Genomic DNA, 72,089 nt, shown 5'->3' on the forward strand with positions numbered 1-72,089 from the left:
CCCAGGGTGCAGACCATCTGGACCTGGGGATTTGTCAGCCTTCAGTCCCATCAGTCTACTCATCACTGTTTCCTTCCTAATGTCAATCTGTTTCATTTCCTCTGTTACCCTATGTCCTTGGCCCATCCATACATCTGGGAGATTGCTTGTGTCTTCCCTAGTGAAGACAGATCTAAAGTACTTATTAAATTCTTCTGTCATTTCTCTGTTTCCCATAACAATTTCACCCAATTCATTCTTCAAGGGCCCAACATTGTTCTTAACTATCTTCTTTCTCTTCACATACCTAAAAAAGCTTTTGCTATCCTCCTTTATATTCCTGGCTAGCTTGCGTTTGTACCTCATTTTCTCTCCCCGTATTGCCTTTTTAGTTAAGTTCTGTTGTTCCTTAAAAATTTCCCAATCATCTGTCCTCCCACTCACCTTAGCTCTGTCATACTTCCTTTTTTTTAATGCTATGCAATCTCTGACTTCCTTTGTCAACCACTGTGGCCCCTTTCCCCCCTTTGAATCCTTCCTTCTCCGGGGGATGACCTGATTTTGCACCTTGTGCATTATTCCCAAGAATACCTGCCATTGCTGTTCCACTGTCTTTTCTGCTAGGATATCCGTCCATTTAACTTTGGCCAGCTCCTCCCTCATGGCTCCATAGTCTCCCTTGTTCAACTGCAACACTGACACCTCCGATCCCGATCTGCCCTTATCCTTCTCAAATTGCAGATATTTGTCTTGTTGCTGTTCGTTGTCCCACTTCTATTCTTCATTTTTCTTCAATACCATCTTTCTGGACTTAGTATTGGTGCTAGATCTGGTATTGTACTATTCCTGGGAATGAACTTGTCTGAGAATTTTCTTGCCTTCACAGTTACTTCCACCTTGTCTTTTGATCAATCGCATTTGTTTCCATCCAGCTCAGGGTAAAGGATCACATACAAATTGGAGAAACTCAACAAGTCAGGCAGCATCTATGGAAAGGAAAGGGTGAAGTATGTCTTTCTGTATGAATGCACACTTCACTGCTGAGCTTTATACTGTGTTCATGTTACCTGAGCACTTCAGTGGATAGTGAACATTGGAAAAAGCTACTGAGGGTTGCAAACTCAGCCAGTTCTATAATGGGTAGCAGCCTCCCCAGCATCGAGAACAACTTCAAAAGGTGGTACCTCAAAAATGTGACAACTATGTTGGTAAAGAAAATAATGGCTTTAAAATATATCATGAAAGGAAAAATATTTGCTTTAATTCAGCACAAGCAAAGATTCTGTACTCCCCAAAGCCTTTTACAACTAATTAGGTATTTGTTGAATGCAGTCAAGTGATATAAAAAATGTGCTCAGCTGATGGTACTAGACATTTTAGGAACAGCTTCTTCCCCTCCATCAGATTTCTCAATGGACAGTGAGACAAACCCATGGACATTACCTCACTATTTTTCCTCTCCTTTTGCACTACTTGTTTAAATTAAATTTGAATATATCTTTATGTAGTTTATAGTTTTGTTTGTACATTACACTATACTGCTGCCACAAAACAACAAATTTCACAATATGTCAGTGATATTAAACCTAATTCTGATTCTTATCTTGAAAGATTGTGTTGTTTTATCCTCATGGCTGTTAGTGTATTGTCCTGAATATGCCTCTGGGATGGAGAATTACGAAGCTTCACTACTTTCTGAGTGAAGAAATTTCTCATTATCTCAGTCAAAGTAGCCAACCCCGTCATCTGAGACAGTGACCCTTGGTTGTTGACTCCTTTTCAGGGGAGTCTTCTCATATTACAGACTGCTCTCCTTTGAACCAGTCTCGTACATCTGTGCTGCACTCCTTCTATTGCAAATGATATATTTTCTTAGGTAAGGAGCCTCCAAGAGGACTGCATCCTTGTCGTGGTTTGGAGGCTCATCTGCTTTATTGACCCAGAGAGCTCTCTTGGTAGAGTCACCCATACCAAACAGGTAAAAGGGTGGAAGCCAGACTAAGAGTGGTTCACCGGTCCTCTAGATTCAGGAGTTCAGCTCAGCACTAACAACCCTGACTAGTAAAACAAAATTGTTACAGAACCAACAACGATAAACCCTTCTTCATCGGAATGTGACAGTATTCCTGAGTCTCGACCCAGAACTTGCATGACTGACAGTCGTGAAAACTGGGAAGTTACTGACAGATGAAGGAAGCCCTGAACACTGCCAGAGATGGAGGACCTTCATTGCTGCCCCAAATGCCAGTGGTTCAATGGGCAGTAGGTAAGTTAGGTAAGGAGAAAATAAATGTGTATAATATTCTAACTTTAGTCTCATCAAGGTCCATCACAATTGCTGTCTTATTTATGTTTTCATATCTCCTTGCATTTAAGAATAACACACCATCTGCTTTTTTAAAAAATCACTTGTTTCACTTACAAGTTGGCTTTTGGGGTAGAAGAATGTTTAATCTCTATGAATAAGAGCAGTACCCAATCTCACATCATTTAAGAAATATTCTGATTTTCTGTTATGTTCTCCAAAGTGGGTGACCTCTTAGTTTTCACTTTATATTCCACCTGCCACTCTGTCACTCATTGTTTCAGCTTGCATGTAACTTCTCAAAGCCTTTTATATTCTTCACCACACACAGAATCTTATTTGGAGATGTTACACTCATTCCCCTCAGCCACATTATTGTGAACACTGTGGCCAAAGCATTGATGCCTGTGTACTTCACCACTCACAGTCTGAAAATGTGAGAAAGATCAGTTTCTTCCCACTCTTTGCTTTGTCTATTAACTAATAATTAAATCTGAGTTTTGTTAGTATATTACCCCTAGTTCTGATGCTCTAATTTTGCAGGTCAGCTTCCTGTGTAGAACCTTCTCAAAAGCTATTTGAAAATATGATTAGGAATACTCAGCATGGCTTTGTCAAAGGCAGATCATGCCCTACGAGCCTGATTGAATTTTTTGAGGATGTGACTAATATGTGGATTTTCGCAAAGCATTTGATAAGGTACCCCATGCAAGGCTTATTGAGAAAGTACGGAGGCATGGGATCCAAGGGGACATTGCTTTGTGGATCCAGAACTGGCTTGTCCACAAAAGGCAAAGAGTGATCGTAGACGGGTCATATTGTGCATGGAGGTCGGTGACCAGTGGTGTGCCTCAGGGATCTGTTCTGGGACACCTACTCTTCGTGATTTTTATAAATGACCTGGATGAGGAAGTGGAGGGATGGGTTAGTAAATCTGCTGATGACACAAAGGTTGGGTGTGTTGTGGATAGTGTGGAGGGCTGTTAGAGTTTACAATGGGACATTGATAGGATGCAAAACTGAGCTGAGAAATGGAAGGTGGAGTTCAACCCAGATAAGTGTGAGGTGGTTTATTTTGGTAGGTCAAATATGATGGCAGAATATAGCATTAGTGGTAAGCAACATAGCATTGGACACTCAAAGCTGCTACGCAGGTTGACTCTGTGGTTAAGAAGACTCTGTTGGCTTTCATCAATCGTGGGGTTGAGTTTAAGAGCTGAGAGGTAATGTTGCAGCTATATAGGACCCTGGTCAGACCCCACTTGGAGTACTGTGCTCAATTCCGGTTGCCTCACTACAGGAAGGACGTGGAAACCATAGAAAGAGTGCAGAGGAGATTTACAAGGATGTTGCCTGGATTGGGGAGCATGCCTTATGAAAATAGGTTGAGTGTACTCTGCCTTTTCTCCTTGGAGTGAAGGAGGATGAGAGGTGACCTGATAGAGGTATATAAGATGATGAGAGGCATTGATCATGTGGATAGTCAGAGGCTTTTCCCCAGGGCTGAAATGGCCAGCACGAGAGGGCACAGTTTTAAGGTGCTGGGGAGTAGGTACAGAGGATATTTCAGGGGTAAGTTTTTTACACAGAGAGTGGTGAGTACATGGAATGGGCTGCTGGCTCAGTGGTGGAGGCAGAAACGATAGGGTCTTTTAAGAGGCTCCTGGATGGCTACATGGAGCTTAGAAAAATAGAGGGCTATGGGTAAAGCCTAGTTATTTCTAAGGTAAGGACATGTTCAGCACAGCTTTGTGGACCGAAGGGTCTGTATTGTGCTGCAAGTTTTCTATGTTTTCTAAAATCCAAAGACTCCATATCTGCTAGTTCCCTGTTCTCTTTTTATATTAGTGCCATTCTCAAATGACTCTAGCAAATTAAGCAAATTTGATTTTTGTATTCCAAAACCATTTTAAGTCTGTCCAATCATCTTAACATTATGTTCTGTTAATACATTCTTCATTAAATTCCAGTTCCCTAGTACCGGTTAATTTGTTAGTAGTTCTGTTTTTTTTTCTTTTCCTCCTTTCTAAAGTAATAGGGTCGCATTTTTTACCCTCCAATCCACAACAGCAATTCCAGAGTCTATAGCATCAGGTCTAGGACTTCCCCCTGGCTGTGAAACTAATGAAGACCCTGCCATCACTGAGATCTCATCACTAGGAGAGTGAGCCGATTACAGTTTACCTATGCTACACACTTCACTTGCATTTTGAATTATATTTTATTAACTTATTTGTGTAATATTTTCTTTTATGTGCTGTGTGTGATGTACATATTATAGATGCACCATGGTTCAGAGAAATGTTATTTCATCTGGTCGTATATATAGTCTGTACAGTCAGATGATAATAAATTTGAACTTGAATCTTTTCGAAACAATGGGATACAGATCATCATATTTCAAGATTAATTGGTTTTCAAGTTCACCAACTACACTAGTACTATTTTTGGCAGGTAATTTTCTTCAATTTCTTTTGGCTTTAAATCTTCAGTTCTTTAATATATTTGTTAGTTGTTTTAGCATCTTCCTCCGTGAAGACAGATGCAAAGTAATTGTGTAATTCTTATGCCTTTTATTGTGCACCACTAAAAATATTCCCTTCAATTAAATAGTACATTGACTGCCATATTTACATTATGCCTAGATGCAGTTTCACAGCTCTGCAAAAGGGCAAAGAAAACAAGACACTGTGTAAACCAAGTTATTGATTCACTACAAGGTCTTCCGAGTAGTCCAGTGTATTTTTTAAACCAACAGATATCAATTTAATAACTATTGTTGCCCTGACTGTGAATAAGATCCAAATGGCAGAAATCAAAAATAAAACAGAATGCTTGAAGCTCTCAGCAAGTCTAGTAGGATCTGTAGAGATTTGGACTCTGGGTCAGAAACTGATTTAATGTAGCTGTGCCAATAATTCCTGCATTGCATTGATCCAATGTGTTTCTGATTAGGTGACTCCAAAGAAAAGAAAGGGATAAAGAGACTAATTCGTTAACTCTTTCAAAGGACAGCTGGCAAGGGTATGCAAGGCCAAACAATATCTTTTCTTACCATTTCTTTCAGCAATTCATCTAAGCTCTTAAAATCCCACTCCACAAGTGTTTTAACAAAGTTGGCCTGGCATTCAAAATGACAGTTTCAACTGAGCAAGGAATGCCCAAACTCCATTCCTCTCAGCACATTCGTCAGCTGCAGCATGACAGCACAATACTATTCCTTCTTCATATTGATGGAACGTACACAGCCAGTCTTAACGTAGAACTAGTTACCATTGTAAACTGTCAAACTGTGCAGGCAATAACATGTTCATCAAATCAATCAGCTGTCAACAAACCAGAAGCTAGTAAAAAGCCAACTGCTTCAATCAAGGTAATTAAATCAATCTGCACTTACTTCCTAATTTTTTGATTGGTGAGAGTTGAGTACGATGTAATTAAACTATGGCTTTGGCACTGATGATGAATCTTGATTTGTAAAGCGGAAAACTGATAGAAATGCTGTAAACAATGAATTAATATTAAATCATATTATTCAGCAGTTCAGTAATTTCAAGATACAATGCAATGAATCGGAAGAAAAGGAAAAGTCAGCTTCTGATGGCTATTAGTGAGAGAAATATTTATTACAGGTGCTATTTAGACAGAAATGGGCTACCAGAAACAGGGCTGAAATTACACTCCACTGCCCTCTACCCAATAAATTCCAACCTAGGAACTGGAACACACTGGTTTTGCTTGATTGCTAAATAGCCCAAAATTGATCTGACTTGGAGAAAAATACATAAAAGATTATTTCCACATGACATCATTCCAAAATTGGACCATTCATATTTGGTCCCAATCACTGTAAGCATGCCTGACCTATTGATTATACACTGAGAAACTGTGTAATCCATGATTCCACCCATACCAAGTGTGTGGAGTTCAAAGCTTCGCACAGCAATTATACTGCAACCATATCTATAGAAATACGAAAATGGTTTCTGAAGTTTCTAGTTTATTTTGTTTTTGAAAGACTCACCCTGCTGTCATCAGGAAACCTAACTGGCCAGTATCATAGCTGACTGCAGTCTACTTAAACACATTTTAAAGTTAACAGAGTGCATAACAATTAACAGGGAGGATTCTCTAGTATTTTGCTACCCCGCTACTCCTTCAAGCCCCAGTGACAAAACGAGTACAGCCTCACAGGGCTAGTCCAACCCTAAGGAAGGCACGCAAGGACATTGCATCCCATTCCTACACAGCCTTCAGAGACAATGCATACTACTAGACATTAAAAAAAAATCGAAAGTTCTGAAAATAGTCAGTCAGCGTTTGTTGCTGAAAAGACAGGATTAACATTTCAAATTTCCAGCATCGTCACCAATATTTTGCTTGGCTTGACCAGTTAATAAGCAATGTATTTGCATGCTGAGGTTTTTAATAACAATCAGTGTGCTGTTTTGTGGCATTCTGTAGGACAGAGTGCTTTCCTCAAGGAGATCAAGATGACAGTGATAGCCAACATCCTAGCCGTTGTAACATTCCAGCAGGCTATCTTTTAATTTGCTGTTCCTCCCTAAATATCTCTGTTTCCTCTCAAAATAGAAAAGGGCATTTTAGCTTCTTGAGTCTATGCCAAATCATGGAACAAAGCAATTAATCCATTAATTTCCCCAGTGTTTTTTTATGATCTATTGTCCTCCCCAGATCCTATATTCAAACGCACTGTGAACAATTTAAAGTAGTCAGACTACCACAGCAACTCACCAACTCTTTGCAATGCTGAAGGAAACCAGAGAATCTGAGGGAAATCTACAGTCACAGGGAGAATGTGAAAGCTTCACGCGGATAACAGCAAATGTCAAAATTGAACCTGGGTTAATGGAGATGAGGAGAAATAGTTCAACTGGTTGTGCTATCATTTAAACCCTGCTCTCACTGTGTTGTCCCCTGAGCACAATGGAGGATTTCATCTTTTGTGGCAATGAGGCTTGCAAGCATTACTGGGTTCCCACTGGTGATTATGAGAGCTCCCATGGCAGTCTGAATCTTCTCATCAGCAGGAAGGGTTTCCACACCATCAACTTAAAAGACTGAACATTGTGGATCAAATCAAAAAGTACGTAGTATTTGTGAAAAATATTTAGTCAGTATACCTGTCAGATTCCATATTGCCTTCATTTGAAGTGTGGTTTCTACTACTGTGGTCCACTACACATGACTTGAAGGGCACCTGTTCAGGTCTGAAGAGATGCTTCACTCTCAAGGGGCACCATCCTTTCCTTATTGTTTCAGCCTGAAGGGAGAAGATTTTAAAAAAACACTGAGCCACTTTTTCCCTCAGATTATCCTGTCTTTGAGGACTGGATCTCTCTGTGAAGTTGGGGAAGGCCAGCATTCAGTGGTGAAGTTTGAGAGTATGTGATATGTGAATGTACATTTGTATGTTTAATAGTTTGTGTGAGTAAACGTGTGCACAGGGGTGTGTGCTTAGCACTACTGCACTACCCTATATATACACATGACTGTGTGGCCAGGCATAGCTCAAATACCATCTGTGACTCTCGGTTCAGTTAGTGGCTTAACCTAGGGAAAGACAGCCCTCAGTCTGACCAAACTTAAGAAATCTCGTTTGGGTGGATGCTGTACAATGTGTCCCCTGTTACAAATCAATACCACAAAATAACAAACTGTACACAATATGTGATTAAACTATTGAGCTTTACAGTTCTTAATTTGACTCTATGGTTAGTCAAGAAACAAAGGTCCCATCCTCATGAAACAGTCTGATGTGCAATGCTGGAGCTTACAGTTCAGTCCTCTGGGTTCCCGTCGACTTCCTCTGAACGTAGCAACCCTCGGACCCTCACTCCAAGTCCACTCCGTCCAGCGGTCTACCAATTCTCTCCATTCACATCTTCTCTCCTCATCAATCCCCTGCAAAAGACCACAAATCCCCTCTCCCAGACTCAAAGAGAGAACAACATCCCTCCACATCCCCATTATCTCTAGTCATAACCCAAACACTGCTGCTACAGAGAAACTATTACATTAGCAGTGAAAGCTTACAGCACATTACACATCTATAAATTTGCTGACGATACAACCATTGTTGGTAGAATCTCAGGTAGTGACAAGTGGGCGTACAGAAGTGAGAAATGGCAACTAGTGAAGTGGTGCCACAGCAACAACCTGGCACTCAACGTCAGTAAGACAAAAGAGCTGATTGTGGACTTCAGGAAGGGTAAGACGAAGGAACACATACCAATCCTCATAGAGGGATCAGAAGTGGAGAGAGTGAGCAGCTTCCTCAGTATCAAGATCTCTGAGGATCTAACAGGGTCCCAACATATCAATATAGTTATAAAGAAAGCACGACAGTGGCTATAGTTCATTAGGAGTCTGAAGAGATTTGGCATGTCAACAAATACACTCAAAAACTTCTGTAGTTGTACCGTGGAGAGCATTCTGACAGGCTCATCACGGTCTGGTACGGGGGGGGGGGGGGGGGCTACTGTACAGGACCAAAAGAGGCTGCAGAGGGTTGTATATTTAGTCAGCTCCATCTTGGTTACTAGCCTACAAATTAACCAGGATATCTTCAGGGGACGGTGTCTCAGAAAGGCAGTGTCCATTATTAGGAACCTCCAGCACCCAAAAATGCCCTTTTCTCACTGTTACCATCAGGTGGGAGGTACAGAAGCCTGAAGGCACACACTCAGCGACTCCAGAACAGCTTCTTCCCTCCTTCCATCCAATTCCTAAATGGACATTGAACCCTTAGACACTAACTCACATTTTTTAATATACAGTATTTCTGTTTTTTGCATGTTTTTAATCTATTCAATATACATATACAGTAATTGATTTACTTGTTTATTTATTACTATTTTTATTTTTTTTCTCTTTTAGTTTGTGTATTGGATTGAACTGGTGCTGCTAAGTTAACAAATTTCACGTCACATGCCGGTGATAATAGAGCTGATTCTGATTCTGATGATATGTGTGTCTCCAGCACAAAGCAGTTTTTCACATTGACAAATATGAGAAAATCTGCAGATGCTGAAAATCCAATGCAACGTACACAAAGTGCCGGAAGAACTCAGCAAGTCAGGCAGCATTTATGGGGAAGGGTACACCGTCGACGTCTCAGGCTGAGGCATTTCACCAGGACTGGAAAAAAAAGGTGAGAAGTCAGAGTAAGATGGGTGGGTGAGGAGAGGATGAATGTGCAAACCGGTAAGTTGTAGGTGAAACTGGGAGAGGGAGAGGAATGAAGTAAAGAGCTGGGAAATTGATTGGTGAAAGAGATGAAGAGCTGGAGAAAGGGAAATCTGATAGGAGAGGTCAGAAAGGCATGGAAGAAAGGGGAAGGAGCAGGAGCTTCAGAGGGAGGTGTTGGGCAGCTAAGAAGATAAAGTGGGAGAGGGAAACAGAAATGGGAAATGGTAGGAGGGGGGCTGGGCAATTACTAGAAGTTTGAGAAATTCATGCCATCAGGTTGGAGGCCACCCAGATGGAAAATAAGGTGTTGCTCCTCCAGTCCAAGTGTGGCCTCATTGAGACAGTAGAGGAGGCCATGGACTGACATGTTGGAATGGGAATGGGAAGTAGGATTGAAATGGGTGGGTACCAGGAGATCCTGCTTTTTCTGGCAGATAGAGAATGGGTGCTGGGCGAAGTGGTCTCCCAATCTACGTCAGCTCTCATCAATATACAGGAGGCCACACTGGGAGCACCCGATACAGTAGATGATGCCAATGAGCTCACAGGTGAACAGTTGCGTCACCTGGAAGGACTGTTTTCACATTGATATTTTTGCAAGTTCTGGGTAGTTCCAACATTTATCATTGTCTTACCCACAGAGGAGACTCTTCCAGACACCTTCTACTAGGCTATATTAACAGTGGCCCTGTAGGTATTCTGTCTCCTCAGCTCATAGAATCTCCTTCTTGATACACTTTGCATGTGAATTTCCATGTACTCCCTCTTTCAGAGGAGCTGCTTGCTTTACTCATCAGCAGAATCTTCTGCTAATACAAACTTAACTTCCAACACTCATTGACAATAAATTGATAATAACGAAATACAGAATCTGGTGCACACAACCATTTTGAAATATCGACAAGATTATCAAATATAAAAATAAATGACAAAGAAATATGTTGTGAGCCCAGCAATAAAGTCAAAAGCTGTTCAGTCCCAGGAAATGAAATCAGTCTGGAATTGTGAACAGTGTCAGAAGCATCATCTTAGATCTATTACAATTTAAGGTATAATTTGATTGGATACAGAATCAAAAAATGTACCTTCAAATCCATTTGTAAAATATGTTAATTTGTATGGCAAATTCGAATGAGGAAAAAGATAAAAATATTGCAGTTATATAGCTCAGTCCATGAAATACCACTTTTAAACTATTTTCACTATTGCTATGTAGGAAACATTATAGAGAATTTGTGCACAGCAAAACCCTGCAAATGGCAAGGAGATAATGATCATGTGATGTCAGAATAATGTTGTCTGAGGAATAATTATTAGTAGCACTCGAAGATAGAAATTATGTAGGCTGTTTAGCAACTTGAAATTCTTCCAGTATGTAAATGAAGTCAGGACTGACCTGAAACCCAACGCTATACTACAGTCATTGCCCAGGATTTCTTCCTATCTTTCATTAAGATAGATCTGTCAATCATAGACTTACAATTAAAAATAAATGGCATTAAGAGTTTCGAACTTCCGCCTTGCTTCATTGATCTGCACTGACGTGAATGCTTTGCAACAATGCCCAGAGAAGGTGAACTTAATGTCAGCCATCTATTGAAAATTATATCCTGTACAATATTGATAAATAAACAAACTCACAGATTAATCGTTGCAAAATAATTAATCAGTATAGTACTCCAAATCAAATACTGATAATCAACTATGGCTTGTCACTAGATCCGGCTATCAGTAACATAGTAACTTTAAAAGTACCAAGTGTTGTGTGGAAATAAAAGCCGTGTGTGTCTACATAACATCAACTTTGAATGAATAGTGCATTTAATGCAATAAAATAAACTTGACACACATCATAAGCCCTGTAATCATCTAAAGTTGATGCCCATATCACAATGTACACCGTATCATCCATACCCATGTATACCCTGTTCTATATTGGCTCTCAGTTTTTGGAGTCACAGGAATAGGTGTTACGAACCCCGTAACTGGGTCACTTACCAGCAAAGATAGAGAGGTCCGTTGAAGTCTGATGGTACTATTTTTAACAGTATTTATTAGTAAAAATACACAAAAATAATGTCAATGCATATATACAGATAATATACGTCGTCAATACTAAATCTAAAAGTGCGGGTATAATAATAATAAATAAGAAATAAGCTCTATCGTTGTCTAGGGGATAATGTATTGTCCGATGGAAATATAAAAGTCACTCAGTTCATGCAGGCTGCAGCCTTTGGGGACCGCTGGGTTTGCAATGGTTGGAGAGAGAGAGAGATTTTGAGAAACTTGCCGGCTTTCCTTTTATGATTTCGATCCGTCAGAGTCTCGTTGGTGTGGCTGTTCACTTGTGGCCTCTCCTTTAGCTAAGTCGTTCTTCCATGGTGAGCCCGCCAATCCCAGGCAAGGGAGGACGCACACGGGCCCCACCGGCTTTTGCTATAAAACGCTGTCACTGGATTTCCAGTGTTTCTCCTGGTGTGTCTAAAGGGGTTGTTCCCCAGACCCTCTTTTATCCTTACTCACGGGGTCTCAGATGTCAATCAGGTTGGGATGATGCAATCCCTCAACCAGCCCACTCTGGTCGTCCCCTGAGGGGCTTCAATGAATAGTACAGTACTCAATACACAATTCCATCTGCAAGAGACAATAGCCGTTATCAATGGTTTTGTTTCGCTGAGGCCAGGACACATTCCAAACCTTGTGGATTCTCTCTCATTTCCTGGGTCCCAGACCCGAATTAATAGTGATCTTGCGATTCTCAAAAAGGAGGGGGCAACTTTGTACCCTTCGGCCCCTCAGAGTTGTGGCACATTCGTAACATAGGTTACAGCACTGTTGTAACCATGCATGTCTAAAAGTGCACCTAGTTCTGGAGTACAAGTCTTCAAACCAAAGCTGGAATATTGTCTGGTCCCATACTTCTCTATAAGTGGTGTTCTTAGCCTTTTCGTGATGTCATATGCAGTGGATTGAAGAGGCTGAAGACAAGGTCTATAATTGTGGAGACACTCTGAGCAAGCCAGGGTGAATCATCCATCTGGTACTTCTGGCTAAACATGGATGTAAAGGAGTCATCCTCGGCTTTAGCTTTGTCAAATGCTAGACCCCACCATCAATGAGGATGGAAATGTTCTCAAAGCCTCCTCTTCCCATTAATTGTTTAAATATCCACTACGGGCTATGCTAGGAAATTCAAAACCTTGAACTAATTTGTTGATTATGAGATCATAAAACATAGAACATTAGAACACAGTACAGGTCCATCAGCCCAAAATGACCTTTTAACCTGCGCTAATCCTTACCTCCCACATAGCTCTCCATTCTTCAATCATCCATGTGCCTACCTAAGAGTTTCTTAAATGTCCCTGATGTATGTGTCTCGGCCACCATCCCTGGCAGCAGGTTCCATGCACCATCTGTGTAAAAAGGCTACCTCTGTCTTACACTATTCTTTCCTCCAATCACCTTAAGATTATGCCCCTTGTCTTAGCCATTTATTCTTTCAAATGCTGTTCCTTAAAAAGGGGGGGGGGCATTGTTTTATTTGTTGAAGGGAAGTGGTGATGGTTTTCCGTGTCCATGTCTAATCACGTGCCGTTTAGTTCCATGGGGCTGGAGCCAATATTGATGGCCATTTATTTCTGTCCAGAGTTTGCTTCCTTTCTTGCCATTTAGAAATCACATTGCAGCTTCACTAGACTGACACCAGTACAAGCTGATTTAACCCTTACATACTGTTCAGGTCAAATTGGACCGTTTTGATGTTTAACAGCAATAAAAACACCCTAACTGCCATTTTTAGTGGAAATTTGATGACTTTTCCTAAAGTGACCCAAAATGCACAAAAATGAAAATATTAAAAAATCTTATACTTTTGTACAACTACTACAAATTTTTGTACGTTGAGGCTGTTCTGGGTCAAATTTGACCTGTAACTATTGAAAAGGATTTTAGATCTCTGAAACATTAATTAAGAATAAATCACCCATGTATTAATGTCAGATAGGCTATTTATGCATTCTAAATAGATCTGTGGTTCAAAATTTTTTATAGACACTTGCTATGAGGGGTTCTTGGGCTGGGTCAAAGTTGACCCGGACCATACTGTGAAGGCATAGAATATGAACAGGTTGCCTGGGTTAAGCACCAGACCAGATTGAAAAGGTCAGTGTGTCAGGGTGGCAAGCGTTCAGCTCAATGCTTGGTGAGGTTTAATCATCTGAACTGAGGCAATGGCCTGCAACTATTAGGCTCTTGGACCAGCTGCAGTGATGACTGGCTGCAATGCTGCGAACTCACTTTCATAAACTTTAGTTCTGCATGTTATTTGCTTACTTTTTATTGTTTGCACCATTTGTTCTGACTTTTGCACATGGATGTCTGACTGTCCTTCTTAATGGGTTCCATTGGGTTGCTTTGTTTAGTGGCTGCCTGTAAGGATACGAATCTCAAGGGTGTATATGATACACATATTCTGGTAATAAATGTACTTTGAACTTTGATCTCTACTAACTTCCATGAAAGTTGAGATGCTCTGGAGATGTGCCTTCTTTGTGATGACACTAGGTGCTGGTCCCAGGATAGACCCTCAGGTATTTTAACACCGGAGAATTTGGTGTTCCTCTCTGCCTCTGTTCACCTAATGAGGGCTGGCTTATTTGTCCTCATTTACTTCCTCTTTTAATCGATAATCATCTCTTTGGTTTCGCTGATGTTGAGTGAGAGGTTGTTATTGGAGCACCTCTCAACCAGATTGTGTTATTAATACGCAGGATATGAAATAAATCAGGCCACGGAGATTATGAGGAAACTGTAAGGTTAGAAAGGAGAGAAGCCAGAAAGGGATTTTAAAATGAAGCATTAACTGGAACTCAGATGCATGGCCCTCTACACATGGAGTTACACATTCAGCAATTTTTCCCCTTCATCACTAGATTTCTGAATGGTCTATGAACCTATGAACACCACCTCATTATTTCCTTTTTTAGCATTATTTATTTATTTTTGTAATCTAGAGCAATTTTATATCTTTGCATTGGACTGCTGCCACAAAACAACAAATTTCATGCCATATAAGACAGTGAAAGTGCACCTGATTCTGATTCACCGGTAGAGAGGATGGTGAAAAAGACTTCAGGCACAGTGGTCTTCATCACTGAGAAAAGGATTTGGGATTCATGGTGCAGTTGTACAAGATGCAGGTAAAGCCACACTGGGGATATTGTAACAACACACACAAAATGCTGGTAGAACACAGCAGGCCAGGCAGCATCTATAAGGAGAAGCACTGTCGATGTTTCGGGCTGAGACCCTTCGTCAGGAGTCATCCCGCTGTAAGAAAGGTGTTATTAAACTGGAAAGAGAGCAGAAAAGGTGGACAAGGATATCAGCAGGATCAAAGGTCTGAGTTATAGGGAGAGGTTGGACAGGTTGGGAATTCTTTTCCTTAGAGTGTAAGAGACTGGGAGGTGATCATATATAGATATATAAAATCCTGAGGGTAATAATAGGGTGGATAGGTCTTTTTCTGACATAAGACTCGGAAGTCAAGAACTTGAGGACATATGCTTAAGGTGGGAGCGGAGCAATTTATATTTTTTAAGCAGAGGGTACGACACATGTGGAATGAAATTCCAGAGGAAGCAGCTGAGGCAGGTGCAATAACAACTTCTTAAAGACATTTGGGAAGGTACATGGGTAAAAGAATTTTAGGGAGTTATGGGCCATACACAGGAAAATGGGACTAACTTTGAAGGACATCTTGTTTGGCATGGACCAGTTGGGCCAATGTGTCTGCTTCCATTGCTGTATGATAAAGGATTATCTCCATCCTGCACATATAACCAAATATGTAGTTGGAAGCAGATATTTATTAGAAATAAAAAACAATAGAGAATGGAGTTACAGGTGAACCCTTGGACAATGACTTCACGTTCAAATATGAGAAACAGCAGCTCCATCCAGTACTGCAGTTCAAACAAATGGACTGTTACTTTTAGATATAGTGCAGCGGTCAAGGGAAATGTTAGTGAGATAGAGTTCAATGTAATCAGATTATTTTACAAGGCTGATCTGTTTTTGAATGATATAATCGAAAGACAATATGTTTGTGGGACATGGAGGTACCTCACCACTTCAGTATAATGCATTTTATGTGAACCACTTAGGAGATTTTGGGAAACTGATAAAAGCAAATACAAGTATAAGCATATTTTGTCTGTTTTCATTGGGTGAATACTAGGAAATTGTAGGCACTGTATCAAAAGTTTATCATAATGCCTCTAGCAGCAGCACACACAATAGTTGCACAATATGCTATGTATAAGACTAACTGTTGCCGTTCATCAACAGGTCAGCTTCACAATTCTTCACCTCCATCATCTAGAACACCAAGAGCAGCAGATTCCTGGAAGCAACATCGAATTTAATTTCCCCTCTGAGCTGCATGCTATCCTGACATGCTGATGTATCACAAGCACCATCTATAAATTGGCCATGATGTCGCAGTTGTTGGTAGAATTGCAACTGGTGAAGAGGAGGTGTACAGGAGCGAGAATGGCTGTTTGGTGTCACAACAACAATTTCACACTCGCTATCAGCAAGGCCAAAGAATTAATCGTGGACTTCAGGAAGGGGAGGTTGGAAGAACACACAACAGCCCTCATGGAGGGATCAGCGATGGAAAGGGTGAGCAGCCTCAAATTCCTAGGGCATCAACATCTTGGAGGAACTATCCTAAGCCCAACGCATTGATGTAATCAGGGAGAAGGCACACTAGCTGCCCTACTTTGTTAGGAGTTTGAGGAGATTTGGCACGTCACTGGAGACTCTTACAGATTTCTTTAGATGTGCAATGGACAGTATTCTGATTGGTTGTATCCCAGTCTAGTTTGGAGGCTTCAATGTGAGAAGTTGCATAGAATTGTAATCTCAGCCAGCTCCCTCTCAGGCACAATCCTCCCCACCATCAAGGAAATCTTCAAGAGGAGGTGACCCAAAAAGGCAGCATTGATCACTAAGGACCCTCGTCATTCAGGAATTCCCTGTTTTTGTTACTACTATTAGGGATGAAGTACAGGAGTCTGAGGATTCAGACTCAACATTCATGATCAGCTTCTTGTCCTTCACCATCAGCTTTATGAATGATCTATAAACCCATCAGCACTACCTCATCATTACTTTAGTTTATACTATTTACTTAAATTTGTAATTCATCTTTTTTTTATCTTTGCACTGTTCTGCTGTTGAAAACAACACATTTCATGCCACATAGGCCAGTGATAAATAAGTTTGATTCTGATTCTAATTCTGATCTTTTCTAGTTGCTGGTTTAAACTCCTACCTACTATGTGGGGAACTTTACCACGTGGGAAGCAGTGGTTTAAAAGAAAGCCCGGCTCTTCAGGGGTAGCTCGGGTGCGCAATACTTAATCCGCTCCTTCCAAACAATACTCTGCTCTGACTTTGTTCAAGTCACTTCTCGCTCTCTCATGTTAATCGGCTCTGGTTGATGATCTCAGGCCGCCAGAGGGAGCTATTGGTTGTGTTTGGAGGTAATAGTTTCTTCCCAGGGATAAGAATGAATCCCCTCCTTCCCATGCAGAGGCAGCTGCAAAAATCTTCTCTATAACGCGTAAACTTACTGGAACAACTAGTTAATGGTGGGACAATGTGTTATTAATAAATGTGACTTATCGGTTCCTCTTTTGCCTGAATTTTAAATAGAAATGTAATTAAAAGCCCTTCGTTTGAAATTATATGTACGCCAATAGCCTCTTTAAACCTTTCGCGTAGGTTGTAAAATATAATATAAAATGCACGTGAGCTGAGCGAGCAAAGGGTTAAAAAATCCGCACTTAAAACCGAGCAATGTTAGGTTACTTGATGATTTTGTGAATTTTATTTCATCTAATAACTGATAATAAACATTACAGTCCGTTATAATGTTGAAATTTGCCTTCTTTTGCGTATATATAGTTCACTTTGATTAGTTATACAAATGAAAATATCTTTATATTAATAATAGTTCATGATAGTTGCTGCCCTCCCACGGTTCATTGGTTTATAGACATCTGCTGATGGTGAGGAACGTTACTAAACTGTAAATGTAATTGAAATTTCTTAAAAACAGCAGTCTGATACTATCCCCAGTCCCTGATGAAGATGGCAGAGTTTGTCATCGAACCGTCGGGTATAATCGATACCTGTACCCAGCTGGAAGCCCAAGAAGAGTTTATTTGTCTGTCCCCTGCTATTGATTTATAAACACTGTGGGACAGGCCTCGATGAGTGAATAAACAATGAATAAATCTCCCACGAGCTGCTATAAGGAACCACCTGCGACCTGGTTTTATTAAATACACATGTCCCGCAGTCTACAGACACGTTGGGGATGAGGGTGAGGGTTATGGAATGTCAGCAATCACCTTTCCCGCTATAAGCTTCCTATCTCCTGTGTTACTCGGAGCAACAGCACAAGCGTAATCCACAAGATCAAAATAAGTCACAAGCAGCGCAAACAAGAGGCAGACGGGACAGCGTGAGAGAGAGAAATCACCCCGGAGAAAAGCGAGAACAGGTACTGTGATTCACTTTAGTTTCAAAAGGAAACGGTCTGATGTTAGTCAGTTACCGACTGCCCGAATCCTACGGTTTAACCTGGATGTGGGCAAGACTCTCATCAACAATGAGATGGACTGTGTTTCTGCCTTCTGATGACTCATGCTCACTCTCACCAATCTACCGTTTGTTTAGAGAGAAGAGTAAGAGCTGATCTCAGACTGCCCCCCCACAACCCATCCCATTCCAGTACTAACTACACACAGTGCAGCCTTCGCACATACCCTGTGTGTGTATGTGAGCGTGCGTGTGTATGTGTGTTTGTGTGGGTGTGTGTGTGTGTGTGTGTTTCTCCCTCTCTCTCTCCCTCTTAATCTGCCAGTCACTTACACAGGATTCCGTGTGTTCTGCAAACTCGCCCTGCATACCACGGTCACCAGCAGAGCTCGCCTTCTCGAACGCACTGAGTCACCCAGCTCCAGCCAGTTTAAAGGTCGGGGGCTGACTGAAAACCCTCTTCTCGTCACACTTCCCTGGGACTTGCTCAGATCTTCAGCCTACGCTGCTGAATGGCGAAGATGCTGGAAATCTCGCCACAGGTAAACAGAAAGTGCAGATTGATAAACAGAAACGTGTTTATTTAAACTCACATAGTCTGACTAGTGTTTTGACATGGTCCCTATGATTTCCAGCATGCAGCAGCCGAATCTGTATTTTAACTTTTTTTTTAATTTTAGGAAGATTGCTTATGTATTTCACCCTAAGCGGACAGATTCCGGTAAAAGCAGCAGGTTGTTGTAAAGCAATGTCATGTTAAAATGGGCCGGCGACTACGGGGAAAGGACTGGACGAATGCGATGAGCTGGCCAGGCTCCTTCAAGGGATCGGGACTGGTGTAACGGGCTGAATGGCCAGTTTCTGGATTGGATCGCGCCGTAGCTCGAGTCTAATAATATACTTCATGTAAAGCGGTCACTGTGGTGGTGGGGACACACCAACCGGTTCACGTTGTTGGCTCTATCGCACTTTGCCTTGGGTCGCGGGGCGGTCTGTAAGTCCGATGGTGCTGAGGCACGAGTTTATCTGATGTGCGTTACTCCGCCGCGTTTCAACTCTTCCTCGTCGCTGGAAGACCAGAAGCGGGAAAAGGTTTATTCCAATGAAATGACATTTCAAATAATTGAATCCAAAGACAATTTTAGAATTAAACCCAAGATCAATAAGGAAAAGATTTAGAAGAGCATTCAGAAGAAATTACTCCAGAACAGGTGCATTGGACGGAGATACTGTATGCACGTATTAACAATAGTCGTTACATTTCCATTCAAGGTTCCGTTACGACAGATTAAGCTTTTGCCTTCTGGCCATAGCTTCAGGGCCGGCCGTCATTCCATTATCCGCAAAGGGTTAACTCCAGACATGAGTTAATTACTGCAGTATTAGGTTAATAAAAGAACCTGCGAGGTTAGTTTATTCTCTTCTACAACTGTGAACATCGGACGCTTGTTGTTGCGTATACAGATATTCGGCACTGTGTTCTCCAGTGTTGGGACAGAGAGCAGCGGAGAGTGCGGGTCAGTGTTGGAACAGAGAGCAGCGGGGTGCGGGTCAGTGTTGGGGCAGAGAGCAGCGGGGAATGCGGGTCAGTGTTGGGGCAGAGAGCAGCGGGGAGTGTGGGTCAGTGTTGGGGCAGAGAGTAGTGGGGAGTGCGGGTCAGTGTTGGGACAGAGAGCAGCGGGGTGCGGGTCAGTGTTGGAACAGAGAGCAGCGGGGAGTGCGGGTCAGTGTTGGGACAGAGAGTAGTGGGGAGTGCGGGTCAGTGTTGGGACAGAGAGCAGCGGGGAGTGCGGGTCAGTGTTGGGACAGAGAGTAGCGGGGAGTGCGGGTCAGTGTTGGAACAGAGAGTAGTGGGGAGTGCGGGTCAGTGTTGGAACAGAGAGCAGCGGAGAGTGCGGGTCAGTGTTGGAACAGAGAGCAGCGGGGAGTGCGGGTCAGTGTTGGAACAGAGAGCAGCGGGGTGCGGGTCAGTATTGGGACAGAGAGCAGCGGGGTGCGGGTCAGTGTTGGGACATAGAGTAGTGGGGAGTGCGGGTCAGTATTGGGGCAGAGAGCAGCGGGGAATGCGGGTCAGTGTTGGGGCAGAGAGCAGCGGGGAGTGCGGGTCAGTGTTGGGGCAGAGAGCAGCGGGGAGTACGGGTCAGTGTTGGGACATAGAGTAGTGGGGAGTGCGGGTCAGTATTGGGGCAGAGAGCAGCGGGGAATGCGGGTCAGTGTTGGGGCAGAGAGCAGCGGGGAGTGCGGGTCAGTGTTGGGGCAGAGAGCAGCGGGGAGTGCGGGTCAGTGTTGGGACATAGAGTAGTGGGGAGTGCGGATCAGTGTTGGGGCAGAGAGCAGCGGGGAGTGCGGGTCAGTGTTGGAACAGAGAGCAGCGGGGAGTGCGGGTCAGTGTTGGGACATAGAGTAGTGGGGAGTGCGGATCAGTGTTGGGGCAGAGAGCAGCGGGGAGTGCGGGTCAGTGTTGGGACAGAGAGCAGCGGGGTGCGGGTCAGTGTTGGGACAGCGAGCAGCGGGGAGTGCGGGTCAGCGTTGGGACAGAGAGTAGTGGGGAGTGCGGGTCAGTGTTGGGGCAGAGAGCAGCGGGGAGTGCGGGTCAGTGTTGGGACAGAGAGCAGTGGGGAGTGCGGGTCAGTGTTGGGACATAGAGCAGTGGGAAGTGCGGGTCAGTGTTGGGACATAGAGTAGTGGGGAGTGCGGGTCAGTGTTGGGGCAGAGAGCAGCGGGGAGTGCGGGTCAGTGTTGGGACAGAGAGCAGCGGGGTGCGGGTCAGTGTTGGGACAGCGAGCAGCGGGGAGTGCGGGTCAGTGTTGGGACAGAGAGTAGTGGGGAGTGCGGGTCAGTGTTGGGGCAGAGAGCAGCGGGGAGTGCGGGTCAGTGTTGGGGCAGAGAGCAGCGGGGTGCGGGTCAGTGTTGGGGCAGAGAGCAGCGGGGTGCGGGTCAGTGTTGGGGCAGAGAGCAGCGGGGAGTGTGGGTCAGTGTTGGGGCAGAGAGCAGCGGGGAGTGCGGTTCAGTGTTGGGACTGGCATCACTGGGAAGTAAGTGTCAGTGGGGACTGCGATCACTGGGGTGGTGAGGGTCAGTGCTGGGAATGGGATCATTGAGGGTGAGGATCAGATTTGGAACTGGGATCCCTGGGAGTGAGGGTCTGTGTTAGAACTGGTATCACTGAGGAGTGAGAGTCAGTGTTGGAAATGGGATCCCTGGGAAGGGGAGTGAAGATCGGTGTTGGGATTGTTATCACTGGGGAGTGAGGGTCAGTGTTAGGACTGGTATCACTGGGGAGGGGAGTGAGGGTCAGTGTTTAGGCTGGGTTCCCTGGGGAGGGGAGTGAGGGTCAGTGTTTAGGCTGGGATCTTTGGGGAGTGAGGGTCAGTGTTGGGACTGGGATCTTTGGGGAGTGGGGGTCAGTGTTCGGACTGGGATCTTTGGGGAGTGAGGGTCAGTGTTAGGACTGGGATCTTTGGGGAGTGAGGGTCAGTGTTTAGGCTGGGATCTTTGGGGAGTGAGGGTCAGTGTTAGGACTGGTATCACTGAGGAGTGACAGTCAGTGTTGGAAATGGATTCCCTGGGGAGGCGAGTGAGGGTCAGTGTTGGGACTGGGTTCCCTGGGGAGGGGAGTGAGGATCAGTGTTGGGACTGGGTTCCCTGGGGAGGGGAGTGAGGGTCAGTGTTAGGACTGGGATCTTTGGGGAGTGAGGGTCAGTGTTAGGACTGGGTTCCCTGGGGAGGGGAGTGAGGATCAGTGTTGGGACTGGGTTCCCTGGGGAGGGGAGTGAGGGTCAGTGTTAGGACTGGGATCTTTGGGGAGTGAGGGTCAGTGTTGGGACTGGGATCTTTGGGGAGTGAGGGTCAGTGTTCGGACTGGGATCTTTGGGGAGTGAGGGTCAGTGTTAGGACTGGGATCTTTGGGGAGTGAGGGTCAGTGTTCGGACTGGGATCTTTGGGGAGTGAGGGTCAGTGTTAGGACTGGGATCTTTGGGGAGTGAGGGTCAGTGTTCGGACTGGGATCTTTGGGGAGTGAGGGTCAGTGTTCGGACTGGGATCTTTGGGGAGTGAGGGTCAGTGTTAGGACTGGGATCTTTGGGGAGTGAGGGTCAGTGTTGGGACTGGGATCTTTGGGGAGTGAGGGTCAGTGTTAGGACTGGGATCTTTGGGGAGTGAGGGTCAGTGTTGGGACTGGGATCTTTGGGGAGTGAGGGTCAGTGTTCGGACTGGGATCTTTGGGGAGTGAGGGTCAGTGTTAGGACTGGGATCTTTGGGGAGTGAGGGTCAGTGTTGGGACTGGGATCTTTGGGGAGTGAGGGTCAGTGTTCGGACTGGGATCTTTGGGGAGTGAGGGTCAGTGTTAGGACTGGGATCTTTGGGGAGTGAGGGTCAGTGTTAGGACTGGGATCTTTGGGGAGTGGGGGTCAGTGTTCGGACTGGGATCTTTGGGGAGTGAGGGTCAGTGTTAGGACTGGGATCTTTGGGGAGTGAGGGTCAGTGTTGGGACTGGGTTCCCTGGGGAGGGGAGTGAGGGTCAGTGTTGGAAATGGATTCCCTGGGGAGGGGAGTGAGGGTCAGTGTTTAGGCTGGGTTCCCTGGGGAGGGGAGTGAGGGTCAGTGTTCGGACTGGGATCTTTGGGGAGTGAGGGTCAGTGTTAGGACTGGGATCTTTGGGGAGTGAGGGTCAGTGTTAGGACTGGGATCTTTGGGGAGTGAGGGTCAGTGTTAGGACTGGGATCTTTGGGGAGTGAGGGTCATTGTTAGGACTGGGATCTTTGGGGAGTGAGGGTCAGTGTTAGGACTGGGATCTTTGGGGAGTGAGGGTCAGTGTTAGGACTGGGATCTTTGGGGAGTGAGGGTCAGTGTTAGGACTGGGATCTTTGGGGAGTGAGGGTCAGTGTTAGGACTGGGATCTTTGGGGAGTGAGGGTCAGTGTTAGGACTGGGATCTTTGGGGAGTGAGGGTCATTGTTAGGACTGGGATCACTGGGGAGTGAGGGTCAGTGTTGGAAATGGATTCCCTGGGGAGGGGAGTGAGGGTCAGTGTTTAGGCTGGGTTCCCTGGGGAGGGGAGTGAGGGTCAGTGTTTAGGCTGGGATCTTTGGGGAGTGAGGGTCAGTGTTCGGACTGGGATCTTTGGGGAGTGAGGGTCACTGTTAGGACTGAGATCTTTGGGGAGTGAGGGTCAGTGTTTGGACTGGGATCTTTGGGGAGTGAGGGTCAGTGTTTAGGCTGGGATCTTTGGGGAGTGAGGGTCAGTGTTGGGACTGGGATTACTGGGAAGGAAGTGAAGGTCAGTGTTGGGACTGGAATCTTTGGGGAGTGAGGGTCAGTGTTGGGACTGGGATCTTTGGGGAGTGAGGGTCACTGTTGGGACTGGGATCTTTGGGGAGTGAGGGTCAGTGTTCGGACTGGGATCTTTGGGGAGTGAGGGTCAGTGTTCAGACTGGGATCTTTGGGGAGTGAGGGTCAGTGTTCGGACTGGGATCTTTGGGGAGTGAGGGTCAGTGTTCGGACTGGGATCTTTGGGGAGTGAGGGTCAGTGTTAGGACTGGGATCTTTGGGGAGTGAGGGTCAGTGTTGGGACTGGGACCTTTGGGGAGTGAGGGTCAGTGTTAGGACTGGGATCTTTGGGGAGTGAGGGTCAGTGTTGGGACTGGGACCTTTGGGGAGTGAGGGTCAGTGTTAGGACTGGGATCTTTGGGGAGTGAGGGTCAGTGTTAGGACTGGGATCTTTGGGGAGTGAGGGTCAGTGTTGGGACTGGGATCTTTGGGGAGTGAGGGTCAGTGTTGGGACTGGGATTACTGGGAAGGAAGTGAAGGTCAGTGTTGGGACTGGAATCGCTGGGGAATGAGGGTAAGTGTTGTGTCTGGGATTAGTGGGAAGTGAGGGTCACTATTCAGATAGGGATCACTGGGTGATTGATGATTAGTGTTGCAACTGCAATCACAAGGAAACACAATTAGTGTTGAAATTGGAATGACTAAATCATTGTGGGCTGTACCAAGGAGATTAAATGAGGTATGAAGCCTCTGTTTTCACCCTGTCTTTTCTAGGGATTGTTAGAGATAGCCCAAACTACTTATTGCAACTAAAGAAGTAGGATTGAACGGATTGTGGCCTCTTTCAGTAGTCTAACAACACTTTGCACACAGCAAGACCCCATAAACAGCAGTGTAATCAGTGACCAGCTGATATACTTTAGTGAATCTCCCAGGGTAAAAGTTGCACATGACAGTGCAGAGAACCCCTCAAGTTCTTTTCTGCAATAACAATATGAGATATTTATATCTGAGGCCCTCCTTTGCTTGAGTTCTACCATGGATATCTCATTGAAACACAAGCCAGTACCCAAGACAGGGCAGTACAATATGTAGAGCAGCTGTTGCCCATGTAGCAGGTTCCAGCTCTCCATGCAGCTGATGAATCCAAAGAAACAGCAGAGGCAGATACAGTTTGGCACCAGTGGTGTTGCTGGAGCTGCCAGTCAGCATTAAACTCCATGTAGGACTGCCTTCGGGACTCCAGCACCAGAATTTTTCCTCGGGGTTTACTCCTGAAGCCTTCCACATGAATGGACATAGACACAAAGCAGCTGAGGTTTGAGATCACACACAAAAGGCTGTGTTCCACCAGCATTTTGTGTGTGTTGCTTGAATTTCCAGCATCTGCAGATTTGCTCGTGTGGGGTTTGAGATCAGTGTTTCTCTTCTCCTAGATGAACTGCCAACCATGGCTGACGAGCTCCATCTGCTTGAAGTGACTTCTTTTAAGGTATCAGTAACCCACCTTTGCCCCTTCTCCTGTCAGTAGACACTTTTTCACCATGCTTACTAGCTAAGCCACACATGAAGGCCAGGAGTTAGATTTGTCTGTTAGAGGCTATTTGAGATGCACATCATTGAGAACATTTAATTAGTAGTGGTGGTATATCCCCACCTCCACCCCCAATGGTAACAACCTTAAGAAACCGATATTTATATATTCATCCGAAGAAGCATAAGGGTTTAATACTTCACCTAAGAGTTGGTACTACAGCATTTAATACTTCCTTGAAATATAAGCCAGGATTTATGCACAACAAAGCAAAGGGATCTTGGGAAAATGAGTATTCCACTCACCTGTTTTGTCGTTCATCGGTAAGTTGAATCATAAATATATTCACCTCAATTACATCCATATCTCTTCATATAATTTTGAAATTTTCAATTAACTTTCAGTGTCAGCATACTTTTAGAGGAGCTATGGATTTCTATTACCTTCTTTGTGAAAAGTGCCACTAACTCTAACAGTTTCATCATGAGTTTTTCTATTGCTTTGGGTTCTGCCCTCATTGAGGATGGCCTGCAGGTTACTTCAATCATCCTAAATATCATCATGAAGCAACACCTTTAATCCTCCATATTCATAGTAATAGAAGCTGTGCATGACACCTGCCTTGGAAATTTAACCCTTTTAGGCAATGGCAAATTGTTTAACATTGCTCCTTAAAAATACCACTTTTCGAGGCAATATTGCCTGAATACACTACTGAATTGACAGTCTAGAGCATCAGTGCCTGAATATGCACTAGGCATGATTCATTTGGAAGTTCTTTAACTGTGTCACACTGATTACAAGTATTTAATGATCTTTGGGTCCAGAAATATGCTGTAGCTCGTGAGAATTAGCTATGTGTCCAAGCTGCCTGGTGGTAGAGGAACTTGGTTAAAATCATCATTGCTCAACAGGTGACACATTTGCCCCGAAGTTTGAACACTGTCACTTCGAGCAACTTCCCTAGGACTTGAGTACAGAAGCTGAAGCACACTCTTTAGTGTAGGGCTACATGGTTAAGCTATTGCGTCATCTGCTCTCTTAATTGAATGTAAAAATGTATGTTTAGAATATTTATCTCTTCGTAAATATTACTCAGACTGTGAAAATATGAATCATGCTGTTGTGTGTTGGAATATGCCATGCACGAGTTAACTGCTAATGTTAAGGACTGACCACACTTCCAAAGTACTTTGTTGACTATAAGAAAATTTGGCAGATACTAAAAAATCAAATGAAAGGGAAAACGCCCATGTATGAATTACTAACAATTTGTTTACATATTACAAATGAAAGAACAATTTGAAAATTTAATTTAATAACAATCAGATATGAAAGTAAGCCATTGTGCCACGTTATGGCATACTGGTAAGAAATTTGCCAATGTATTATATACAAATAGATTAAAATGGTAATGTTACCTATAATCCCACAACAACAAATTGAAGTTACTTTCACCCTGATAAAGATCAAAGTAGTTAAAGGATTTTAGATCCTTTTTTCCAATGCAAAAATATACTTAGGACTTTTACAAAATTCCTTGTACACAAGAAAATAATTATAACTTACAAAGGAGAGACATCCATCTCTAAAACTACTTTAAAATGAAAAAAATGAATCAAAGAGAAAAAGGGAAGGTTTGATTAATAGGAACTTTTCTAATGCTTATCTAATTCATAGATTTAATATTCATATCCTCTATACATCTCCATTGGATGTATTTGTAGGTACAGCAGTGAGCACTCTCCACAGGTCATGCCATAACTGTGTCTTTTGTATGTAATGGGGTCATTTTAACCTTGATTGATTGTGCCACATCTGTGATATCCGGTCAGTCATCAACTGTATATCTTCCCATTACCATTGACAAAATCAAATTTATCCCTAAATTACTTTATATTGCCCAATTTCATTTTATGAATAATAATATTAAACATTTCTCTGATGCTCAAAATGAAAATTGGAAATCATTTACTTTTGCTTATCTTGTCTTTGTTTGATCCAAAGACTTAGCATTGAAGTGGAGCATTATTAAAGGCAAGCTGCCTGTTAAAGATGGGCACTATCCAATGTTACTTATTTCCTTTCTAATGGAACCAACATTAGCTGACTGGTATGACAGGCTCCTCGTGCAATGACAATGAGTATTAATGAGTGGATTTTCATGAAGCCTATGATATAGTTGGAGTTTCCAGTCTCAAGTTTAATTATCATTCAGCCATACCTGAATATAGCCAAATCAGATTCAGATTCAGTTTATTGTCATTTAGAAATCACAAATGCAATGCAGTTAAAAAATGAGACAACATTCCCCCAGAATGATATCACAAAAGCATATGACAAAATAGACTACACCAGAAAATCCACATAACGTTTGGCAATCCCCAACCCAGAGTCCGGAGAGGCTGCTGCATATTAATATTGCGCTACCATCTTAGCGCATTCCCCGGAAAGGAGCTCCAAATCCACCAGACAAACAAGACCAAAAACTAAAGCTACAAGACTTGCACAAAACCACATAGTTACAACAGTGCAAACAATAGCATATCTGATAAAAAAAACAGACTATGGGCACAGTAAAAATAGTCCAAGATGTTAAAGGACTGTAAGTTCAAAAGAAATCACCACAGTTTCCACAAGTCCCCAGGGTCCCGACAGACTCGTCATCCCATGTCGGCGGCAGAAGGGAATACCCCCACTATGGACTTCCAAGGCACCGCTCGACTCAGCCTCGCAGACGCAGCACACACCGAAAGCGACCTGAGTCCATCAAACCTCTGAGCCGACGACCATCCCCTCCGGCACAGCTTCTCCGAGCACCATCCTCTGCTGAGCATATTAAGATGGCCCCGCCAATGGCCATCGGCAACGCAACCCCGAGGACCGGGGGCCTGTTCTTCCCAGCAGAGACCCGGACCTCACAGCAGCAGCAGCAACGAAGAAGGTCTTCCTGGAATTTCCCGATGTTCCTCCGTGCTCCCACGTCCGTTTTCAATCGATTATGATTGCGCACGGCACACCACTTCACAAATAACAGATAATCAGTTCCGGAGTGGCCGCTGCAAGCTGCGTCACGCCGCCATCTTGGATCTTGGATCAAATGAAACAGCATTCCTCCGAGCCAAGGTGCAAAACACACTACCAACAACACACTGCACGCTGTTCAAAGCACACAATGTAAATAGCACATTTGGTTACATTTTTAGAAAAATGTACAATCACAAAGAGGAGAAAACTATAGCCCAAGTCCCTGTATTGTCCACGTACAGCTGGTTTTTCCACCGAGTAAACAGTGGAGAGCAGCTTCAAGCAAACACTGCAGGGCAGCGCTAAATGATCACTGGAGGACAGCATCAACAGAAGGGACCAGCCACCAACTCAGTATGAAATCCAGTGGCACACAGCAAGCTCCGGTGTCTCCTTCACTGGTGACAGCAGCATGAGGGCCATTTCCTCACAACAACTGAGGCAAAGCAGCTCCCTTGCCACTGTTATTTCCAATGAACCAGTGAACTGTTACCAATGTCCAACAGGGTCTTGCAATCACAATAAAAATGTCCAAGACAATCACTTGAACCTTTTTTTCTGGACTGCGCACTATTTAGATTCAATGATATGCAACAGATCCAGTTGACAACATAACAACAGTACACAATATGTCCAGCCCCATCACTATCAAGCAATTTGCTAACGGGATAGTCTTGCAGTAAGTGATGCTCTGAGGATCCAGCAGTGACTTGCGATCATAAAAGAGATGTACAAGATGAACAGATACATCTTTGATTGGACCTGGAATTTTGCTGCGTCCAAGTGTGCCGCCATCTTTCTGGAAACATCTTACCGGTACTTCCTGTAGCTTATAAAGTGGCCCCTGAGAGTGTGTCTGTGGTCTTCTGCTGCTGTAGCCCATCCACTTCAAGGCTTGATGTGTTGGGCATTCAGAGATGCTCTTCTGCACACTACTGTTGTAACACATGGTTATTTGAGTTACCGTTGCCTGCCTGTCTGCTTGAACCTTTCTGGCCATTTTCCTCTATCCTCTCTCATTAATGGACTGTTTTCTCCCTCAGAGCTGATGCTCACTGGATTATTTTTGTTTGTTCTTCATACTATTCTCTGTAAGTATACCTTCTACCTTAGGCCATGACCTTATCAATCACTCCGATGAGTTATTAACTTCAAATTTTCTGCATAATCACTCAAAGTGTTGAACTGCATTTATTGAGAGCTGTATTACTCATCTCCTTTTACCTTAGGCCACAAACTTATCAATCACCCCTGCTGTGGACACTCTGGAGGTCCAAGATCCGTATGCTCCATGACCGCTGGATTAAGTGTGTAAATGTAAGAGGGGACTATGTTGAAAAATAAATGTGCTAGGCTTTCTAAAATTGACTCCTTCTACTTTAGGCCACAAACTTATCAATCACCCCTTGTATGTCATTTTTTGCAAACTTGTTCATTCCAAAATATTTAACAGCCAACAACAGCTGAGCTATTGATATGTTCTGGGAAGCATGTTAGCCAACTTACTCAGAGCAACATCCCACAAACAACAATGCAATCACAAGGAAATCTGCAGATGCTGGAAATTCAAGCAACACACACAAAATGCTGGTGGAGCGCAGCAGGCCAGGCAGCATCTATAGGGAGAAGCACTGTCAATGTTTCGGGCTGAGACCCTTCGTCAGGACTAACTGAAAGAAAAGATAGTAAGAGATTTGAAAGTAGGAGCGGGAGGGGGAAATGCGAAGTGATAGGAGAAGTCCGGAGGGGGAGGGGTGAAGCTAAGAGCTGGAAAGGTGATTGGCGAAAGTGATACAGAGCTGGAGAAGGGAAAGGATCATGGGACAGGAAGCCTAGGGAGAAGGAAAGGGGGAGGGGAGCACCAGAGGGAGATGGAGAACAGACAAAGAATGATGGGCAGAGAGAGAAAGAAAAAGGGGAGGGGGGAAATAAATCAGGGATGGGGTAAGAAGGGGAGGAGGGGCATTAACGGAAGTTAGAGAAATCAATGTTCATGCCATCAGGTTGGAGGCTACCCAGTCAGAATATAAGGTGTTGTTCCCCCAACCTAAGTGTGGCTTCATCTTGACAGTAGAGGAGGCCATGGATAGACATATCAGAATAGGAATGGGAGGTGGCATTAAAATGTGTGGCCACTGGGAGATCCTGCTTTCTCTGGCGGACCGAGCATAGGTGTTCAGCAAAAAGGTCTCCCAGTCTGCGTCAGGTCTCACCAATATATAAAAGGCCGCACCGGGAGCACTGGACGCAGTATACCACACCAGCCGACTCACAGGTGAAGTGTCACCTCACCTGGAAGGACTGTCTGGGGCCCTGAATGGTGGTGAGGGAGGAAGTGTAAGGACAGGTGTAGCACTTGTTCCGCTTTCAAGGATAAGTGCCAGGAGGGAGATCGGTGGGAAGGGATGGGGGGGGGGGGAAACGAATGGACAAGGGAGTCGCGTAGGGAGCGATCCCCATGGAAAGCAGAAAGGGGGGGAGGGAAAGATGTGCTTGGTAGTGGGATCCCGTTGGAGGTGGCGGGAGTTACGGAGAATTATATGTTGGACCCGGAGGCTGGTGAGGTGGTAGATGAGGACAAGGGAAACCCTATCCTGAGTAGGGTCACCTTTCCAGCTCTTAGCTTCACCCCAGCCCCTCCTGTCTTCTATCATTTCGGATTTCCCCCTCATCCTCCTCCTTTCAAATCTCTTACTATCTTTCTTTCAGTTAGTTCTGACGAAGGGTCTCGGCCGGAAACGTCAACATTGCTTCTCCCTATAGATGCTGCATGGCCTGCTGTGTTTCACCAGCATTTTGTGTGTGTTGCAACAACAATGCAATAATGGCCAATATGTTAGCTATAAGATTAGAAAGTAATCAAAACATTAAAGGGAGCTTTCCCGTGCATTTCAGAGAATGTTGTGAGATTGTTTATAATCAGTAAATAAGCCAGGCAGACAGAACTACAGTTTGACAGCTCAAATAAATGGCATCAACACTGTGATTAAAATCTACCAACATAAGTTGCTGTAAGATCCACACTTTGAGCTGCTTGAGTAGGAGCAGACCATATTTCTTCAAAGGAGCATAAAAGCATTTACAAATTCCATAAGCAACATGCAGGCCAACCAAAGCCTAGGTAAGTAGAGTATCCTAATCCCCTCCTTGGCACAGCTGGACTTCAATTTTCATTGCCCTGCACAGAACACCAGCTAACTTCCTATTGTTTAAAAGGTAAGTTAGGACTCAGTTTAATGCCTTGACTGGAAACCACTGCCTCTTTTGGCAGTGCACCTGCTTGGATGTTCTGGGCCAGTTGATCTGCTGCCCTGACCTAGCTCATTGCCTGTCTTCGGGCAGACTGTTTTTTAACCCCTGGCATGGTGCAGTGCATCAGCTGCACTCACAGAATAACTTAGACAGTTGACAGTCAGTGAGGCCTCCCTCTACACCATCAACCATTGACTCCCCCACCTCCATATCCTCCTACCTCACTACCTGTCAGGATGTCTCTAGATGACCTTATCATTTGTAAATGTTGAAAACCACTTAAGATCACTTTAAGCAGTAAAAACAATGTTAAAACATTTTTCTCTTAATTTAAAAGACTAAAATATGGCACAAACATCTTTAACTATATTTTCAAAAAAGCATTACTCAACTTTTTTCCCAACAGCTGATTTCTCCCATTCATTTGAAGGAGGACTGGTATGCTGGTGTCAGCTCTGAGCTGACACAGACTCAGCAGGCAGATTTCCCAACTTGAGACATGGCAGGTTTACAAACATTCATACTGTCCCAGTGGAACACTTGCTTAAGCCGGCAATAATGCTGGAAACTAGAAATGCTACAGATAAACATCCCACTGTATTGTCAGAGCCAGTCCCACAGAGCCGAACTCTTATCAGAAATACTGTTGTGATACTATACTATCAAATGTTTTCTTGTTAAGATGGGAAGCTGCCTCCTAGCCTACGATCAGCTCCCGTATTAGCTGATATTCCCTGTAGTTCCATCCCTTCCTATAATGACACACTTATCTCCGATCTGCCAACTTTATCTCAATCTTCAACAAACAGACACACCAATCATGTAAAGTATTATCCCATCTCAACTCTCCTCTACCATTCCAAACCGATGAGTGAGCTATCATCTGTTAAATCAGTAGATTTTTTTTTCTCAGTCAAGCTTTGGTCCTTGCAAGTTTGGAAGTACTTTTAGTTCATCTAAATCATAAATAGCATTCCATTTACGTACGTCATAATTATTCCTCATCATTTTTTCAAAGCTTGTCTTCAGCAGGTGAAAGTTCTGGACTGCTAGCAACAAGACTAAGACAAGACTTAGACACGTGACAAAAAGTGAGAGGTAACACAAAGGTCACGACAGAGGCAAATGATGAGCATCTCTAGCACAGGTCTAATCAGCTATCTTTCACCATTGCACCATTATTATTGTTGAAAGCCAGATCCTCTGCATCCTGGGGGTCAACAATGATGAGAAATTCACCTGAAGAATGCACATGAATATCATAGTTACTGTATAAGTGTTAGTCAGCCCGCAGTGAAAAGCTTTCTTACTGACATCTCACACCCCCACCCCCCCAGAGCTTTTCCACATGCTGCTGTGAAGGATTATAGGTTATTCATTAGTAAAGGCATCAAAGTTTATGGAGAGAAAGTAGGGGAAAGCAATTGAGAAGGATAATAAATCAACCATGATCGAAAGGTGGAGCATACTCGATGGGCAGAATGGTCCAATTCACCTTCTGTGTCTTATGATTGTATGATCATAGTCAGGACAAAATTAATTGGCACCTCATCCCCCTCGCTAACCATGCATTTTCTTTGCAACCTGACCGCCATCTATAAAACAAATTGTAGTGTCTCAAGCCTGTTCCCTCATCTCCACCACCAAGAAGGACAAGAGCAGTAGGCACATGAGAACAGCACAGCCTACAAGTTCCTCTGAAAGTTGTACTTCACACTGACTTGGAAATATGTACCATCTAAATCTTGGAATTCCCTATACAATGGTACTGCGGGGATCCTTGGAAGAGCCCCTTCCAAGAGCTCTTGGAAATGGGCAAGGAGTTATAGTTTTGTCTTTTAAAGACTGTTGGCCACAACATCTTCTTCCAGATCCTTTCCATAAATGGAATTATACTCAACAGATTCCATTTTTATCTATTAGTTATGCCTTGAGAACTATCTGAAATATCTTGACTTGTTTCCATGTATTACTACTAATTTATCATTTCCCCCTTTTATTTCTCATTTATATTCTGCTTCTCATTGATATAATCTGAAGCATAGTGTCAGCTTCCACATTTATGCTGATAACATTCAATTTTGTCTCAGCACCACTGAATTAATCCTTCCACCCTTCCATAAATGATTTGCTTGTCAAATTTTTAGGACTAGAAATATTGAAAAGAGAACAGCCATTGCTATAAGTCACCGTCACAACCTTTTTTACCCAGCTATTGAATTTAGCACCCTCTATTTTAGCTGTATGAAACTGAATCCAATTGTTTTTAACTTTGCTTATAGCTTACCTCCAGTTAAGTCATATATCTTCTATTTTGTACCCTAATAGTTTTCGTTTATTTCATGACATTATCCTCCTGCTGAAAATTTCATCTGTGCCTTTGTTCCTCCCTGAGGGAGTAACAGTATTTCAATACTGTTACGTATCCCGTAACTGGATCACTTACCAGCTAAGATAGAGAGGTCCGCTGAAGTCTGATGGTACCATTTTCAAACGTTTTTATTTATAAAGGGGCACAAAAGTAAGGTTAATACAAACATTCAGATACCATAAGTCGTCAATACTCAATCTAAAGCGCAGGTATAGTAATAACCAATAAGAAATAAACTCTATCGTTGTCTAGGGGTAATGTATATATTGTCCGCTGTATATCTGAAAGTCTCTTGCGGTCACTGCAGTTCCACAAGCTGCCGTCTTTTGTGGTGTCGCGTTGGTGCACTTTGTTAAAGAGAGAGAGATAGAGATTAAATGAAACAGTTACCCGGCGGGTTTTTCCAACCTTTAGGAGTTCGATTCGTCGGAGACTCGTTGGGGAATGGACGCTCACTTGCGGCCTCCCCTGTAGCTAAGCCGTTCTTTCGTGGTGAGGTCGCCAATCCCAGGCAAGGAAAAGACGCACACGACCCCCACCACTGGCTGTCGCTATTAAACGCTGTCACAGGATTTCTAGCATGTCTTCTGGTGCGTCTGGGGGGCCGTCTTTACAACCCCTCTTTTATCTGAACTCACGGGGTCTCAGATGTCAATCAGGTTGGGATGATGCAATCTCTCTCCATCTCTCCACCCACGTTGCCCTGAGGGTATACACGTAGTACAGTTCCCAATTCACAAAGGTGTCTCCACGAGACAATGACCACAGTCGCCAGATTTGCCTCGCCATGAAACGAGAGACACCGCACGTATCTCTCTCTTCTCTTGGGTCATTGACCCCCCTTTCACTAGGGCTCTGGCGATTCTCACAAAGGAGGGGGCTGGGATCATAACAATACACTCTAAATTGGCTCCCTCTGTATTGGCTCCTTTCATAAATTTGAGGTCATGCATTACTCCATTGTCTGTGTCCTAAATTCAGATTTAGTCCTATTTGCCAACCACTATTGCCAGTCTGACCTACATCCTATTTGCTCCAACTCAAGCAAATCCTTAGGCACAAATTTCTCACTATTGTTTTCACAGTCTTGCACCTTCCTACCTCCAGTCTTGTGGTTTTCCCTTGTTTGAATTTCCAGATCAGTCTCAAATGTACTCATTTAATTGTCAGTTACCAAAACTCTAAATTGTGGAATCCATTCCATTTCTGCTTCCTCATTCTCCCTTCCTTCCTTTCAAATATGTCAATCTTCTGAAAATATTTCCTCATATACTCAGTGTCAAATTTGTTTGGTAGTGTGCCTGCAAAATGCCTTGGAACATTTGGAATAGCGACTATTTATTCCCCTCCATAGATGCTGCCTGACTTGCTGAGTTCTTCCAGCATTTTGCTCAAAATTTCCAAAGTTTATAGAATCTCTTGTGCTTATAGATTATTGTTTCCCCATTGAATTAGATGAGGAATTTTGCATGTTATCATTCGAAGCTAACCAGTGGAGTCTTTTGCTCTCAGTTCAATATTTATCTCTCAATTAGAGCTCCTAAAAGCAAGGAAAATTATCATTTTCCCATTGCAATTTGTATAAATTGATGGCTAAATATCCAGAATGGTTAAAATAAAAAGCTTTAAGACAGTTTGAGGTTATGAAAGTGATCACATTAACACCCAGATTTTTTCATTAAGTAGGTTTCCAATATAATGCCTTGGCTTAAAGACAGAAGATTCCAGCCAAGTTTGGCAAATCTGCAGTTTACTTTGATTCTCTGACATATAACTGCAGCTTTTAGTCAAGAGAGCTGAGACACTTTAGGGACAAATCTAGGAAAAATAAATTTTATGGAATGGTTACAGAACAGATGGAGGCATTAGGCCCATTAAGTTCATATAAGCTCAATTAAGAGGAATCCAGCTAGTTCAACTCCTGTCCACTTCCCAATGGCCCTACAAAATCATTGTATTCGGAAACTTATTTTGTTCCCCTTGAATCCTAACATCTGTCTCTGATATTATGCTGGCTGTGTATTTTTTTGTGCGAAACAATACAGTCCCCATATCATTTTGGTTTCTTTGCTAAATAACTTCATGCTATGTTCCCAGCTGCTTTATCCTTTCATCAAAAGGAACTTCTACCCTACCTGACACCATCATGATTTTAAATATTTTATCAACTCCCTTCACAACTTCTGATTTTCAACAAGAACAACCACAACTTTTTCAGTTTATCCATATGAATAATTTCACTCAAACGTCGAATCAATGCAGCAAATCTCTTTATTTATGCCCTTATATAATTTCTAAAATATAACAGAATATCTTTGTATGTTATTTAACCAGACAGACATGTGAAAACATTATTTATGCTTATTACCTTACTTTCTAGAAACCAAATGTTGATGATTTGAAATAAAGTAACCCAGAACAGAAGAAGACCCTTTGGCCACTTGGGAGTGTGTCAGGTTTTTGAATAAGCTATGCTATTAGCTCCACTCCACTGTACTCTTCCAAATGTTTTCCTTCAGGTGTACTCAGTTCATTTTCAAATGCATAATTAAGTCTGTTTCAATTATCCTTCCAGGCAATATATATATAATGTGAAAAAAGTATTATTTCCCCCAGTTCTTTTGCAAGATAAGTTAAATATCTGATCTCATTACTGGTTGGTAATGGTAATAATATTTCTTTCACCTTTTACATTCTAAGGGGCAAAAACCCTCTGCTTATCCAGTTCTGAATGTAATTGATCCTTCATCCCAAGTATTTATCACGGTATGTCTTTGTGTCATAATTTCCAATTGCTGGAGTTATATATGATCCTGTTGTGTTTGTTATTTGAAAGAATACGCAGCAATTTTTCATTTTCTCAGATCTTTGACCAGGTTAAGACTGAGTCAGGAGTCATAAGGTAAATATTATTGACAAAGTTTGTGTTGTCAGCCTTCTTTGATTTAAATTCTTTTTAAAGTGGTTCTAAAACATTAAATCTCAGTTCATTTGGTGCTAAACAGTGACCCATTGTCCTAAGAGAGGCTCATCTATTATTGTACAGATTTTTCTACATTTATTGAATTATTCATAAAGATATTTCCATCTCGAAACTGCTTCGAGTAGCAAACAAACCAAATTTTCTATTGCTAGCTTCAGGGATTCTTGGTAATATCCACCAACTGAAAAATAAACCATTGTCAGCAGTCTAAGTTGTAAATGTAGCTGAGGCTTTGGCTGTTCATTCATACTAAATCCATGGAGTGTAAGCAAGATAGAAAATTTGAGTGAAGTAATTCTCACTCTTTCGGAGAGTTTCAATTAAATGCACTCTGGTGTCAGGTTGACTACAGGTTCAGATTGCCTTTAAAAATACGCAGTTTACATCAACAGGAGGGGTTCTGTTTATGCCCTCAATGGAAAGACAATTTATCTGAAACTGCGGTGTTGTCAACAGTTGACTGGACCAACCTGAAAGAATATAGCCTCTGGAATAGCATGACCCCACAACATTCTGACTCAGCAGTGATGAGCACAGCTGACAAGCCTGGTCACTTCATCCATTTCTGTCCACTCTAAAGAAAACTGAGTGTTAGGATTTCACAGAGGAGCTTTACAAGCTTTGAGAATTAAAAGAACACAATGTGTGTTTAGATACAGATAAGCATTTACCTGAAAAAATGAAAAGATACAAGGCACCACACTCTTTGCACTGTTATCTTGCATTTGCAAGTCTTTTTTAAAATGCAATTTACAATACATTACTGGATATAAATCTTATAATTATTTCTAAATCAGTACCATTTTCAAGCAACCATTATCTTTTTGACTTTGTCACAGGACACCGTTCATTTCCTTGGTATTAACTCAGCAGGTTCTTATATTATCGATCCATTAAAACAAAAGCATTACATGCTTTGAACACCAGGGAGATCTGACATAGATCTGCAGAGCTTAGCTGTCCTGCCCTGTACCCTGAACTAACATCCTGTATGGATTGAATTATGCAAACATCAGGTTAACAATTAACAAATTGAAAATCATTACATAGACCTTTAGGCCTGACAAACCTGTGCCACCATTCAATTAGATCACACCTGATTTGTATCATAACCCTCCACCTGCCTTCTGTGTTTCTTATCTTTTCAAACAAACATGATTTTGAAATTTTGAATAGACTCCAGCTTCAATGACTTTTTGTTTTCCTAACATGGTCCTGATGTTAGCTCTAAAGTTCTAATGTTAACAAAATGCTTCATTTTTCTGGAGATCATACGCCAAAGGAAACCACTTCTTTTGACGCCATGACTTCAACATCTTATCAATTTTTTTTTCCCCCTAGGGGCTTATTGGGCATGAAAACAGTCTTGTTGAGAGCAAGACCTTGAGGACGACATTGCAAGGAATGGAGACTGCAAAGATATCTACTGACCCTCTCTGGGAGCAAAGCACAGAGCAAGTCAATGTCACATCTTTCAGTAATGAATATGGTAATTGGACTAATAAAGACCCATTTATGTCCAGTGTGAGCACCATTGTGCTTCCTGTAGTTTATTTCATTGTCTGTATAATAGGACTCAGTGGGAACACTCTAGTCATCTATGTTATTGCACGCTATGCCAAGATGAAGACAGTGACCAATATTTATATCCTCAACCTCGCCGTGGCAGATGAGCTCTTTATGCTTGGACTGCCGTTTATTGCCAGCCAAAATGCCCTGAGCTACTGGCCATTTGGATCTTTTATGTGCAGACTGATTCTCACTGTCGACGGCATCAATCAATTCACCAGCATCTTCTGTTTGACTGTATTGAGTATTGATCGATACCTCGCAGTGGTACACCCCATTCGATCTACCAAATGGCGCAGACCCCAGATAGCCAAGTTGATCAATGCCTCAGTGTGGGTATTGTCTATTGTGGTTGTCCTCCCACTCATCATATACTCTGAGGTGCAAAAGGAAATAAATACTTGCAATATCAACTGGCCAGAGCCCAAGGCCATCTGGTCTGCCGCCTTTATCATATACACAGCAGTGCTGGGCTTCTTTGGCCCACTGTTAATAATATGTCTCTGTTATCTCCTGATTATAATCAAAGTCAAGTCATCCAGCGTACGTGTTGGATCAACCAAGCGAAGAAAGTGTGAGAAAAAAGTTACTAGAATGGTGATCATCATTGTCGTTGTGTTTGTTATTTGCTGGCTTCCGTTTTACATCCTAAATATCATTAACTTAATTTCCACCTTGCCTGAGGAACCTGTCATTGTGGGAATATATTCCTCCTTGGTGGTCCTTTCCTATGCCAATAGCTGTGCCAACCCCATACTGTATGGTTTCTTGTCAGACAATTTCAAGAAAAGTTTCCAAAAGGTTCTGTGCTCATGCAAGTCCAATGGAATTGAGGATGCAACTGAACAGAAACAAGAAAAGAGTCGATTTCCTGATACATGCACAACACAGAGATTAGCTGAACCCAATGGCTGCATGCAAACCAGTCAGCTTTAAGAAGGTATCCTGGTCGTAAATGATGCTGCTCCCGAGTTCCGACAAGACTCTCATCAATACTTGGTTTTTAAGCAAATGCTTGCTGAGAGTCCTCTGAAATAGTTTAAAGATACAGAGCCCTCTCTGCACAAAATACAAGCATTTACAGCAAACGGTGGTGGTCTTTGACATTTATTTAAGATATGTGTGTATGTACGTGCAGTTATTCTTAGGAAGGCATGAACTTTGAGAGTCTGTGGAAATCATTTAAAATGTACCTATGGTAAAAGTTGTATTTCCCATGTAATGTAAGTTGTTCTATTCTGTTTGCTGAACTGCCTTCTCATTTGATTGATGCATTTTATTTTAGGAAATCATTTTCCTCTACAGTGAGAGTTCTACACTGAGTTCCCGAGATCCTAAAGTAAGCTCACACCACTGTCACAGCAAATAGATTCAATTCTAATCAGAGGTTCAGTTTGCATGTTCTCCTTGTAATTTATTAGGTTTCGATTGGGTGCTCATGTTTCCCTTCATATTCCAAAGACTTTAGGTTGTTAAGTTAATTAGTCACAGGAAGTTTCCCCTAATGTGCAGATGTGGGGTGGATCTGGAGGGAGTTGATGCAAATTTATGGAGAACGAAGTTGTGTGGACGAGTGTGGGTAGATGGCATGGATTCAGAAGGCTGATGGGTCTGTTTCTGCCGTGTATAACTCTATGAAAATGACCAAACTTAAGCTGAAAAATGCATATCTTTAGCTAGCAGTTATATCAAGATTAATCATTAACACAGAGTCAAAATAAAGGCAATGAATTATTTCGTCCTTCCCCTTGATTTATGAGTACAAATCCATCCTAGGTAAGTGGGTGATTCCTTGAGTTCCTCACATTTTATCAATCTGGTAATGTTGACTTATATTTTGGGAAATCTCTACACAGGAAATTAAGTGTAAAATTCTCACTGATTAAATTAATGGAACTTGCATGAAGGAAAGACAAAGCGTATGTCAGTGGTAGAAAAAAGGAAGCTTTATTCCTTCATTCATCTTGTGTTACAGCTAAATTCGAGGTTACCAATTTTGAAAATTGGATAAGCATCTCACTGCAGAAAAACTATCTCTCAGAATACACACACCTTTACAAAGAGCGAATTCTCATGTTCGGTCTATTTTCTAGGAGTTAAAATAAAATTGGAACAAAATGGGGGTCTGTAATGTGAGCCCTCAAGTTACTTTTGCTATTCAATCCAGAAGAAATAATATCCCCTTCCTGTCTGATCCTAACATGTGTTCCCCTTAGTTGTTGCACTTTCAACAGCCTACAAGACAGAGTGAAATAATGAGGCAGAGGGTACAGTCTAACACTGGAAATTTGGAGTCAATTACACTACATGCCCTGGCTGTCCCCGTTTAACTAGCTTTAATTGGAATTTCTCATTTGTAAAATTTCCTGTGGTGTTCTGGAGATCAAAAAAGGAGGATGAATGATTTTGATGAAGGTGTGTCTAAACTGACTTCTGGTGAGCCTCCACCAAAAGCACCTTTTCATTACAACAGGCTTTGTAAAATATTTTAAAAAGTGAGCATGAGCAAATAAGGGTAAAAACTTCATAAATAAACCATGATACAGACCGAATGGAGACATATGACAGAATTGTAAATTACTGGTATCCTCCTGTGCAGTGGGAGATATGAGGTGATCACACAGAGCATTGATGAATACCAGTAGCAGAATAGAAATATTGCAAATGACCGAGCATGAACACATTGTGCAATATGTTATACTCCAGTAGTTTCTTGTCTTCAGAGTCATTATGCGCGCATGGCAGACCGATGATAATGTATCTGCAGAAGAGAAAATGCAACATTCATTAGTCCTATTCCAGCCTATTTTCAGAAGAAAAACCACATGCTTTAACTCCATACTGAGCAAAAATATCAGTCCTGTGAAAGATTATGCTAAAGGTCTAATAATTGCATTTCATCTCATAGCCCATAACAATAGTGTAAAATGTGCCACCACTCATTCTAGCCAATATTGTACTAAATGTTACCCTTTTTTATACTCCTCTGTGATTAGCGTGGATCTTTTGGTGAAATGTCTGTAAAATAGTCTGTTTACATTTCTTACTGTCAGAGTATGCTCGATTTTTCTCAGTTTTGAAGCATAATATCAAGGGACAATCACATTTAAAGTGTCTTTGAAGCATGTTAACTGTTTTTGTATCTGGTTCCCTCCAATGGGCTTGTGGGTAAATGTGCTGCTTGTGATTCCAATTACACTAGTAGAGTCCAAAGATGGGTTGTCAAGTGTAGTTGCATATATCCCAATAAGTTTCAAAGCAAGATGTTGCATCCATCATTCCCCAAGCCTACATTCCTACAGTTAATCAATTTGCTGAGTTTTTCTAGACATTCCACATGGAACAGCTGGTGCTTCTCAGTACAATTCCCAATAGATTTTAGTCATTTCTAGACTATATAGAAGTCCAGAACTTTCTGGAAGAGCACTGCTGCTTATTTTCATATTGCAATCCACTGCAATGGATTTGGCCCCTGAATCCAGTACCAAGTTGGAGATGCAAATGACCCTTGAACATATCCATTTCTACAGAGGTTGAATGGCTGCAAAAGAGGAAAGGTTAAGAAATAAGTAACTTGTGTCTTATTATTTGGGCATGGTTTAATGATTTTAATTAAGGAGCAGATTTCAAATGCTTTGGCTTGAATTATTCCTTTAACTGAAAAAGGTAATAGTTGTTCAGGTTTTTAATTATTCTATTTTGAATGGTTTGGTTTAATGACTCTAAACATCCAATACAGGGCTTTGCCTGTCTACCAAAATGTTCTGGAGAGATTTTGTGGGTGGGACTTGCTCTGAGCCCTTTCTGTCACAAGATCCTCTAGGGGCTTAGTCATCAGCTCCACCATTTTAGCCACCCATAGCAGGCCTCCAAATCCAAAGGGGGTAAAATGATATGAATCAGTGATGTTGATGATGAAATTGGACGGCTGATCCACTCATAAAAATCAGGGCCAGCGATTTCCGCTCCTCACCTATAGAGGCTAAACATTTGTTGAAATCAAACATAGACACTTAGTCCAGAGGGGAGGCAAGAGTTATGAGTCATAAGCAAGAAAATGAAGCTGAGGTTGAAGTCAGATTAGTCATGATATCATGAATGCCAAAGCAGACTTGCAAAGCCACCTGGCCTGCTCCTACTGCTTTACATTATCAGCAACCTTTTCCTGTTAAATACAGTATGTCTACATTGTATGGGAAAATGGGATCCAGTCATTATTAACAATTATTAAAGATTAGCGAACACAAAGAATTGAGTGAGTTTGGTGGTATGGGTTAATACTTGTCCCTCCACCTCTGGCAGATTGAGCAGCCCTTAGAGAAGCTTTTGTATCCAAGTTAAAATGATTCTGGATCTTAGTTCATTTCTGAAATTCTTTATGGGTGCTCTCTCTTCCCCTTATTTCTCAATCTTTTTCTTTGGTATCCAACTAAATAACTGGGTGTTTGTAGCTTGCAGTTTGGCTGCTGTAATCATATTTGGGACATCCTGGCATAAACTAAAGAAATACTGTATAAATAAGTTTATGTTTCCTTTGTGGTTTCATTTGGAAAGACTATAAATGCAGCTCCCCGTTACTGTTGCATCCATATCCTGTAACCACATGCATAATTTGTGTGCCCTCACATACACCTAACTAGTTCTAAAACTATCTTCTGGGAAGTTGTGCAAGAAATCAGAAGGTTTCTTTGACTTTCCTTCAGCTTCTTGAGATCACTTAACCAGTTGCAATCAAGGGTCAGCTGGAGACATTGTTATCTTTTGAATTAAAACCCACTTTAAGACTTGAGCACTTCAGGTGGATGCTCCATTTCAGGACTCGAAAGAGTGCTGTACAGCCAACGATACTACCTTTCTGATGAAATATTATATTCAGGTTCTATTTACACTCAAAAGGACACAAAACGTCCATGGCAACAACAGTGGAAATTCTCCCCAGTATCTCAGCCACTGCACAACAAGCCTGTCAAAAAGAGGATCTTGTGTCAATATCAAATTATTGCTTGTGGGATCTTAATATGTGCAAGTTGATTGAAGTGTGTTCTATATTGCATTGTGACAACACTTGCAAAGTACTTTATTGATTGTATAGTAGTTGTGAAATTCTGAGGTCATGCATGGCCCACATAAATGCAAGCTTTTTCTTATCTCTATGCACCATTAGACTAGTTCGAAATTATATCTGGGAATTCTCTGATACAGATCTGCAGCCCACCATTATATAACAGTGGTCTAATGAATTGAAACGTGATCTTTTATGATAAAGGTATCATTAGACATTGTACCATAAGCAACGATACTCTCCGGCTATGTCACTGCTGGATTTTTTTTCAGTAAGTTCTGAGATTTCAGACGGATTTGCCAGGTTTAGTGGATCAGATATCTTCTTCAAACAGAGGAGGATCATCACTAAACAGGCTAACTTGCCAACTCTGGTTGAATGTGTCCTTGTAGGTTCTGTTCTATGACCTGTTGTCTGACTGGCTTAGCTCCAAGTTTCCATTACTTACTACAACCCCACCTCTGTCCCCCTCCAACATTTATCAGATAGAACAACCTCCTTAGTCTGATTGGAAACTAAAAAGAATATTCTTTGACTGATTGGGTGATTCTTAAAACTAAGTAAAACAACAATTTGTTGCACATCACTAGTGCATTTGTAAATCGTTAAAAAGTAATGTTGAAGAAAACAAAAAAAAATTAAGATTTGATTCGATTAACCATTGATTCCCAAACAACTCTTGTCTTTGTGTACCGACAGTTACTGCAGTTAGTAAACTCTTTTCTACAATTTCTGCTGGCAATGAGCTAATTTGCGCATCTTTCCAAATGGCAGCAGTAAAGAGCTTATTTGGAGAGTTATTCTCATTTTTCCTATTCAGTCTTTATCAGGCCAAGGCAAGAAATAGAAATGTCCATCAGAAATACATCAGTGAACTCCTTGACATATTGGATCCTATGATATCCATCATCCTGTCACCAAACCCCAGTTGAATGGAAGATTAGTCACATCTCCACAATCTGAAAATCCAGAAGAATTCCAGATGCTGGAAATCTGCAAATAAAACAGAAAAACATTCCAGCAGGTTTAGGCCTTTGAGCAAAAACTGTGTACTCTTTCCATAGGTGCTGGAGACCTATTGAATATTTACAGCCTTTTCTGTTTTCATGTTTACAGATCTGTCTGCTCATCTTCATGCCGATTTAGATTAATTCATGGGAAGCTTAATAGGCAATCAAACTCCAAAATATAAATTCAGTATTGTGGTGGATGTTAACTGCTAGGGATAACAGTTTTATTCTACTATAATATATAAGGAAAGTGAAAATGAGAAAAATTGTCAACTTGGAATATAACTAACATATTTGAGTAGTTCCCTTGCATATGCTAATTCAACCCCATGGAAATTAAAGTCAAGCTGTTTCTATACCAAACCAAAAATAACAGACATATACCCAAATTTTCCCTACACCCATTATACTTCAAGATTCCAGTACTTTCCTGTTTTACTCCTGTTCTCTCTGCAAAATAGCCCTTTTGTGAAGAAAGACAGCAGAGCTAATCCAGTCTCAAGCCCAGGTCAATGTGGATCCATGTAACCAGTCATGGAAAAAAAACCAAATGAAAGCTGATGTGATTTACCTTGCTGTTACATCAGGTCTGCAGTTTTGAACCCCAAACATGAATGTATATAGAAATTTTAAATCATTTTGCTGAAGAATCTGTCAGTTATGAAATAGAATGAAAATAATTTAATATTTTTGCCTTTGATATATAGAAATATGCACTCATTGAATCTTTGGCTCCAATGCAAAGATTGGTGTACAGAAAGAGGAGAATCTTATTTTTAAAGAATGTAAGAGAAAAGCTTTGAATATGAATTGCACCTATTTGTGAAGGTATGCGATAAGTGATGGGGTGTAAGGTTCAAAATGTGCTTTACTTGGGTTGGAATAGCAATTCACCTAGGATGTTAGCACCAAACAGGCACCAAAATAGCGACCATCTGTTTTGCTCGCCACCCAAAGTTCCCAAACAGCATGAGAAATACCACAGGAATCCAATATTGCAACATCAGTTTAGATTAGCAATTAAAAATGTTTACTGTCAAAGGCGCCCTGTTTAAAGATAGGAATTGTCAAACTACATCCCATCACACACTCTAATAGGTCTCTTTAAGTGTGGTCTGGTGCAATGAAGAATATAAAGAGGTATCGAAGCAACTCAGTAGAGATTTGAATGATTATCTCGCTATTATGTGGCACTTTAATCTCAATTTAATATTTTCAATAAGAATAATTATTATTTTTCAAATATTGAATTCAAGTTGCTGTATTTTTAGACAAAGAAATTATGCAGAGAAATACAAATTAAAAGCAGGTTGACTTCCCATGAAGGAACACTGCAACTGCACTAAAATATAGTTTATTATAAATATTAAATTAAAATTTAATCCCCATGAAAAGAATTATATTTGTCTAGGTGGATCACTCAAAGTATAATCTTATAAAAATAATACATAATATCTAACATTACTCAAGTTCATTCAAACTATTATCAATACTGTGTCCAAAACAAAGCTGGAATGTGTAATAATAACTGTGAAAAGTATTTAAATGTTGTCAGAAAATGCCAAATGAAACTGCTTTCACTATTTTCCTGTTATTAAGATGATATGTTAACTGTGTCATGGGAAGATTAATAAAGGTTATTTCAGGATTGAAGATAAAAGAAGAAATTGATTTAACAGTAATGTTGTTGTTATTTATGTATGGAATCAAACTCTAAGGGATTAAAATAAACTTATTTCCCTTACTTGGCTGATGTGAATTATTTTTCTCCTCACATTGTTTTAAAAATACTAATGCTGGTGTTCCTGAATAGTTCTTCCTGATAACAACCAAATACCAATAAAATCACATGGTAACATTTAAAAGTTTTTAAAAAATCACACCCTCTCCAGCTTTTTCTCCATTCAAAGTATCCTCACAAGAGTTGAATGTGAATCTGACCATGGGCGTTACGGAAAGCAGAGAATAAATAGACAACAGGCTTGAGATGAGAGCAAGAAGCAGTAAACTTGGGCTAGATATAGTTCATAGAACATAGCATTGGGCAGATCATTTGGCTCAAGATGTTGTGCTGATTTTGAAATCAGCTTACACTAAATGTTCTCTTCCATATCCCTCCATTACTTTCACATTCTTGTATCTATCTGAAACCCACTTAAAATGCAACAAACTGCTTGCTTCCACCATTACCCCCAGCAATCCACTGAAGGCCACTCTTTGCATGAGAAACTTTCCCCTCACATCACCCTGAAGCTTCCTCCTTCTAGTATTAAAAACAGGCCCTCCAGTATTTGACATTTCTCTCCTGGGAACATTAGATGTGCAAATATTCTAGTTAAGTTGAAACTGTTGTTTTATATCTTAGGTGGAGCACACAATAATGGACTTGGAAGAATAATTATGCAGTAATCAATTATTTTAATTAACACCATAGGATGTGTTCATTAGTCCTGCATTCAAATAGACACTATTATTGTAAAGAGTAGAACTGGAAAAAGTGTATTATGATGTATTAATTCTATCCTTTTAATCATGGTCTCCTAGAGAAGTAACAACAGGATTAATTGAACATTAACTTTGTTATCTTACAAGTTAAGCAAGATTAGAATCAAGATTACTATCAATGATAGATGCAACAGAATTTATTGTTTCGCAGCAGCAATACAGTACACGAAATAACAATCATAATGAGGTACAAGTTAAATAGTGCAATAGATGAATAATGAGATAATATTCATGGGTTCAAGGACCATTCAGAAATCTGATAACAGAGGGGAAAAGGTTGTTCCTTAAACCTTGAGTGTAGGTCTTCAAGTTCTTGTTAGTAACCAAAGAAGGTATAGCCCAGATGGTGAGGGTCTTTAGTTAAGGATACCAACTTCCTGAAACACCACCTCTTTAAGATTTCCTCCATGGAGAGGGGTCTAGTGCACATGATAGAGCTGGCAGTATCTAAAATCCTCCCCTGATCTTGTGCATGAGAGCTTCCGTAACAGGTAGTGATGCAACTAGTAAGAATGCTCTCCGCTCTACATCTGTAGAAATTCACAAGAGTCTTTGGTGACTAAAACGTCTAATGAAGGAGAACCACTGGCATGCCTTCTTCATGATTGCAGCAATGTGTTGAGCCCATGAAAATCCTCTGAGGTATTGACACCCAGGAGATTGAAGCTGCTCCTCCTTGCCACCTCTGAATCCTCAATGTTGACTGCTGTATGTTCTCTGATTTCATTCCTGAAGTCCACAATCAATTCTTTGATCTCACTGGCTTGAATGCGAGGTTGTGGTCGCGACACCTCTCATCCACCTGATCTATCTCCCTCCTGTATGCCTTCTTGTCACTATCCAAGATTCTGAAACTACAGTGGTATCATCAACAAATTTACATTTGGTGTTTTCAGCTGTGCCTGGCCACACAGCAATGAACGTAGAGAAAGTAGCTTAGTGAACTAAGCACTCATCCTTAAGATGTACCTATGTTGATTATCAGTCTGGGAATATTCTGAATATTCTCCACCTGTAATTCTAATGGGAAAATAACAGCAGCAAGCAGAAAACAGTCCAGGCTCTCTCCTATTTCTCGGGTCATTATTTCCCAATTTGTAAGGATGGGGGTACCGTTTAGGTGCATGGAATCAGATTTCTGGCAGGATCTATTTTAATTATTTTTAACATTTGTATTTCCTCATCTTTTTCAATGAACCAGCAATAAGTTATACGTGGCAAGGCATACTGCCTGAAGCACTGAACAGAAAAGGTTCAGCAAACATCCTGAACACTCAAAGCCAAATAATATTAATACAAAGAATTAGTTTATCTTTGATCAGCGATTTTAGATAAAAGACTGATGCAAGTATGGTCAAAGTGGTGGAGCAGTGGCCAGTCAACAATTTTAAGTATGAAAAGATGTACCTCGCTCAGGTTCGCTGATTGAATACATAAGGCATCGATTCGCAGCAGTATGGTGTTGAGCATGGCAGCCAATTAGCAATTAAAAGGCACGCAAAAAGGTAGCTCACTCAGGTTCACCACTTGAGTACATAAAGCATCAATTTTCAGCAGTTTGGTGTTTTGAGCAGCAGTCAATCTGTAATCACTAGTGATAGGCAAAAGCAAATAAAAATAAGGCAGAGGCAAGGAGAGTGGCTTTTGTTGGATTGGACAGTGTTAATGTGGTTATTTGTTCGAGGCTTCAACGAGGCGAGGCTTGAATGAAAGAAGGTGAAAAGCTGTTGGTAGATATTTGTTTCCCCCATTTTATTTATTGTTTCCTCCTTTATATTTACACAGTCAAAAAGATAGGGACGCCAGGAAGGATAGTTGAATGCTACTCTTGTGGGATGTGGGAAGGCAGTGAGACAGAAATCGGAATGTTGAGCATGGTGCAGCTAACGTTCTGAGCTGCATATATTTCAATGTGAAAAGTATTGTTGAAAAGGCAGATGAGCTCAGAGCATGGATCAACACCTGGAATTATGATATTGTAGCCAGTAGGGAGACTTGGTTGTGGGAGGAGCAAGACTGGCAGCTCAGTATTCCAAGGCTCCTTCATTTTAGATGCAAGAAAAGAAGGAATTAAAGGAGGAGGAGTGATGTTACTAGTGCAGAAAAATGTCATCGAAGTGCACAGTCAGAATGAACTGGAGAACTCATCTAGCGAGGCTTTATGGGTGGAACTAAGGAATAAGAAATGTATGACCACGTTAATGGGACTGTATTATAGACCACCTAATGAGAGAGTGTGCAATATTTGATCACCTATTAGGGAATGAGATAGGACAGGTGACAGAATTTGTGTAGGACAACACTTTGCGTCTCGTAATCATAATGCCATCAGTTTCAAAGTAAGTATGGAAAGGGATAGGTCTAGTCTGCAGATTGAGATTCTACATTGGAGAAAAGCTAATTTTGATGGTATCAAAGAGGACCTGGGAAGTGTGGATTGGGACAGGCTGTTTTCTGACAAAGGTGTACTTGGAAAGTTGAAGGCCTTCAAAAGTGAATTTTTTGAGAATGAAACGCTTGTATATTCCTGTCAGAATAAAAGGTAAAGATAATAGGTTTAGGGAACCTTGTTTTTCAAGAGATATTGAGGCCCTGGTTAAGGAAAAATAGAGGTGCATAGCAGGTAGGATCAAATGAGGTATTTATGGAGTATAAGAAATGCAGGAGAACACTTATGAAAGAAATCAGGAAGGCTACAAGAAGGCATGAGATTGCCCTAGCAGACAAAATGAAGAAGAATCCTAAGGGATTTTATAAATACATTAAGAGCAAAAGGATTGCAAGGGACAAAATTAGTAGAGATATCTAAAATATCCTTAGTTTTGAGTGAGGTGCCAGAGGGTTGGAGGATAGCTAATGCAGGTCTGTTGTTTAATAAAGAAATAAACTGGGAAATTATAGGCCAGTAAGCCTAACATTCATAGTGGGTAAATTATTGAAAGGTATTCTGTAAGAGACCAGATAATAAGTATTTGGATAGGCAGGGACTGATTAGGAATAGTCAACACAGCTTTGTATATGGTAGGTTGTGTCTAACCAATCTTACCTAGTTTTTCAAAGAAAGTTGATGAAGGCAAGGAATTGGATATTGTCTACATGGAGCTTAGCAAGACATTTGACAAGGTTGCCTATGGGATGTGGTCAAGAATGCCCAGCCACTTGGCATTAAAGATGAAGTAATAAATTGGATTCGTGAGAGTAGCTAGGGAGTGGTAGTAGATATTTTTCTCTCTTACTGGAAACCTGTGACTAGTGGAGTGCCACAGGTATTGGTGCTGGGTGCATTGCTGTTTGTCATCTATATCAGTGATAACAATAGATGATATATCAATAATATATGATATATGAGTGATAATGTGTTTGAATGGATCAGCAAATTTGAGGATGACACCAAGATTGGGACTGTAATGGACAGCCAGGAAGGCTATCATGGCTTGCAGCAGGATCTGGGCCAGCTAGGAAAATGGGCTGAAAAGCGGCAGATGGGATTTAATGCAGATAAGTGTGAGATGTTGTATTTTGGTAGAACCAAGCAGAGTATGTCTTCAACAGTGAATGGTAGAGTACTAAGGATTTGGAAATAAAGGTACACAGTCCATTGAAAGTGGTAGCACAGTTAAGTAGGTTCATAAAGAAAACTCTTGGCACATTGGTCTTCATAAATCAAAGTACTGAGTTCAGGAGATGAGTTGTTATGTAAAAGTTCTATGAAACGTCAGTGAGGCCTAATTTGGATATTGTGTGCAGTTTTGGTCACCTACCTATAGGAAAGATGTAAACAAGGTTGAAATAATACAGAGAAAATTTACAAGGATGTTGCTGGGACAGGAGGACCCGAGTTATAAGGAAAGATTGAACAGGCTAGGACTTCATTCCTTGAAACATAGAAGATTGAGGGATGTTTTGATAAAGGTATACAAAATTATGAGGAGTATAGATAGAATAAATGCAAGCCAGTTTTTTTTTTTCACTGAGTTTAGGTGGAACTACAATGAGAGGTCATGGGTTGCGAGTGAAAGGTGAAGCGTTCAGTGGAACATGAGGAGAAACCTCTTCACTCACAGGATTGTGAGAGTGCGGAACGAGCTGCCAGCATAAGTGGTGTATGCCAGTTCAATTTCAACATTTAAAAGAAGTTTGGATAGGTATATGGATGTCAGGGTTATGGAGTGCTATAGTCTGGATTGAGGTTGAGGGGATGAGGCAGCTTAATTGGTTTGGCACAAACTGGATAGGCCACAGGGCTTGTTTCTGTGATGTAGTACTATATGACTCTCTATCTCTATGAATGTGGTTTGGAGGTTGGATGGGAAGAGGCTCAGAGAAAATCCACCTGGTGTGAAATTTTGGATTTCCAAATGCATGGGCCAGGTAGATGCCTGGCCTTCCTCTTGTGGTGAACTACATATACCTGTCTGGACACGCCCCCCCGCTGACTGCTCCTGTGGCTCCTCCCACAGACCCCGGTATAAAGGCGATTGGGGCCTGAGACCTGCCCTCAGTCTCCAGGATGTAGCATGGTGGACAATTGCTGCTTGTTCTTTCTTCCAGTCAATAAAAGCCTATATCTCACCTCACGTCTCAGAGAGTTATTGATGGTGCATCAATTTTATTGACTGGAAGTTTTAAAACATGGAAAGTATTTTACGTCCAGAAAAATTAGACTTGGACCCTCAAAACTCAGAAGCAGCTCTTGCCTTTGAACTCTGGCTTGCATGCTTCCAATCATATTTGGAGGAGGTTCGTGCGACTGAGCCCGCTATTATGCACAGAATTCTCCTTTCGAGGGTCACCCCGAAAGTTTACTCACTTATCAGGGACCTGACGACCTACGAAGGGGCACTGGACGCCCTCAAAAGACAGTACCTGCGGCCGGTGAACACCGTCTACGCAAGACATTGCTTAGCGACGCAGCGACAGCGACCCGATGAGTTGAGCGCCGAGTTTCTCCGAGCCCTACAGACACTCGTGTGAGCTTGCGACTGCAAAGGTCTGACGGCGGAACAACATGCGGAGCTGCTAGTACGAGACGCCTTCGTTACGGGGATCAGGTCAGTGTACGTGCACCAGTGGCTGCTGGAAAATGCCGATCTTACCTTACGCTCGGCGATCGAGACGGCCGACACACTGGAGGCTGCTCTGCACAAAGCTGATGCTGTCCAGCCGTGCGATCTCCCGCCGGTCCTGTGGACACCTCAGACCCCGCCACCCGTGAGCGAATTCACCGCCGCCGCTGCCAGTCGCGAGTCCACGAACTCCCTGAAACCGACCACAGCTGCTGCCAGTCACAAGTCCGCACAGTGTTACTTCTGCGGACTCGAAAAGCACCCCCGAAAACGCTGCCCGGCCCGAGAAGCGACCTGCTCCAGCTGCGGGAAGAAGGACCATTTCGCCAAGGTCTGTAAGTCTGAACCACAAGCGGGGTCGGGCAGCGCTGCGTGTGAGGCATGGGGGCAGCCATCTTTGTTGACGCCACCTCGCCCCGCCCCCGACCCACCGGTGCTTACCGGGCACCAAGATGGCAGTTCAACTCTGGCCTCCGTAACACTCGACCAAAGCGCCCCACACCAGCTTGCAAGGTCAATGATGGACATCCTGGTGGAGGGGCACAGGACTAGCTGCCTGTTTCACACGGGCAGCACTGAGAGTTTTATTGACCTGGACACGGTGCAACGCTGCGGACTCGTGATACAGCCGGTAAGCCAAAGAGTCACCATGGCTTCTGGGTCGCATTCCACAGACATCCGGGTGGGTTGTGTAGCGACATTGGTGGTGCAGGGCACAGAATATCGGAACTTTGCACTACTGGTCATGCCTCAACTGTGCGCGCCTGTGCTATTGGGGCTCGACTTCCAGAGCCACCTCGAAAGTGTGACTATGGCATACGATGGGCCCCTCCCACCACTCACTGTCAGGAATCCTCAGTTTTGTGGGACTTCGCCATATACCCCGCTACTGACCACACACACACACCGAACCACACATCCCACCCAGCACCATGCCAACAGCTGCACTACTGACACCACTTGCAGCCTCTCCACTCTCAAGATCCCTCCCTCACCACTGTTCGCCAACCTGACCCCCGACTGTAAACCTGTGGCAGCTAAAAGCAGGAGGTACAGCGCGGGGGACAGGGCCTTCATTCAGTCAGAGGTGCAGCAGCTACTCAGGGAGGGGATCATTGAGCCAAGCACAAGTCCTTGGAGGGCCCAGGTGGTTGTTGTTCGGACCAGGCAGAAAAATAGGATGGTCGTGGACTATAGCCAGACCATCAATAGGTTCACGCAGCTTGACGCGTACCCCCTACCCCGCATCGCGGATATGGTCAACCAGATAGCTCAGTACAAGGTGTACTCGACAATAGATCTGAAATCTGCTTATCACCAGCTCCCCAACTGCCCAGAGGACCACCCCTACACTGCCTTCGAGGCGGGTGGCAGGCTCTATCACTTCCTGCGCGTCCCCTTCGGTGTCACAAATGGTGTCTCTGTCTTCCAGAGGGAAATGGACCGGATGGTGGACCAGTGCCAACTGAAGGCCACATTTCCCTATCTGGATAATATCACCATCAGTGGTCACAACTGGTCGGATCACAACGCCAACCTCCAACAATTTTTCCAAGTGGCCAAAGCCCTGAACCTTACTTATAACAGGGACAAGTGTGTGTTTGGAACCACCCGACTCGCTATCCTTGGGTATGTCGTGGAGAACGGGGTCATTGGCCCTGATCCCGACCGTATGCGCCCCCTGTTAGAACTCCCTCTTCCCACCACCCTGAAAGCCCTCAGATGGTGCCTGGGCTTCTTTTCCTATTACGCCCAATGGGTCCCCCATTACGCAGACAAGGCCCGCCCCCTGGTCAAGTCTACCACATTTCCCCTCTCTGCCGAGGCCCGCGCGGCCTTCAGCCGCATTACAGGGAACATTGCCAAAGCAACGATGCATGTGGTGGACGAGACTATTCCCTTCCAAGTAGAGAGTGACACCTCTGACTTCACGCTGGCTGCTACCCTCAATCAGGCAGGCAGGCCAGTAGCATTCTTTTCTCGTACCCTTCAAGGCTCTGAAATTCGGCACTCCGTGGTGGAGAAAGAAGCCCAGGCCATAGTGGAAGCTATTTGGCACTGGAGGCACTATCTCACCAGCAAAAGGTTCACCTTGCTGACCGACCAGCGCTCAGTTGCGTTCATGTTCAGCAATCAACAGCGGGGCAAAATCAAAAATGATAAAATTTTGAACTCTCCACCTAAACTATGATATCCTGTACCGGCCTGGAAGGCTCAATGAGCCCCCTGATGCTCTATCCCGGGGAGCGTGTGCCAGCACACAGCTTGACCAGCTATACGCCCTCCATGCACATCTTTGCCACCCGGGGGTTACCCGATTTTACCATTTTGTGAAAGCCCGGAACCTGCCGTACTCCCTTGAGGACATCAGGACAATGACCAGGGACTGCCAAGTCTGCGCTGAGTGCAAACCGCACTTCTACCGTACTGAAAAGGCGCAACTTATCAAGGCCACCCGCCCCTTTGAGCGACTGAGTGTTGACTTTAAGGGCCCCCTTCCCTCCACTGACCACAATGTCTACTTTCTCAACATTATCGACGAGTACTCGCAGTTCCCCTTTGCCATCCCCTGCCCCGACACCACTGCCACGTCCATCATAAAAGCCCTGCACCAGCTCTTCACTCTATTCGGATATCCCTGCTATATCCACAGTGATAGAGGGTCCTCCTTTATGAGTGATGAGCTGCGCCAGTACCTGCTGGCTAGGGGCATTGCTACTAGTAGGACCACGAGCTATAATCCCTGGGGAATTGGACAGGTGGAGAGGGAGAATGCCACAGTGTGGAAGGCCACACTTTTAGCCCCTAAGTCGAAAGGGTTGCCCGTCTCTCGATGGCAGGAGGTCCTCCCCGAGGCACTCCACTCTATCCGTTCCCTGTTATGTACATCCACCAATGCCACCCCTCACAAGCGCCTATTCTCTTTTCCCAGGAAGTCTGCCACTGGAACCACCCTACCAGCTTGGCTGACATCCCCAGGGCCAGTGCTGCTCCGGAAACACGTGAGGAGCAATAAATACTCCCCGCTGGTCGAGAGGGTTCACCTTCTACATGCGAACCCCCAGTATGCCTACATGGTCTTACCTGATGGGCGGGAGGACACGGTCTCCATCCGCGACCTGGCGCCCTCAGGAGCAGCAGACCACTACCCTGAACACTCCACGGTAACTATGAACCCTGTACCCGAGGTGACACCGTGCACACCGAGCCCTACACAGACTCCTCACGACACTCCTATACCGGGCATCTCGCACGCGCATATACCAGGCGCCTCGCACACGCATGAGGGATCACTGACGCCTAGTGGGCTGACACCTCCAGTTAGGCCGGAACCAGCACAACCACCGTCTCCGGTGCAATCACCACCGGCACCTGTGCAATCACAGCCGGTGCTACGTAGATTGCAGCGACAGATTCAACCACCTGATAGACTTAACCTGTAAATATACTTGTCAGAAACTTCACCCCATGGGGACTCTCTTTTAAAACAAAGGGGGGGGGGTGAATGTGGTGAACTACATATTCCTGTCTGGACACGCCCCCCCCCCTCGCTGACTGCTCCTGTGGCTCCTCCCACAGACCCCTGTATAAAGGCGATTGGGGCCTGAGACCTGCCCTCAGTCTCCAGGATGTAGCATGGTGCTCATTTGCTGCTTGTTCTTTCTTCCAGTCAATAAAAGCCTATATCTTGCCTCACATCTCAGAGCGTTATTGATGGTGAATCACCTCTATATCCGCCTTCCACCTCTGGAGCCTGTCACTGATTTACCCAGCACCTTGCATCCTGTGCCTTCACCAAAGCTGAAATTTATTCCTGGCATCTCTATAAATTTCAAGTCCGGTTAGATCCATTCCATTTAAAGATGATAGCAGCTCCTTAGTCTGGGGTCTTCTCCAATGACCTAGATTCTGTTAAAAGAAGAGTTATTTTCTCCATTCTACTCCTCACTATGATCTGTGTACATTATTTTCAAATAGTGTGTTCACTTTGACATGATTTACTTTCAAAAAATCAAATGCAACCTCAAATTCCTGAGAACACATGGTTTTCAGACATTTCTAACTGTTGGGATAAACCTATTACTTTAGAAATGGAGCATGTGTTCCAATGGATTACCAGTGTCATTGAGAATGGCTCTGCTTTTTATGTTTCCATATCAAAACCTCTGAAACTCTTTGTCTATTAAAGAAATTTAGTATCCAGCCTGTATAGTTATCATGGTAGGGAAAGAATGCAATAAAATGTTCATCAGCTACACCTTTACGGGTGGAGTGCTCCCTCATGTACTGTATACTCCTGGTGCTTCTGTTTGTCTTTCAAGTAACCTACCTTTTAGCAGCACTGCAATCTTATTTTGGAAACAGCATAACTAAGTTATGGGAAATTCTGCACATAATTTTTCCTCGGGGGAGACTTTCCAATGGAAATGAAAGAATCCTCTAGAAAGTAATAGAAATTGTGCTCTCCATATCCAATGCTCCAACAGATGCATAGGTCCTCCACATTGACCCACAACTTCAAGCTGCTGGTGGCTGGGAGACATGGCTTCTACCTGTCACATTATTTTCTCTGATCTCTGATGTTACCATGACAACTGCTGTGTAACCCTGAGATGCAAATTATTGCTGCAGTCTTTAATTGTCCAGAAATAGCAGATAATTGTAGAAAAAGGTCACTGAAATGTCAGTTATCACAGCCTGAGCAACTTGGAACTACCGAGGCCTTAGAGTTTGGAAGGTTTCATCATATGGTTCCAGCAATGAGGCATTTCAGTTTTGTGAAGTGAAGAGAGCAAAAGTACAAACTGTGGAAGGGACACTGGATTAGAAGTTCAAAGTTCAAAGTTAATCTTATTATCAGAGTACATATACATCGCCACATACAACCTTGAGATTTCTTTCCTGCGGGCATGCTCAGCAAATCTATAGAATAGTACCTATAACAGGAATAATGATAAATCAAGTAGTACATAAAAAACAACTGTGTAAATGCAAATTTAAATAAATAGTAATAAATAACAAGCACATGACATAACAAGATATAAAGTCCTTAAAGTGAGATCATTGCTTGTGGTAACATTTCAATAGATGAGCATAGTTATCCTCTTTTGTTCAGGAACCAGATAGTTGAGTGGCAATAACTGTTTTTGAACCTGGTGGTGCAAGTGTTGAGGCTCCTGTATCTTCTACCTGATGGCAGCAGCGAGAAAAGAGTGGTGAGGATGTTTGATGATGGGTGCTGCTTCTCTACAAAAGCTTTTCATGTAGATGTGCTGAATGGTTGGAAGGGCTTTACCCATGATGGACTGGGCCGAATCCACCACCTTTTATAGGATTTTCATTTCAAAGGCATTTGTGTACCCGTACCAGGCCATAATGCAGCCAGTCAATACATTTACCCCTGTACACCTATAGAAGTTCGTCAAAGATTTTGATGTCATGACGAATCTCCGCAGACTACTATGGAACTAGTGACCCTGCTGTACTTTCTTTGCAATTACATTTATATGATGGTTTATATATAAATATAAATATAATTACATTTATATGATTGTTCCAGGACAGGTAGCACACAGGAATTTAAAGTCGCTAACCCTGTCCACCTATGATCCTCCAATGCTTTTCATGGAAAAGCAGAACCTGTGGAGGCAAAGAAATAGGGACAGAGAGTAAAAGCAAAGAAGATTAAGAAATTATTTAATAAAAGTGTTCAAAACTAAGGTAAGGTTGATAATTAAAGAGCTTTGCTCAGTAGCCAAACACGCAAATGTAAGGTAACTGGCAAGAGAATTAGAGGGTTGATCAGGATCCATTATATGGTAAAATCGTTTCAGTAATAAAAATGTTTGAAAGGGAATTAGATGATGCTTAAAAAGAAAAGTTTGCAATACAGTATGGAAGGTAAGTTGATTAGAGAGCAGCTTAAAAAAATCAGTACAACCACAATAGACTAAATCACCTCTCAGGGCATCAAAAACCTTTGGATTACTCATGTTGAGGAAGAGGCTGATGTGACTTAACAGTTTGAAAGAATATCATTGCTGGAAGAGTTGACAAACCAAAGAGCAAAGATATGAGAGAGAAGTAGAAAATATGAGTACAAATTTTGATTAATTATAAACTATATAAATTAATTTTAATTGTCATAGTCATAGAATACTACAACACCGAAACATACCCTTCAGCCCATTTAGTCTATGCCAAACCATTAATCTGCCTAGTCCCATTGACCTACATCCAGATCATAGCCCTCCATATCCTTCCCATCCATTCACTATCCATATTTCTTTTAAATGTTGAAATCGAACCCATATCCACACGTTCCATTGGCATTTTGTTCCACACTCATGCCATCACCTGAATGAAGTTTACACTTGTGTTCTCCTGAAACATTTCATCTTTTACCTTTAACCTATGACCTCTAGTTCCAGTCTCACCTAACCTAGGTGAGAAAAGTCCGCAGTTACCCTATCTATTATTCTCATAATTCTGTTTACCTCTATCAGATCACCCCTCATCCCCCTGTGCTCTAGGAAGTGAAGTCCAAACCTAGTTAACCTTTCTTTATAACTCAGTTTCTCAAGTCCTGGCAATATCCTTGTAAATTTTCTCTTTCAATCTTATTGACAACTTTCCTGTAATTAGGTGATCAAAACTACACACAATTATACAAATCTTATATAAATTCAATATAGCATCCCAAATCCTCTACTCAATACTTGTGCCAACGTCTTTGTATATGACCCTGTCTACCTGTGACAATACTTTCAAGGAATTACAGATCTACTTTACCAGATTCCTCTGTCCTGCCACACTCCCCAGTGCCCTACCACTCACCATGTATATCGTACCTGCATTTTGGTTGGTCCTCCCAAAGTGCAAACACCTCACACTTGTTTGCATTAAATTCCATCTGCCCTTTTTCAGCCCATTTTTCCAGCTGACCTAAATCCCACTGCAAGCTTTGATAGCCTTCCTTGCTATCCACTACATCCCCAAACTTGGTGTAATCTGCAAATTCACTAATCCAATTTACCACATTATCATCCAGAACATTGATATGGATGACAAACAATGGACCCAACTCTGATCCCTGTGACACACTTCTAGTCACAGGTCTCCAGTCAGAGAGACAGTCTTCTACTACCACTCTATGGCTTCTCCAATATCTAATCCAATTTACTATCTCATCTTGAATGCCAACCTCCCAGGCCAGGCCTTGTCAAATGCCTTGCTAAAGGCATTTGCAGACTGCCTTCATTGCCTTGCCTTCATCAACTTCCCTGAGAACATCCTCAAAAACTCTAAGATTGGTTAGACATGAACTACCATGCACAAAGTAATCAATGTTGTATTGATTACTCCTAATCAGCTCCTGCCTACCCAAATACTTATTCATCTGGTTTCTTAGAAAGCCTTCCAAAAATTTACTCACTACAAATGTCAGACTCACTGGCCTATAATTTCCCAGTTTATTCTTAAAGCCTTTTTTAAACAACAGAACTGCATTAGCAATCCTCCAATCCTCAGGCACCTCAATTGAGGTTAAAGACATTTCAAATATCTCTGCTAGGAGCCCTACAATTTCTGCAGTAGCCTCCAACAACATCCGAGAGAACACCCTGTCAGACTGTGGAGATTTATCCACCTGAATTTGCCTTAAGGCATCAATCTCCTCCTCCCCTGTAATTTTGTATGTGGTCCATGACCTCACTGCTGCTTTGACTCACTTCTATAGATGCTGTGCCTGTCCCACAAGAATATACAGGTACAAATAATTCATCTCTCCCATCTGTTTTGAGTCCATACATATATTACTATTCCGATCTTCCAGAGTACCAACTTTCTCTCTTGCTCTTCTTTTGCTCTTAATACATTTGTATCACCAAGTACACTTTTGTCAGAAAACAACCCATCCCAATCCACACTTGCCAGATTACAATAACATCAAAATTGATCTTTCTCCAATTTAGAATCTTAACACAAGGATCAGGCTCATCTTTCTCAAGAATTTTCCTAAAACCAATGGTATTATGATCACTAAATGCCAAATGTTCCCCTGCAGCAATTTCTGTCACCTGCCTTGTCTCATTCCCTGACGGGATATCTAGCATCACACTCTCCAGTTGGAAACTTGATGTATTGATTAAGAAAAATTTCCTAATCACATTTGACAAACTTTATCCCATCCAGTCATTTTATAGTATGGATCTCAGTCAATGTGTAGAAAGTTAAAATCACCTATCATCACAACCTTATGTTTCTTGCAACACTCCGTGAACCCTCTCCAGATTTGCTCTCTAAATCCCGCAGACTGTTGGTTGGCTATAATATAATCCCATTAATGTTGTCATCCTTTTCTTATTCTTCAGTTCCACCCATATACCTCTGTAGACAAGCTCACCAGTCAGTCCTGTCTGGGCACTGCCATGAGATTTTTCCAAACTTGTAATGCCACCACTCCCCCTTTAATCCCTCCCACTCTATTCACATCTAAAACAATAGAACCCTGGAACACTTATCTGCTTGTGCTGTCCCTCCTGCAACCAAGTCAAACTAATGATCACAATGTCATAATCCCATGTGCTGATCCTTGCCTTAAGCCCATATGCCTTTCCTACAATACTCCTTGAGTTGAAATATACCATACTCTGAACATTAGTCCCATCATGTTCAACCTGTTGATTCCTGACTTTGTATGTAGGCATCCTTCCCCACAACCTCTCCCCTATCTGCTCTGGTGCTCTAGTTCTCATCCCCTGTGATTATAAGTTAACCATCAGGCTCTGATTGGAGATAGCATTTAGGAGGCTATTGGGTGTCCATTGTGGAGATCTTCAGATAGCTGGATCTGCAAGATAGCTGTGGCCCTGCTTTTCATATCAGTCAATTCCATAACAGTGGGCCAAGGTAGAAAAAGTCAATAAATATTAGAAAATAGTATAAATGCATATTCAGATGAGCTGGATCAAATATTCCAGCACACATATTTTTCAGTTATTTACAAAGGGAGAGAAAGAAAGTGTACTCAGCAGACCTTTTCAACCAAACCAACTGAGCAATAAGAATCAACCAATAGGTAAGTAGTTGGTTGGGGGACCACTACGTTGTCAGTAGCTAATCACTCGAACAAATAGGGCTACAAATGTTACTTGGATAAAAGACAGAAAGCAGTCGAAGGTAGTCCTCAAAGCGGAGACGGTCATTGCCGAGGTGGTTGACTTTATTGGTATAACCTCCGGCCGCTTCGAATGAACATCCACAGCAATCAGAAACATGGAGTCCATGAATGGCCCAGCAAAGTCATTATGTACTCTTTGTCATGGTGATGACAGCCACTCCCATGGGTGTAACGGTGCCTGTGGGGGTGCATTTTGAACTTTTTTGGCATCCTGAACAGCTTTTGGCCAAGTCTTCAATCGGTTTATCTATTCCTAGCCACCACATGTAGCTCTAGCCGAAACTCGTCATCTTGACTGTACTCAAGTGTCCTTCATGCAGGTTTTTTAACACTCTGGTGTGGAGTTTAGAGGAAACCTCAACATGAGATCCAGACATAAGCATTTTTTGACATACTGACAATTGGTCTTGTCTCACTGACAACTCTGGAAACATAGGGTTACCATGAGCTGGCCATCCTTGCATGGTGATGATGCACCATCAATAACTCTCTGAGATGTGAGGCGAGATATCGGCTTTTATTGACTGGAAGAAAGAACAAGCAGCAATTGACCACCATGCTACATCCTGGAGACTGAGAGGCAGGGCTCAGGCCCCAATCGCCTTTATACCGGGATCTGTGGGAGGAGCCACGGTCAGTGGGAGGAGCCACAGGAGCAGTCAGCAGGGGGGGCATGTCCAGACAGGTATATGTAGTTCACCGCAGGTGATTTCATAGACTTTTGACAATGTCGATTCATTCCTTGTTTCTCTTTGTATCTCAGAATTTGTTACCGGCAACTGGTCCACCAGCACAGTGTGGAACACTTCTGCTGGGTCACAGTATGAAGACATTTTTTCTTCAGTTGCCAGTACTCTTTCTGACCATTCTCACTTTGCTCCTGTCTGTAACAGTGCATTTAATGTAGCAATATTTGGGAGAAACCGGTGGTAGCAGTTTACAAGGCCCAGTACGACCTGAGTTGTGACACATTTTCCGATTTGGGTGCCTGTAGCAGTGCTTTGATCTTCTTCTGTGATTTAAGTAAGCCATGCTTGTCAATGTCATGTCCACAATATGAGATTTCATTCTTGAAGAAGTCACATTTCTGTCTTCTTGTGCACAGACCATAGCCACCCAGCCAGGTAAGCACTTTAGCAAGGCTCTGGAGGTGCTCTTCATTATTTTTGCCAGTCATGATGATGTCATCAAGGTAACATTGTGTTTCTGGGATATCTTGGAGTACTTGGTCCACTGCTCTTTGCCAAATTGCTGGAGCTGATGCAAAACCAAAGACGAGACAATTATACTGGAACAGTCCCTTGTGAGTGTTGATTCTGAGGAACTTCCTGCTAGACTCATTGAGCTCCATTTGCAAATAGGCTTGTGACAATCTTTGTAAACCTCTCTCTGCCTGCCAATGATGCAAAACTGTCTTCTATTTGTGGCAGGGGACACTGCACAGTATACAGCACCGGGTTGGTGCTCATCTTGAAATCCCCACATATGCAAACAGCTCCTACTTTCCCTTTCTTGACTGCTGTGACAAAGGGCATGGCCCAATCAGTCCACTCAACCTTGGAGAGAATTCCAGATGTCTCCAAGCTCTGTAGTTCAGCATCCATTAAAGGACATAGTACATAAGGCAGTGGATGCGCTTAATGGAATCTTGGTGTTGCTGTTTCATCCAGTTTAATTCTGCCCTTCATGCCTTTGAGTTTACCAATCCCATTCTCAAACACGTTTTCATTAGCATTAAGCAGCTGTGCCAGTCTCCGGTTAGGGCTTTGGGCTGTTTTTGCCTGTTGGTGTTACACTGACAGCTTTGATTGAGTGTCGGTCTAGTTGGATTTTTCTCGACCACTCATGTCCAAAAAGTGCTGACCCTCCACTTTTCAATGCATAAAGCTCTCACTGTTGTATTTGGACTCCAGAAGTCATGTTTATTTTCAGTTTGCCTTTGGGAGAAACTTTTTCACTTGTGTAAGTCTTTAGCATTACCGAGGTCTTCTCTAATGGTATCTTAGAAAAGGATCTGTTGTAGTCAGCCTCTGGAATTATGGACAAAGCTGACCTTGTATCCAGCCCCATTTTCAGTTTTACACTAGATGCATCTATTGCAATCCAAATGATTTGGTGATCTGCTTCAGTTGTACTATGCAGTTCTGGACATGACAGTTCACCTTTGTCAAACTCTGTGTTGTCTGATTCTGTTTTACATTCAGTGACTTTATGCATTTGCTTAGTTTTCTGTTTGAGACTTTTCACTCAGTTGTGCTTTTTGTCTGCCTTGCAGATTCTCTCTATGTGACCTTGTCTGTGACACTTTCTGTAGACTTTTTTTTGAACCAACAGTCATTTGCATAACAGGAGGATTTGCCACATCGATAACAACTTTGGCTTTTTGCGCTGTTCAGGGACATTTTGTGCATTTCACATTCCAACCTTCTTTTCTGTAGTTCTGCTGCATCCTTTGCTGCAGTCCCTAACAATATTGCAATGGTCAATGTCCGTTCTTAGGTTAGGTCTCAGATAGTAACCACTTTTGAGTGCTTTGACTATGTATGCCACATACAAGCCTGTCCCTTAATGCATCAGAAAGTCACAATACTGGGAAAGTTTGTGCAGTTCTGCATTGTATTCAGAAATGCTTTCATGTTTTCATTGGTTCCTTTTGTAAAATCTAAATCTCTCAGCTATTGCTAGTGGTTTAGGGCTGAAGTGATTTTTTTTAAAATTGTAACCATTTTGTCAAAGATCTAGTTTGCTGCCTTTTCAGGAGTTACTAATTTATGTAAGAGGCTCTGTGTTCCTTGGCCTATTAAGCTAATAAGTGTAAGGACTTTCCTTTGCTACTCCACATAGTTCGCATTGCAATACAGTTCAACCCTCTTGACATACAATTCCCAACATTCATTATCGCTATCAATTTCATCAGCTTTCCCAAATGAAGCCATTGCATGCTATTTTCACTTTAAATTTAGTGCATCTTTCATTGTTGCTCATGGGTCCTTCAGCTTTCTCATGCTGTTTAACTCTCACTGTTTCATCCTGAAACTGTTGGTGCAATTTGTGATATTTTCTGACATTCAGGTTTGTACTCATCACCAATTTGTTGTGTCTGTGCACAATTACATAATTAAATTGAATAAAATTAAATAAAAGCATGCATGCAAGAGATGGCTTTAGCTGGTGTATTCACAATGCAACAAAAGAGAAAGAGAATAATGTGCATGCATAGACAACAGCACATCCGCAGACAACAGATCAATATGTAGCAATATGTAGTGCTAGGCGGGGTGAGAGGAGTCATTGATCTAAAAGAAATAGATCCATACATTACATAGGTGTTCATATTCTGGAAAGGACTGTTATGCAAATCTGGTCTTCTTTCCTGAAGAAGAATGCACGTGCAATGAAAGTAGTATGACAAAGATTCATCAATGGGGAGAGATTAGTTAAGCTAGGCATACATACTCTTGAATTTAGTAAAGTGAAAAGTAATCTCATTGAAGAATCCAAAACTCTTTACAGGGTTTAACTGGGAGATGGCCAGTCACAGAGTCAAGACAAAAATGGAATTTCTTCACCCAGAAAGTGATGAATCTTATTAATTCTTTATTAATAAGCCTGTGGAGGTTCAGTCACTGAGAATAATCAATTCATAGTTTGAAATACTTTTGAATATTTCATGACTCGAAGACTATAGTTAGATAGATAGATACTTTATTGATCCCAAAGGAAATTACAGTGCCACAGTAGCATTACAAGTACGGAGATATACAAATATTAGAAGGAGTAAGAAAAAAAATAAAGTTACCTTTAAAGTAAGATGTACACAATTTACAAGATTTTCTAGTTCACACTGATAAGATGATAGGGCAAGCGTTACCATAATATTATACAGCATATATGTCAAACTCAAGGCCCGCGGGCCAAATCCGGCCCGTGGTGGAATTATCTTTGGCCCGCGAGATAATATCTAATTACTATTAAAGCTGGCCCCAGTAATCGAAGCGCCTATGGCGTATGATATGGCTAATGCTGAGTTTATTCAGGTACCAGGTTTTCAGGGTTTTTAGTGTTTATTCGGCAGTCTTGCTCGGCAGTCTTCTTCATAAGAAACGGAACTTGTAAAGTGAAACACTTTGTAGCTACAGCAGAGACTGAGACACATGAGAGCAGGCTGAAAAAACGGAGGCAACGAAAGCTGCGTTTGCACGTGTCCGACTGATCCGGCCCGCATGAAGCTGCATTTTGCTCAATCCGGCCCGTGACCTAAAATGAGTTTGACACCCCTGTACAGTAATGGGTGCACTTTCACACCATCCAGAAAAGAAGTGACAGCAGAACTTAAATGGAGCTGTGGTAAACAGAGGTTAATACCAGTCTAACAGGAGGGATCATCACTTCCCCAGCTACAGCTTGACTTGTTACAGAGCCTAATGGCCAAAGACTGATCTCATATAGCACTGTTTGGAACAGCACAGTTGTCTTAGTCTATTGCTAAAAGTGCTCCTCTGTTCAGCCAAGTTGCCATGCAGAGGGTGAGAAACATTGTCCAGAATTGTCAGGATTTTCCGGAAGGCCCTTTGTTCTACCACAGCCTCTGGTATGTCCAGTTTGACTCCGAATGGAGTCAGCTTTTCTAATCAGTTTATTAAGCCTGTTGGCATCACCCATACTGATGCATTGCCCCAGCACACCATTACATAGAAGGTTGTACTGGCAACAACAGATTGGTAGAACATGTGAAATAGAGGCCTGCATACTTCAAAGGACTTAAGTCTCTTCAGGAAGTAGAGGCAACTCTGGCCCTTCTTGAACACAGTCCATGTGATGGGTGCTCCACTCAAAACTGTCAACCAGGTACTTGAAGGTCTTCAACACATCCATGTCCTCGCCATCAATAGTAGCAGGGAGCAGTGCAGGCTTGGTCTTCCTAAAGTCCATCACCATCTTCTTTGCCTTACTGATGTTGAGCTGCAGATGATTTAGCTTCCACCATTTGACAAAGTCCTCCCCCAGGGCCCTGTATTCATCCTCCTGTCCTCCCTTTATACACCTAACTATTGCTGAGTTATCAGAGAATTTTTGCAGATGACATGACTTAGTGTTGTTTCCAGTGTCCGAGGTATACTGGGTAAACAGGAAGGGAGCCAATACAATCCTTTGTAGGCCCCAGTGCTATGAAAGTCATGCAGGAGAGAGGCAATGAGGTGAAATGTTAGCTAGGTTATGTGTGAATAGTGTAGCAGGCAAGAGAAGCTGAATAGTCTATTTCTGCTTCTATTTCTTGAACTAGAGGAGATAACTTCACTCAGCTTCACTCACCCCATTATGGAACTGTTTCCACAACCAATACACTCACTCTCAAGAACTCTTCATCTCAAGTTCTTGATATTTATTGCTTATTTATTATTATTTTAATTGTTATTATTTTTTCTATTTTCTCTCTTCTTGTATTTGCACAATTTGTTTATTTTGCACATTGGTTGTTGGGTATGGTCTTTCATTGATTCTATTGTGTTTCATGTATTTACTGCGACTGCCCACAAGAAAATAAATCTTGGAGTTGTATATGATGACAATATATGCCATTTGATAATAAATTTACTTTGAACTTTAATGAACTAGAGCTGACAATGGTTTAAACTACTTCTCTCCTTATTCCCTTTGATAGGGGTATAACGAGCTGACTTCGTGTTACAGAACAGTACTCAGACTTACAGTGGCAACCTACATTGCTGAGGTGTCTACGTGCAGTAGGAGCTCTCCCACGGGGTGTGTTAGCAAATTATCCAATAAAAGACTTTACTCTGTGGACAATATTTAATGGTTTTGTTTACTATAAGCCTATCTGATTCTGCAGAAACGATCTGGGATTTATTTACAGAGGAGATAGATACCGTGTAATGTACTCACGAGGGGTTGGCCATAAATTAAAAAAATATTTAACTAATACATCCATCACAGTGTTCTGCCTTTGGCAGGCTAACCACTGCTCCGGGATCATAACTAAAACAAGATCACCCGACCCATTGTTCCTGACAATCTCACAGATGAAATAATATTCTACAAACTAGACAAATCAGACATCCAAGCTACATTTTTATAACTGCCTTTCACATCATAGAAGCACAAAATGATATAGAGTGGAACATTCGTTAGTCATTCATGCCTGAACAAACTTTTTGCAAGAACAATCCAAATGGTTCTCTCTCATTACCTTTGCTCTTTAGGCAAATACACAATGACCTTCAGGATTCAAATGCACAGCCCATCTTGCCCACACTAGGTTTCTGTCAGTGCATCACACAAATGAGGTAAAGTGACCTATCATGTCCATACTGGCTCTCTACTTGTGCATGGAAATCATTAGATTTTATCATGCTTAATTCCTCTCATGTCATTCTAAATTTTCTACACCTCCACGTGGCATCTGTAAACTCCATTCCTCCAGACCACTCCCAAAGGTGTCTCCTCTGGACGTGTCCATTATCTACTGTATCCAGAGGAAATTTCCCCTTAGCATTCCTTCCCTGGGAAAACTGAGTCTCTCATCTAACTCCTGTAACTGTTGTGCACATCCTCCTCACATCCTTTCACCAATGTGGTGACCAGAATTAAACACAACAATGCAACTAAGTATCTTGACTAGCTGCAGTACGAGACCATCAGAAGCACATCTGGAAGAGCTGCTCCCTCACAGCTCCTGGCTCTGAGGAGTTTATTTGTTGTCTTCAAACCTCATGGTTTTCCTGCAATTGCTCTTGTTTCCTTCTAGTTCTCAAAGGCATGTGGGGCTTTGTATATTGCTAACCGTATGTAGATGTATGTTTGTATATATGCATGTACCATCTAGTAACACTTATATCCACAGTGATGAAGTGTTCTGAGAGGTTGGTGATGAGGTATATCAACTCCTACCTAAGAAGTGACTTGAATCTGCTGTAATTTACCTACCAGAGCAACAGGTCCACAGCATATACCATTTCAATAACTCTTCGCTCAACCCTGGAACATCCGGGCAGTAAAGACTCGTAAATCAGGTTGCTCTTTATCGACTACAGTTTGGCATTCAATGCCACCATCTTCTGCAAAACTGATCAATAAGCTTCAAGACTTTGGCCTTAATACCTTCTTATGCAATTGGATCTTTGATTTTCCCACTTTTAGACACCAGTCAGTTCAGAGTGGCAACAACATCTCCTCCACAGATTCCATCCACACAGGTGCACCACAAGGCTGTGTGTCTAGAGCCCTGCTCTTCGTACTTTACACTTACAACTGTGTGGCTGAGCACAGCTCCAATGTCATATTCAAGTTTGCTGATAACACCATCGTCGTAGGCTAAATCAAGTTTGGTGCTGAATCAGCAGATAGGAGGGAGATTGAAAATCTGGCAGAGAGGTGCCATAACTACAACGTCTTATTCAATGTCAGCAAGACCAAGGAGCTGACCATTGACTTCTGGAGCAGAAAACCCGAGGCCTCATTGGGGAGATCAGTGACGGAGAGGGTCAGCAACTTTAAACTCCTGAATGTTAATATTTTGGCCTAGCCTGGCACTTAAGTGCAATTACAAAGAAAGCACATCAGCGTCTCAGTTTCCTTAGGAGTTTGTGTAGATTTGGCTTGTATCCAAAATGTTGACAAACTTCTATAGATGTGTCCTGGAGAATACTTTCACTGGATACATCACAGCCTGGGATGGAAGCACCAATGATCTTGAATGAAAAATCCTACAAAAAGTACTGGGTCCAACAGGTAAAACCCTCCCCTACAATTGAGCACATCGACATGAAATGTTGCCACAGGAAATCAGCATTTATTATTAAGGACCCCCACCATCCAGGCCATGCTTTCTTCTCAATGTTGCCATCAGGAATGTGGTCCAGGAGTCTCAGGACTCACACCAACAGATTCAAGAACAGTTATTACCCTTCAAACATCAGGCTCTTGAACCAAAGAGGTAACTTCACTCAATTTCACCTGCCCTATCATTGCTCCCACAACCTATAGACTCACTTTCAAAGACTCCTCATTTCACGTTCTTGATATTATTATTGCTTATTTATTAATTATTAATATTTATGTATTTTTGCATTTGCACAGTTTGTTGTCTTTTGCACACTGATTGAATGCTCAAGTTGGTGTGGTCTTCCATTGATTCTATTATGATTATTATTTTATTATGGATTTATTGAGTATGAAAAATGAACAGAAAAATGAACCCTGAGGTTGTATATAGTAACATATATGTGCAGTACATTGATAATACATTTACTTTGAACCTTAAACTTTGAATGACAGAGATACTTGGGAAGTATATGGTAATGTGGGGAGAATAAAAAATCAGAATTAGTGTGAGTGGGAGGCTGATGATCATCATGGACTTGAATGTATGTACCAGATTCATGCAGAATGATGTGAAGCACTAATATATAAACAATTTTGAGGTGAGAGTAAGTTAGAATGCTCAACACATTGACATATTTTCATTTTAAAATGCTTAAAACTTAAAGTCTATGAAGAAATATAAATATCACTTTGATTGGCAATATCTATTCATATAAATAAAAATCATGATACTTTCTTTCCAGCACTCTTTTACAATCATTGGACTTCCATTAATTTTGAAATATTCTCAAGGTCGTTGCGATGACCGTCACTCTTCCAGATTTATGTCATCTTTTCCAAAAATCTTTCCAAACTTGCTGGCTTCTTTTGTCAGTGCTTCTTACTGAAGACTACCCTGAGTCAAATAGTCGAGAATTTAAGTCTCATTCTAGAACACAGAAAAGCCTTGGCTGACCTTCCCACTCGCAGTCCTGAGTGACAGTGTATCTCTCTACATTAAAGAAATATCCTGTCTTCATTCCCATGCATGCACTATTTCAGACAGAGGTGATATTTGTCTGGTGTCCTATCCAGCATTTATCCCTCAATACACATTATTCAGTCAGATTAATACTCTCACTTTGCTGCCTCTGGAGAATGTTGTTAAGTATTGGGTTGTTGCTTTTCGTATACTATAAAATTACTGCACTCCAATAGTGTTTCATTGGCTTTGGGAGCTTTTTGAAGTTATTATGCAGACACAATGTTTCTTTCTATGTTACCAGTGTAATCCTCCACCTAGGTTTCTAAATGTAAGAAACATATGTGTGCATTTTAAGATGCAAAGCTTTAAACTATATTGAACAAATTAGGAAACATATTTTCACAATAATCCATTAAGCTATTGGTACATTATCACTGGAATAATAAGTAAGAAATTAAGCTTAATCCAGACATGCCTATCTGAGAACTTGAATGGAGAACAGAAGTGTTATCAGGAATGTTTCTACAGGGAAGAAAATCTACTTAAATGCCTGGTCACTGTGTGCTCTACATAACTGTGAGTGCTCCTTGATTCTCATTGTTGATCAGGTGAGGGTCACTATTGTAAAAAAGACTCCAGCAGTTCAAGATAATGGCCCAATGCTTAGGCTAACTGTGAGACTGATAAAAGATACTGGCCTTGCCAAGGAAGTCCATATCTCAACAAATAGAGTTTTATGGGAAGTCTCCGAATTCATTGACAATTACAACCTTTAACTAAACCTGTTGACAGAATTGAAAACTGAACAGCATTTTGAGAAAATAAACTGTGTTTGTGTAAAATATACATTATCGTAGATCACTGCTCCAACAGGAGCATGAAATGAAAATCCATATCTGGCAATAGAATGTCCATTGTGATTGTGTTTCCAATTTATTTAATCTCCCTGCCTTAAATGAGCAGGCAGAAAGTGTATTTGCATGAGGTACTGTAAATAAGCAGTCTGCCCTACATGAAGCAGAGAGCTCTGTTTAATTTGGACCATGCCGTATGATGTTTGACTATGGTAGTAAGTGAAATGTTGTAATTACACTGAACAAACAAGTAGCTCAGTTTCCTTTACACAAGACCCCTTAACTATTGATGTTACAGTCATATAAATCTTACTTTTGAGAATTAGATCACTCTCCAGTGAAAAAGATTCCGTTCTCATCCAATGTGCTCAATATTATCAGAGATTCCTCTTTGCACGGTCAATAGACATTATGCTTTCATTTGGTCAATATTCCATTTGTATGTCAACATCCTGATCTGAGTTTTTTGCAACGCTGAATAGAGCCTCATAGTAAAATGGATGAAGGAAATAAGGATGCCCTTTCAGTGGAAAGATGTTTAACGTGTTTTATGACACATCTGCATTTGATTTGTTAACGCAGGTGTCTAATTTGAGCTTCGCATCTGTTTAAAGATAGTCAACTTAGACTCTCAAATACTCACCAAATCAGTGTCAAAATAATATCAAAGGACTCTAAATTAATAGATAAGTAATATCAAAAACACCATTTTAAAAAGCAACACAACTTATGAACTGAAAGTATTTCAAAATTATGTAGGCATTATCCTAACTCATCTCCCAATGCTCGCAAACGGCTTTGGCTCCTGGTCCAATATTTCCTCCATAATAAAATAATCACTCTTATTTTTCAATTCCTCACTGGAATTATGAATTCCTCTTGACTTCTAATCTGTAAACCTCCTCCGGTGTTTGTTTCTCTAAAATTGCTTCATTCCTTATGTTCTTGTGAGCTGAAGAGCCTGCCATACTGTATCTTACTTTGAACCTAGGATCCCATTTTTCCACTCTCCTAGGTTTTCCTATTAAGCCTACGAGAGAGAAGCAAGTGCGACCAGTTTCTTCCAAAATTCCCTCACAAATTATTCTTCCCATGACCTCAGATCCTAAAGCTCCTACATTCAAAAGTCTTCCTTCTTTCCTGCTATCTACAGCCAAACTTTACTCAAACTTACACCCAATTTACTAGTATTCATTCTGTGCATACATTCAGAATTAGTGATAGATGTCCTCCATTGGGAATTCTCTGTAAGAATTAGTTTGTTTAATTGCCACTGTGATGAAAATTAAAGGGTAAAAAAACTAAACATTTGATGGGATTCTGCATTTAAATGAAGAACTAAGCAGTTCTGAAGTGCTTATTGTATCAACTTACCTTCTACATTACAGAAAATGCTAGAATAGCAACAGATCAGACAGCAACTGTGGAGAGGAAAACAAAATTAACAGAGAAATCTTTCAGTTCAGTGACTCTCCGATGCCTAAATT

At 42.1% G+C, this 72,089-nt stretch overlaps 1 protein-coding gene across 5 annotated transcripts; it reads left to right on the top strand.

Moving 5' to 3' along the window:
- The first annotated feature begins 17,992 nt into the window (after positions 1-17,992).
- On the top strand, positions 17,993-45,934 carry LOC140735480 (somatostatin receptor type 5-like). 5 transcript variants are annotated; one of them, XM_073060617.1, is made up of 3 exons: positions 18,311-18,657; positions 36,267-36,332; positions 37,891-45,934. In XM_073060617.1, the coding sequence occupies exons 1-3, from the start codon at positions 18,628-18,630 to the stop codon at positions 39,052-39,054; spliced, it is 1,260 nt and encodes a 419-aa protein (XP_072916718.1). In that variant the 5' UTR covers positions 18,311-18,627; the 3' UTR covers positions 39,055-45,934. The 5 variants fall into 5 exon arrangements, with proteins under 5 accessions (XP_072916720.1, XP_072916718.1, XP_072916719.1 ...); XM_073060621.1 differs by lacking the exon at positions 18,311-18,657 and adding an exon at positions 19,556-19,632; XM_073060619.1 differs by lacking the exons at positions 18,311-18,657; positions 36,267-36,332 and adding an exon at positions 17,993-18,077.
- Positions 45,935-72,089: the final 26,155 nt, after the last annotated feature.

Source organism: Hemitrygon akajei, chromosome 11 (genome assembly GCF_048418815.1).
Source record: "Hemitrygon akajei chromosome 11, sHemAka1.3, whole genome shotgun sequence".
NCBI lineage: Eukaryota > Metazoa > Chordata > Chondrichthyes > Myliobatiformes > Dasyatidae > Hemitrygon > Hemitrygon akajei.

Bases quoted from the DNA above. Each gene is read 5' to 3' on its own strand.
- LOC140735480 (XM_073060617.1), top strand. From the start codon at position 18,628: ATGGCGAAGATGCTGGAAATCTCGCCACAG. The intron at 18,658-36,266 runs GTAAACAGAAAG...TTACATTCTAAG, and splicing joins TGCTGGAAATCTCGCCACAG to GGGCAAAAACCCTCTGCTTA. The intron at 36,333-37,890 runs GTATGTCTTTGT...TTTTCCCCCTAG, and splicing joins CATCCCAAGTATTTATCACG to GGGCTTATTGGGCATGAAAA.